Source organism: Mixophyes fleayi, chromosome 2 (assembly GCF_038048845.1).
Source record: "Mixophyes fleayi isolate aMixFle1 chromosome 2, aMixFle1.hap1, whole genome shotgun sequence".
Lineage (NCBI taxonomy): Eukaryota > Metazoa > Chordata > Amphibia > Anura > Limnodynastidae > Mixophyes > Mixophyes fleayi.
Window position 1 is genome coordinate 268135704 of NC_134403.1, and position 72089 is coordinate 268207792.

At 40.7% G+C, this 72089-nt stretch overlaps 1 protein-coding gene across 1 annotated transcript; it reads left to right on the plus strand.

The window, feature by feature from the left end:
- Positions 1 to 19970: 19970 nt before the first annotated feature.
- On the plus strand, positions 19971 to 26506 carry LOC142138985 (uncharacterized). Its single transcript, XM_075196180.1, has 2 exons — positions 19971 to 21841; positions 24260 to 26506. Exons 1-2 carry the CDS (start codon positions 20365 to 20367, stop codon positions 25156 to 25158), a joined length of 2376 nt encoding a protein of 791 aa, XP_075052281.1. The 5' UTR covers positions 19971 to 20364; the 3' UTR covers positions 25159 to 26506.
- The last annotated feature ends 45583 nt before the right edge of the window (positions 26507 to 72089 follow it).

The following is a 72089-nucleotide window of genomic DNA, read 5'->3' on the forward strand; positions in this document are numbered from 1 at the left end:
AACTGGGACTAAATAGAAAAGTAGCTCCGATTTATGGTTTTAGCAATCCCCTACAAAAACTGAATAGCATCAAGGTTATCAGAGTACTATCCGTTAGTCCACAGTAAACATAACAATATTGTTATGCAACAATATGGTTATGTTTAATGTGTACTAACGGATAGTTCTCTGATAGTTCTCTGATAACTAATGTTATATATAGCACTTACCATATTGAGACAGACGCAACACACTGTAGATATAAACAATACATATGTGGAACCATAAACTGCCATTAGAACACACAGATTATGAAATAAATTAACACCTGTTAATAATGTAGTCATACAGTTAAAAACATTTAAAATGGTTTTACATAATTTTTTTACATGAAATACATTTATCATGATGTTGTTAATGTCTCATGTACAAAAAAATGCATTTTTAAGGTTGCTCTTGATTGCAAACACATGTTCTAACCTGCAGACGTGAGCGTAATTGCTATCACTCAACACTTAAACCTGCCCCTGTAGCTGGTACAATGATACGGCTGAAGATCACCTAGCTGAGCAATGTTCAGAGATTGAATCGGACACTGCTGCCTGCACTCGGCCATGACTCTACATTGACTGTGCATATTTTGATCATTTAAAATATTCACTTCATAAAGAAAAGTATGCTTGCAGTCAAATGTCCTGTGTCCATTATATGGACAGTCTATAGGTGTTTAATTATGTTTGAACCAATGATTTTAAACATATTATCTGGCTTAGTAATATAAAAACTTGTATGGTTGGCTTGCAATTTAGTATACTTGCTTTACTATAGTCAAGTATTAGATCATTATAAAGACTTACAGCAGCTGTTAAATGCAATTATAGGAGTTTATATAACAAAGGAATGAAGTGTTGCTCATTTGCATTTCTTTATTGATTGTTATACATTTTCATAGCTTCCCATGACATTGATTGGTATATTAAAGGCAACAATTTAAGTGAATGATGAGGTGAAATGTTGTTCCATAAGGCCTGGTGTCACTGTCCAACATAATAGTTGTCAATATTTAAGATTATTAGGGGCCATTTATCAGACGTTTCCGCACGGTTTAGGCATATTTTAGTATCAGAGTAATTTAACTAAAGCCTAACACAGGAGATAACAGATATATCTCATGCATTAGGATAAGTATGACAGAATATAGTAGTCCACTTATTTTTTTATTTTTTTTAACAAATGAATTTTTTAATGAAATTTTGGGGCTGCAAAATAAGAAACATACATACTAATAGGGAAAGTAAGGGGTAAGAAGACATCAGGGAGGTACATTGATTCACATCAAACAAGTACTTAGGGGGGTATTCAATTGTTCCTCCGGGCGCCGCCGGAACGAGCGCATTAAAACTATTACCGTTTATACGGTAATATTGCGCGTAATTACCGTTCATACGGTAATTACTCGCTCAATTTCAGCTCGCTGCTCAGGGAGCTGCGAGCTGAAATTGAGCAAGTAATTACCGTATAAACGGTAATAGTTTTAACGCGCTCGTTCCGGCGGCGCCCGGAGGAACAATTGGATACCCCCCTTAAAGTTCTACATCAAAAGCTGATAATGCTGTGCTGCTTTTACAAAGAGGAGGAAACCTGTGATGGTGCTAGATGCTCAGAATAATAAGTACTCCAATCAAACCATTTAATCAAAAGGGAAGAGCTGGTGAGGAATATGGGAGACCTAGAATCTCCATAACATTGCTCTTCTGGATTTTGGCTATAACAATTGAAATAGGCAGGGGGAGGGGAGACTTCAGGGATTAGGGATTGTGCAATAGCTGCTCTAGTAGCAATAAGGATATGACCAGTTACATATCTCTTATGGTTTTGAAGAGAAGGAGTGTATAAGTACAGCAAACCGATTTCTGGCGATGGGGCTAATGCTACAGAACTCACTGCATTAATCAGATGAAAACTTCCATCCAAAAGCTTTGCAGCTTCGTGCATGACCAGAAGATGTGTATCAGGCTCTTTACCGCACTGATACCCACAAAGGGAGGATGACAATGTTCTTCTTGCAGTTATTCACACAACCAATATAGATATAAATCGAAAAAACTAAAATGGTATAGTATGTTCATACAGATTGATGTCCTTCACCACAAACAATAGACATCAAAATTTCCAAGAGGAAAGTGAAGAAATGAGTATACTCTTCAACCCCGTGTCACAGCCTTCTCTTTCAACTTATGTGCTTATAAGATACATTTTTATTTACTTGCGTTGTATATTGGCCACACTCGATATTTGCACTAAGAGGAGTCTGATTATTTAACTACCCCTATAAGCCCAGAGTTAGAGGGGAAACCTAGCAGGCAGTTAGCAATACACTCCCCATAACAGCAATCTGTGACAGCGCCTCTGAGTGATCCATCATATAGCGCTATTGAATATGCTGCAGGGTAGATTATAATACAAACTGATTACAAATGGCAGGAATGAGTTGGAAGGGATAGCATACTAGCAACTACAATTTTCAAATAACGCTCCTGCCACACTTTATATATTACGCTACTGAATATGCTGCAGGGTAGTTTCCATTTCAACTGATTGTTGATCTGCAGGATTGAGTCAGAAGGAACTATATACCAGCGTTTGTGATTTATAAGAGGTAATTGGGACATTTTGTTCCAACCTCTATCTGTCAGCTGGACATTATCAGCCTGTATAGCCTGTTATTTAACAGACATTATATTAGAGACATAACTGCTTATTATGGCGTATGTTTCTTTATTTACTATCTGACTTATCCATATTAATCACACTATTATACCTCTGTACCATATAACTTATAGTGGGATTATATAGGTACTAATTTGAGTGTATCCAGCCTTTTATTTATATCCATGGGATTTTAATTGTTATATTTCAGTATATTTCGCTTTTAAGTTATTACCTAATAAAAGTTATGTTTTATAGGATGGTAATTATCGATATTATCTATCAGAAGATTTAGTGCACCTTATATCAGAAACTTCGCTTTTCTCCTTTTTGTCTAGTTGTATATTGGCACAAACTCATACTCTGCTCCTGCATGAACATCAATAGAGACTCCACTCTCACCATAATGGATATATGGAAAAAGGATATAAAACGTCCTAGTGTGTTACCACTTTAATAAAAAATGCTTAATGTACATAAATAAAACCATAGATAAAAACATAATTAAAATCCCTTATTGTAAGGGAGAGTGCCCGTTCCAGAAATCCGGGTTTCACTGGCATGTAAGGATTTCAGCAAAGATGTGACAATGAATCTTCCTCCCACTCATTAAACTGACTGGAAAACAGATCCCAATATAAATATTCCGAAGCATTTCCACTCCTTACTAGAGTCTTTCAAGGCAAAATATATCGCTACACAATCAAGCACTGTTTTTATATACAAATAGTCCAATCAATACAGTATTCCATATGCACTCTGCCAAAACCGGAAGTCCGTATGTCATAATGTGGCTTGGATAGATACAACCAGCTTTCCATCTGCATCTTGCCGAAACCGGAAGTACACTTCTCATAGCGAGGCCTAGACCTACTTGATGGATTTCACATCAAAGCGATGCTTGATAGACCATCCAAAATGAGACTTGATTATAATAATGTAATGCAATTATGTAAAATAATTATTATATATATATATATAGATGTGCCCCGTTATCCCTCTTCACTTATATACAACTAAACAGACATTGCATAGAAATGTACTAATGTGATGGGCATATCTAATACATATTACAACTAATTCATATAAATAAATAGTATATATATAAATAGATATATAAATAATAATGCATATAGCAGTAAAATATTTGACAAAAACAAACAAATAAAATAAAAAACGTTCCATATATCCATAAACCATTACAGCAACATCCATGTTTAGTTATCCATCTTTCTCGTAGTTGTCCTTGGTCCTAATAAGTCTCAAACAGACACAGAAGATGGAAAAGAGACAAAAGGTTGTTATTAACATCATTCTATAGAAACCATTTTAATTCAAAGTCAGAGTTAAGACCTCCTGGGATGAGAGTATTAAACCTATAAATCCAATTAATTTCTGCCTTGGCCAGTCTATTATCCATATCTCTATTCCTTCATTGGAAGTCTATTCTTTGAACAGCCCAAAAATGATTTATATAATTGGCATTACAGGAATGTACATCCTTGAAGTGAAGAGATAACGAGTGAGTAATCAGACCTTTTTTAATGTTGGCTATGTGTTCCCTAACCCAGAACTTTAAAGGACATGAGGTATGTCCTATATACATTAGACCACAATTACATTCTACTTTATAAACTGCATAGTTGATATGACATGTAATGAATTGATCAATTTTATGTATTTTCACTGATCTTACTTTTATTTGAGACCACTCTCTAACAGCCACAACACAAACCACATTGATGAAAACCCTTTGTTCTAATAGGTCTACTAAAGGTTTCTGGTACCATACTTCTAACCAGTTTGTCCCTTATATTAGGTGCCTTTCTATAGATGAATAACGGTTTATCTGGTAATTTCTGACCAATAACCTCATCCTTTTTTAACAGTTTCCAATGCTTTGAAAAAATCTTTTACATTTTTCCAATTGATCGAACTCCAGGGGGTAAATGTATCAATCTGCGAAAGAGGCTGAACACGCAGGTGTTGAAGAACCCGCAGATTGATACATTTACCCCCAGGTTGGGAAAGGCCAAGCCTCCTATTAGTTTAGGTCTCATCATTTTAACATTTGATCCTAAAGGCCGTTAACCTCTCTAGATAAAATCCAAGGACACCTTGTAAAATTTGGCCAGTAGCTGCTGAGCATAAAGGTATGGGATCAACCTAAAGAGGTATAGGATTTTTGGAAGAAACATAAATTTTACAGCTGCTACCCCGCCCAACCATGAGTCCTCATAATTAGCCCACATTTTTGTCAGAGAAAAAAAATGGCTTAAAAGGGAAGAGTAGTTAGTTATCAGGGAGGCAGAAGGAAGTGGACAAATTTGTATTCCCAAGTACGTCAGTGAAGAAGTTAGCCAATTGTAAATAAATTAAGCCTTGAGCACTTCCTGGTGAACAAGGGGGGTGGCAGGGGCTAGAACTTCAGTTTTTGATACATTGATGGATAGCAGGTAATGAGGTCTCGGGGTCGAACATGAACAGTAAGACATCATCAGCAAAATGCAGAGTTTATGACACATGTCACCAATAACAGGACCCAGTACCAAAGGATTTTGCCGTAGTTTTTCTGCTAAGGATTCAATCGCTAGAGCAACTATAAGGGGGGATAAAGAGCACCCTTCTCTGGTACCGTTAAATATATGAAATCGAGAGGATAAAAAGCCATTACTATAAATGCGTGCCAGAGGCCCCGTGTATAAGGCAGAGATAGCATCTAGAAAAAAGCCAGTGAACCCAAATTTGGAAAAAGCTGAAGACATGTACCCTCAGTGGAGCCTGTCAAATGCTTTTTCAGTGTCCAGAGAGAGTAACAGCAATGGGAGTTATAAATAGAAGGATTTTCCGTTACATTAACACCCGTCTGACATTGTCTGTGGCCTGCCTGCCAAGAACAAATCCCACTTGGTCAGGGTTGACCAATTAGTGGAGGATCGGGTTTAAAAGCAGTGCAATGATTTTAGCCAATATTTCAATGTTTCAATGTTCGAATTTAATAACGTGATGGGCCGATAGTTTTGGCAGTTGGGTCTTTAAGGATAGTAATAATTTGGGATTCCAGCATTTCCCTAGGAAAAGTAGATGTCGAAGTAACATGGTTAAACACTGCAGTAAGAGACGGGCCAATTCGGTTCTAAATTTGAGATAAAAATTGTTGGTGAAGCCATCTGGGCCTGGCGCCTTACCTTTTAAGGTGTAAATGGTCTGTTCTACCTCATCCGTAGTCCACGAAGAGGACAAAGCATCTAGCACATCAGAGGATAGAGATGGTAGAGCCACTGATTCCAGGAAACTACAGATATAATCGGGTGTGGGTTGCAGAGCGGAACGGTCTGTGTGTAAATTGTACAGCTTCTCGTAGTAGCTAGCAAATTTATTTGCACTATCTAAGGGATTTGAAACCGGTTGGCCTCTGGAGTCAGACATCTACATTAACACCGCTGACACCTTTAATAACATCAGAAGGTATAACCAACAAATAATAACAACAGTTTTTAATTGCGCAGGAGACACTTGTAGTACCAGTTCTAATTAAGAAAATGTTGTATCAATTTACATGTTTTGTATTTAAAACAACAATTTTATGGTATGCAAACAAAGAACCAATTGATCAGTCTTTAGTTCCTTATAGTTTCCTGATCACTGAGATTTCCCATCACTGAAATACATTTATTTAATCATGGAAAGTACAGTTTTCCACAAATCCCTGTTATTTGTGCTAATCATCTTCTCTAAAACGACACGTAAATGGCCTTTGCATAAACTTAAAATAGTCACAAATGACTACTTAGACATACTGTTATTGTCAATTTCTGCCTAAAATCTTTACAATAATTAAGATGACAGTTAAATTAATTGAACACTTTAGAGAACATTATAACCCAAAATTAAATATAATAAGCTAATATACTGGGCCTGAATATTTAACGTAAATAGGGCATACGCACGTCCGTATGCAACCACAAGCGGTAAACATATGGTTATGCTTAATGTGGACTAACGGATAGTGCTCAGATAACTTATATATTATTTACATTTTATAGCTTTTTATTAAGGAATTGCTAATACCGTAAATCGGAGCTGCTTTACTGTTTAGTCCCAGTGTCTGTATAGCTAGCGCTAGACTGTTGTCGGTGATATTTTCTGTGTCAAGTGCTGTATATACAGAGTGTACCTACATCCGTATTCATCAAGAGACGTTTCTTCAGATCCGCTCACGTGATTGTCTCCCCACAATGATGTGGGGGGCATGAATTGGCCACAGGAATTCCAGACTGATTCCCTCTGGGATTCCCAGTAATGGCCACCGCATCTTTAGACGTGGACTCCGCATGCAATGATCAGTGCATGCGCAGCACCCAGTGCTTCCTGACGGTTCATATCTGAGACCTGCGCAATGCAGCTCTACAAGGACAAGTATTGTAGGTTTTACAAGCTTTTAACCCGTGCAGTGAGGGAGACATACCTCTCTGGTTCCCCCCGCACTGCACAACAGTTCACTTACCTTTCGATTGCCTTCTTTATTCTCTTCTGCTTTCTTTTCTTCAAACTCTCTTCTTCTCCTCAGTGTTCTTCGCCGGCCCTGGCTCCTGACTGCAACTATCGGTCGTGATGATGTCACGCCTGACATTCTGTGTGCAGGTAGGTGAGGAGTGCGCCAGTTCGGTTTGTTAGATTGTTTTTTGTATTTTTTTTCCATTTATTTTGTTTTCATTTCTTTTGCGGTGGCGAAGCGGGGGATGGCAGAGGGCCACGCCAATTTATTTTGCGGGCCTTATACGGCTCGCCGGCCTGACCTTCCCCACCCCTGATGTAGAGTATGATCATCTAGAACTATTGCGACCTCTTCAGGTCTTGCACCTCTATTCTTTGTTAACCTGTATTCCAATGTATAGCCCGTTGTATGTGGTTGCAATTGTAAATTATTTTGTCAAGCATTCCATACACTTGTGCTTTAAAATATTATTTTAACATGATCATAAATAAATCAGTTTTAATTACATATCTACTGACTATAAACTCTATCTTATCATTTGGAATCTAAAAAGATGAGCTTACATTGTTATTATAAATATATCATGTCCTATGTGTTTTGTTAATCTCTTGAGTATGTCTATAGGTTGAAGGTAAATGAAGCATTAATGCAAAACAGCTTATTATAATGCTTATTAAAGCATCAGCTATGCTCTTAGTATATTCATAAATTAAATTTCCTAATAGCTATTGAACGACAGAGCATTTTATTAATTAATGCACTTGAGGAAACATCTGTTTTTCATTAATTAGATCCACAATTGATCACTTTAAAGGGTTCATATAACCAGCGTGCTATAACAAAATAATTTGCCACTTACATTAATATATCATTAGATTTTAAAGATGAAGGATTTTATTTGGTTTATAGACAAGAATTGGGCTGGTATTTGTCGGGGATAGTTACAATAGTACAAAACCACAGCATCATTTACAATCTGGGGGTAAATGTATCAAGCTGAGAGTTTTCCGGCGAGTTTGAAAAGTGGAGATGTTGTCTATAGCAACCAATCAGATTATAGCTATCATTTTGTAGAATGTACTGAATAAATGAAAACTAGAATCTGATTGGTTTTTCAAACCGCCGAAAAACTCTCAGCTTGATACATTTACCCCCTGGAGTTTTTTTGAAAGAACATAAGTTGTTAGGATGTAATGAAATCCATAGCATTTAGGAATGGTTTAATATAAGATGCGGATGTTTAAAACACAAAAAAAGAAAAAGAAAATTAATCCAAACTGCCATATCACTGTGTCTGGTATCACCTGGCTATAAACCTGTAAGATGTTTCTATAACACCTCGAGACTTGCGTTGTGCTTTCAAAACTGTTTTCAATATTCTAGGATGTGCATCAAGGTTGGTATATCACTCCTATCAGATGAGAGAACAATAATAACTCATCCTCTTTTTACAGAAATTTGCATACAGTATTTTGTTTTGCTAGTGAGGGCCACTGAGTGTGTATGCTGTGGTAAAGTCAATGTTGTCAGGAATGGGTGCATAAGGAGCACTTTTATTTATTCCACAGCAAAAGGAAGAATTGGAATATCCTATTATTGCTAACTGAGGAAGCTCTGGAAGAAGAGGGGCCCAACACAATGCATCAGCATCAAGGGAGACTTGGAAGAATGACAGTCAAAGTAGATGCATAGGATTCTAGAGGAAAAGATGCTTTGGGGGGTGCAGAGTTTTACATGGATTAAGGGATTAACATGGTAATGTTCAAAAGCAGTACTCCAGCTTTGGGAAAATATCCAACCAAGCCTTAATATGTGGCATAGAGATCTGGGACTATGCAAAGTATACAAGTATTATGTATAATCCAGAGAAAGGCAGAATCCCAGATAAGGAAAGAACTCCAATTACGCACAATGGGCCTGATTCATTAGGGCATGTATCTGCTGATTTTGAGTGCACTGTACTCAAAATCAGCAAAAACGGATGGAAAAACAGCTCTTTTTCGTGCTCTAAAGCATAGAAAAGGCACTTACTACAGCCTACAATAAATGGGAGTATTTGGGGCGGGGAAGGGGCTTATGGCCGTAGGCAATGTACAGTGTGGGCATGAAAAACTAGAGTGCATGCAGTCACGGCCGTAGCGAGCTCTACCGCTGTGGGAGTAAACTCCCATTTTGCCTGTATCTCTTGCTCCAGCTATGGGGCTAGTTTAACTAAGCCCGCGGGTCAGTTGGCATTACAAACAGGCAAATCTGCCAGCTCTTTACTGTGTAAAAAAAACAGATTCCAAAAAAAATTTGCTGGGTCCCCCTTCCTAATGCTATTAACCCTAGTGCTGCCAGGCCACTGCTGGTTGCAACAAAATCGGGTCCTTCAAATTCATCGAAACCAGCACTAGACCAACCAGCCAGGGTGGGTGGCACTATAGCAGGTGGACACGCGGCAGGGGGTCCTCCTCCTATAGTGACAAACCAACTCCAGGCTGTTCAACACAGGGCTGGATGTCCTAGGGAATCCACAAAAAAATGATGTGGGTCCCTCCTATCTATACTGTACGGGGGTTTAATTTGAAAGCATGTGAAATCTTACATTTTACTTTGTGGAACTATAGGTCAAAGCAGGCCTGGGACCTCAGGGCATGCTGGCACTTGTAGTCCTCCAAGTGCCAGCATGCCCTGGCTGCCATGGGTATGTTGGTGCTTGTAGTTCTACAAGCACTAGAATGCCCAGACTAGTGGAAGCCCTGGCTGGCTGGGACTTGTAGTTCAACAAACTAAAATTGTGTTTTTTACCTATTACTACATTAAGGTAATTTTATTACCCTACACCCACCACCCCAGGGGTGTAGGAAGAGCCCCAGTGCTTTCAACACAGGGCTGGTTCTTCCTAAAGGGGGAACCCGGACAATAGCAGTTGTAGCCTGGCAGCACTAAGGTTAATAGCAATAGATGGAGGGGATCCCACAAATTTTTTTTTTGTTTTTTTTTTTTAGATCTTTTTTTTTTTACACCGTAAAGAGCTGGTGGGTCAGGCAGCTGTAATGTCGCACAATCTGCCGGCTCAGCAGGCGCTGACAGGTACATACATACCTGTAGTGCCTGTGTCCTATGTAGTAGCCCCGCTTCCGAATTCAATAGATCCGTGGCTTGATGAATGCACACAAAGCCAAAATACATGAGTCATATTCTGAGTGCTGGTTGCTCTCAGAATACGTGCCCTAACGAATCAGGGCCATTGTGTTTCTGTGCACGCTCTGGAAATTGAAAAGACATTCCGGCCTATTTTTCAATCATTTTTTTCCACATGATTTAGGCCTTTTTAATTCTTTAAAGTCTTCATTTTACAAAAGCCAATACAGGAGATATTTGCATTAAGCAAAATACTGGACAATCCAGTGGTCCCTATAATACTCAATGAGGACTGCGGTGTGGGCAAATTTATCAAGTTCCGAAAAGCTTAGCAATCTGAGATGTTCAGATCCCTCCTGTGCATTAATTAATGCAAATGAGCTCTGTGCATGTGCAACCCTACGTGTGCAGTAAAGACTCCAGTTTAGAACCCAGAATTATCTTTCATGAAAAGCCATTGCTAGGACAGCCTACTGTTGGATGCGCTTTCCCAACATGCATTTAACAGTAAACTGCCCTGGTAATTCATCTGTCTTCACTGCAATGACATATGATAATTAAAAGGGTAAATGTGTGATTAATAGCAAATAGACCCCTTTGTCTCTGATTTAGTGGTTAATCCTGAATTCCAAAACATGAGAGACACAAGTTACCAGGCTGTGTAAACTAAGCAGGGGTTTGCCAAAGAAAACCAAATACACAAGTCCTTACTGACCAGGCACAATGTGATAAGTTTACTGCTGCAGAAATAAAAACATTTTTGTATGGTCTGTTCATTGAGATTTCAAATTAACATTGTAAGTTTATGGGTATAAATGGAAATTACTGGACTTCGTAACAAAGTTTTAATGGGACCCCCACACCTTCAAGTCAACTCCATAATTAAATCCTCATACTCAGATTTGTTCAGTTTGTTCCTTATTCTTCACTGTAATAGCAACTACTACACTAAATAGTTATTGTACATATTTGCATATTTGAACAGTTGAATTTTTTCTTAATAGTCAAGTCAAATTTCTGTCTGAAAAAATAGTCAGTCATATTGAAAGGATCTGTCATGGAGCTGGCAGCTCCCAGGAAAGAACCACTTGACTGGGGTAGCAATCAGAGACCCACCACATGCGGCCAAGCTGCTTAGTCCTAAGAGTAATGAGGTACAAGTTGAAGTCAAAAGAATTTAGAGAATAGAATAGTGATGGACAAAGCCAATGTCAAGGTATTGGAGAATGTAGAATAGAGGTGGACAAAGCCGGGGTAATAGGATTGGAAAAGGTAGAATCGTGGTGTGCAGTGAAACATAACCTGCAAAGGTTTGGTAGAGCTGAAGGACATTATAAAGGCTACAAACAGGTGAGATAAATGTTCTGAATGACTTGATCCTTACACTGAACTGCTATTTGCAGAGTAAAGAAAGCTGTGCAGCAGTCCAAGTTAGGAGACTAGCTAGATTACTGTTTTTAGCAGAGTGCTGATTAGGAATTGAGAGAAGGCATTTGTAGATGACATTGTGAACTCTTTTATGACAGCTGTCATCTGGAGCTAGTGTTGAATCCTCACAGGCTCCAAGAGGCCCATGTTTTTCCCACTTCACTGCCTCTATATATTTGAGGTGACACCAGTGATCTCAAACACCTCAAGACACCAGGTTCATCTCCCTCAGTTCTTGGGCTACATTTGGGGCTCAGGCAAGTCAACTCTCAGATCTCCCGCATGCCTCTCAAAGTGAGCACCATGCTCAAACTCCTCAACTCACATTCCTTCACTTGCAAACAGGGCAGGTAAACAGCAACCTGCCCTGACTGCATGTTCTGTCTCAACACAACTGACTCTTCACAGAATCTCTGATCTTTCTCTGTGCTCTAGAGCCTCACTCTTGGAACACAGGAACAGTCTTTCCAATGTTTTGTGGCTCTTTTAACTTTTTGTTGAGGTGCATTTAACTAAGCCAAATATAACCCAACTGCAATTTGCAGTTTGTAATTTTACTTAATACATTGATATGTCATGTTAATAGTGTAATTTGAACCATGTAAACAGCTTTGATGTCCCTCCTTAAACCCAATCAATCTAGTTCATGAGAATTGCAGTGCGGATAAATTTGCTTGAGAAGCTGAGGTAGATCTTCGTAAATTAATGATGAATTATTCTCTGTATTCTTGGATCTCTGTTCTAAATTGTCCCAGTGGTTGAACTACCATTCATCATCATCACCAGTTATTTATATAGCACCACTAATTCAGCAGCGTTGTACAGAGAACTCATTCACATCGATCCCTGCCCCATTGGAGCTTACAGTCTACATTTCCTAACATATACACAGACTAAGGTCAATTTGATAGTAGCCAGTTAACCTACTAGTATGTTTTTGGAGTGTGGGAGGAAACCCACGGAAACACAGGGAGAACATACAACCCCCACATAGATAAGGCCATGTTCTGGAATCGAAAGCATGACCTCAGTGCTGTGAGGCAGAAGTGCTAACCACTAAGACACCGTGCCGCCACACTCAGGTAACATAATTTAGTTCAATAACAATTGTAATAGCCTCGACTTGAACTTAAACAATAGTCATATTCATTCTACATCACTCAATCAAGTAAGACTCAAACTTGAAGCTTCTACTCAGAAGCTTGGCTTTTTTCAGGATCCTGAGTCACACTTTTGAAACACTTGGCTCCTACGAACACCATCATTATGCCTTTTATGCTCACACTTCACAAGAGTCATGACATTTACTCACGTATGCCTCAGGGGAAGGATATGAAATGATAAAACATTAAACATTAAAATCTCAGCGTAAAATATATTTCTTGTTAATGCAAAACTATGTTCTGCTTTTCCCCCAATATACACATATCGTCAATTTAAAATTAGAAACATGTTGCAACCAGAAAAACATGACCACAAGGGATGTTATGGTGTCTGAGCAGTAGGTCTATATTTCATCAGATTAGGCTGAGGCCAGTTAACAGCACGCACATTTAACAATAATCCCATGGGCCTGAGATAAATCAGGAACCAGTTGCAAGTCGCACAATTGTCTCTGACAATTAAAAAACTAACTCAATGGATTGTGCATTACCATGTGCATTAATTCTCTGAATGTGTATAAAAACCAACATTAAAACCTCAGCAGCTGCCACTTAGAAATGTGTGAATGAGTCGTGCAGATAAGACAAAGGTAAGATAGCACGGATGAAATATATAAAAGCATATACATAACTATTACAATTACTGTTCATTGTGCTCATTAAAACATAAATATAATTTTTGATAAGTGACTCGATGACTTTAATAAAGCAACTACAGTAGTGAACCTGTCTAATGACTTTATGTACCTAGTTATTTAATTAGTTATTATAAAATAATGAATAATCAATACTACAGAAATTTTATATTTTGAGAATAGTCCTTTACTACTGAACTATGGGATAGAGAAGATCCAGACACAAGTTGTAGATCACTAGACACATGGTGCAAACCAGTGAGGTTTATATTCAAGCAAATAAAATTGGGTTAAATGGGTAACAAACTGTGGTAAAATGTCTGTGAATGTTTTTTGCAGTTAACATTCATTCTTTTAGAAGCCAGTTCTACCTGTGATGCTGTCTTATACTACGTTTCCAGGCTAATCTTTACTTGAAACAAATATGATTCACAGAAACTTAATTTGTCAAGTCACCCATTTAAAGTAAATGTTTGTGTTTTGATTCTCTCAGGAAATACATTATGGGTATATGGTGAATCAGGTAAATGTACTTTTGATAGAACGGGCTTACTTTGCCACACGGTCTTGGGGAGAGAGATCTTCTTACACAGTTTACATGGGTTGCTTTCTCCCCATCAATACCAACTGTTTCTGGACACTCCTACTGGAGTCACCTGCCACCAGACACTCGCCGACTTGCGAATGCTAACTGAGCAATAGTTGAAGGAGGACTCGGCTGCCACCACCAGACTACTTAACAGACACCTGGAACTGCTTACTTCTGAGTAGCAGATAAAGCTGCTGCAGTGCCTCTTTGCTGTGCGTTGGCTGGTACCTCCTAACCACTTACTATGGATAAAGACTGCTGGGTAGTGGGTAGAGCGTTGACAGAGAAATGCTGGATTCAACACAGGATACACCAGGCAATAGGCGCCAAGCAGAATCTTCAAGCAGTGATGTTTATTGCTCAAGAGTCCTTATAAGGACCTTTAGACACTAGCTGGAGGTACTAGTGATCATCCAGAAGTAGAGACGGTTTACTACAGTTGTAATACAAATACAGCTCTTTACATATTGCTTCTGACACACATGTTGTGTGTCCTACCAGGCACAACAAAGTCTGACATATTATATTCAATGTTTAGTATCAGGATGCACTTTTCTCTAAACCTGTATTTAACGCACCTTAAACTTAACAAAATTGACATCAATCTTTGATTTTCCAAATTGCTTGCTGTTGCATTATTCAGACAGTTCCCTTATCTTTTTAACAAGACAGGATACACAGGATAAAACGGTACTGACCCCCTGCTGTGTATGCAGGCTCTAAAGATGTGCTGGTCACTCTAAGATGAAAAAGGCTGAATTAGCATGGGATTTCCTCAGAAAAGTTACAAAATAAATTTTCTCCAACATGGCATACAGCCAAACCAATACATTCCAATACAAACACCTGTACATTTGCAATGATATACATCTGGGCACTGCACCACTAATTGAAATAAATGTATACAGTAAGTTATTTCTTCGCAATCCAGCCACAATGCTTCCCATAGTACTTTCTGATTCTCACTGTTAGAACACAACATAATTAATAATAATAATGTTAGTGCTCTGACAACCCCTGCTAATGTTAAGTGGGGACAGTCAAGCTGTTAGTATTCCTTGCCTTGGCTGGTTAATGTGAATGGCTTTACTCTAATGTACCAATGCTGATTTTTACATATCGCAATAAGTTTTTAAAGTGTGGGCAGTAGTACCATGAAATCCTGTAACTGCAGGAGTACTGGTATTTTATTTCTTACTGGAACTGAGCCATTGAGTCTGAACATCATGGATGTCGTAGTATTACATTTACTCCCTCTACTATACTTTGTACTGATTTGTTGCATAATAACCTGTCTTCTCACGGTATCATCTACACAATGATACCTTCTTCAACAACGGGAGAATAGGAGCGTATTGTCCCTTATTTAAGACTTACACTGCACATACTTATAATTTATTTCTGGTGCTGGGTACCTGATCTTAGCCGTAAATATATCAGGAATACAACATTGATAAGTAAAATGGGAAGAATAAATGGAACTTCTGCAATGAAATTCTATGTTTCTATCAGACATACAATAAAAAGATCACAGAGAAAGCCATTGACATAAACAATTTACATGGTACATATTTATTATTTATTTTAATCTCTCTAATATTAATTATATTGGAAGACAGTCAGATAAATCTTACTGTCTGTGTCTTCAGCCTTCGTTTCAGGTTCAAGCAATGGAATTGTACAAGTTATTAAAGGTGGAAACTTATAATGGCATCACATTTCTGGGTATAGCCAAAAACATTCTCATCATGGCAGCCTTTATAGTGATTTTATATCAAGGGCATAGATTACTAGACTCAGAACTCATCCTATGCCATTTATGCCTGGCCAATCTCCTTGTATATTTGACACAAACTTTCCCATCATCCTTTTTGAAATGGGTGTTAAAGGATACATCAATGATGCTAGCTTCAAAGTAACCGCAGCAGTGTACCGGATCTTCGGTGGCTTGGCTGTCAGCCCCGCTTGCTCAGCTGCTTTTAAAGTTTTATTCTCAATTCACCTGGAACAAACTTTTCCTTGAAGGTTAGAATTTAATAGGGGATGTTTACTGCAATTGGTTTTCTCTATGTGGTGAGCATAACATAACAGTCAACACACCTTTTGGCATGTATGCCCCTCAGCCTTTCAACACGACTGGTCTTAAGTATGCCTACGGTCCAGGTAAATATATTGTAGTATATTCATACAAAATTTCCTTTGAAGCCTCTGGTTTTTCAGCTTTGCTCTGGACTTCAATTTGGTGGTTCTCATGGCAATGGCAAGTTGCTACATTCTTTAGGTGCTTCACAGACATAGCAAGCAAGTGAAGGACTAGCGAATTTCAAATGCTAGCAAAGGATAATCATCTACTGAGGGACAAGCAGCCATGCTGTGGTGACCTTGGTGACATTCTAAGTCACTCTGTTTGGAAATGGCAACACCATCTGGTTTTACTAAACATTGTCCACCCATCTTATAGCATTGTTACAGATATAAGGGGTTTTTTTTCACATGTATTATGGTTCTGCCTGACCCTTCTTGCTCCTTATATTTAAAATAAGAAGTATTTTAAAGTCTTGCGCTAAGGATCTATCCTGAAGTAACATTTTACTAATTCAAATATTTGTTGCATATCTTAATTGTTTGCTTTCACCTGATAATGCAAAATATAGAGTTCAAAAATATGTTGTGGTCTCGGTTATGAGGTTTATATGCTACATGCTAGGAGGATATACCATGCCCCACATGTACATGTGACTAGATGTAAATTTTTAAGGTAAAAACCTCTTCTAAGCATTACTTTCTTTCAAGACCATTTTAACATAAAGGCAAAAGGGGCAATTATCCAGGGCCCACCATTATGTTTCCCAGTAATGGAGTCTGAATTGGAGTGTACATGCCTCAGTCCTTTGGCATCCTAGAAGTTTTTTGGTGTGGGTGACAAGAATTATGGATGTACATCAATTAAAAACGTCAGGGAACTGCAGAGTTTAAAGCTGGCTATGTTTTAGCTGAAAAACTTTAAGGGAGTGTGATATAGGCAAAAAAAAACCACCAACATTTTACATTTAAATCTAGCTCAATCCCCAGTCAAAGACTACGGGGGTATATTTACTAAACTGTGGGTTTGAAAAAGTGGAGATGTTGCCTATAGCCAGGGCTGCCATCAGAAATTGTGGGGCCAAGTACAAATGAAAATGACAGCCGCTCCCCCAAACAATTTTAAAGGAAAGAAAATGCAGGTGGCCCAGTGACCCACCCAAGGTAGTACACTATACTACCAGCCTGGGGGGACAGATGCCCTCCTGCCCTACAGCCCAACCAGCCCCTGTGTACAGGGAACATTTTTATAGTTCATTTTTCCCAATAATGGTATGTGTGCTAATAACTGTATATAGTAATTAGTCTTTTGCTTTGCTGTTAATGTAAGATTTTCTCACCGCTTGATAGGTCCACTTTAATATGCTAAGTAGATATATTGACACTCATAACTAGACATCTATTGGGCATCATGACCTTGTCCCCGACCAACTACTTGAACAGGCAGATGACTAGACCTATTGCCTCAACCTCTGTATATCCAGCAATTCTTAGGTCCCTCTTTATTTTAGTTTTCAACTATTACTTTTTTAACCATGGAAAACAGGTAGCGTAACTCAATTTTTAATAATCAGTCTTTGAATTAGCCAGCCTTATTTTGGAGTGAACTGTAACTTGATGCACTCTTCCAATCATAGTAACAAGTCCCTGGGTTGGTTCAGACGGGGTTGGTTACTTTATTAGCGGCCAAAATATGGAGAGGCTGATCCTGGTGCTGGCATATGGAAATTATAAAAGTTCTTGATATTAGGCAACTAAATAAAATGACTTACCGGATTGGTTGCTGCAGCCTCTCTCCTTCTTCTACCGGGAACATCAGTGTAAAGACCATCACCTGTCAGACAGAGGATCACATGATTGCAGGGGCAGAGCAATCATTCCCCTGCAATCGCATTCAGCTGCCTGGCTGTCACAGTGACAGCCAGGCTGACGGCAGCAGCGGGGACGCCGGGGACTGGAGGACAGCAGGCCCCCTGGTAAGTCTGTGCCGCCAGGCCCCCTGGTGAGCCCGGGCCCAATACAACAATACCCCCTGCACCCACCTGATGGTGGCGCTACCTATAGCAACCAATCAGATTTTAGTTATCATTTGTTTAGTACATTCTACAAAATGACAGCTAGAATCTGATTGGTTGCTATAGACAAAATCTCCACTTTTTCAAACCCGCAGTTTGGTAAATATAATATTTGCCTCCTAAACTTGAACAAATTTTATTACCCACAGATTCATTTTTTTCCAGTGGAATTGTTTTTCCTCTCAGGAAACCATAACACATTCTACTTTTTACAGTCACAAATTTCCCTGTGTGTTTTGCAAAGGGGCTTTGAGTCCTACTAATGGGGATTTGAGGCCTACTAAGCCTACTAATGTGTTAAAGCTGTCCTGGTTACTGCATGGAATTTTTCATATATGGAGAACTTTGTAGACATTATGTTAGCCCTGCAGGACTTTGTAGATTACCAGACCTTTCCAAGCACCCCCTATTGCATAAACTGACATTTACATTATTATTATACTATTAGGCATTGGAAGGTATACAATTAGGTTAATGGAAAATGAAGAGCTAATCATTGTGAAATAAAGTTGGGTTAGTAATTGACTATGGTGGGGTTGCCTGGAAACCCCCTATACTAAAACCACAACAGTTGTACAGTTTAGAAGGAGGTAACAGTATGTAGGAACCACCTCCTACAGCCTGCATTGAATTTTTTTTATAACACTCGAGGGGGAATTCAATTGCCTCCAGAATGGTTGTGGGGGCACTACGATGTAACATTGCAGACTTCTCCTCGCACCCCATAGAGGTGCACAGGAAAAACATCACGCACAATTGAATACTCCCACACCCCCCACACCCCTTATTCTGTAATCTCACTCTAGAGGGGTTCTGCCCATGTTTTGATGCAATTTCTAAAAACTGCTATTAATCAATACAGGTAAATACAATGTACAGAGTTTCCAAGAAGTTTAAGTAAACAATGGATAATACCCAATAAGGGGTCAAGAATTGCTGGCAACAAACAATGTTAATAAAGTTAGTATTTTTTGAATTAGTAACAACATACTGTGTGACAGTTGACAAGAAGAGGGCTCAAGTAGTAAGAGAAATATCATTAACTCACCACTAACATTACTGTTGGGGAGATAGAGTGACAGGAAGTGATAGAAAGATATTACATTTTTGAGGTGTGCTGTAAAGTGCAGAAAGAGGGATTAATACAATAAAAAATACATGCAATAACTAGAACAATTTAATGGTCAGTATTGAAGACAAGGATAAATGTTAATGGATTATTATCTGGTAGGGGACTAGAAAAGGAAATAAAAAAATGTATAAAACATGCATTTTTTTTTGTCAAGACTGAAAGTAAATGAGTTGAGAGACTGTAGAGATGGTGTAATGCTGGTACTGAGAGCTATCCTGGTAACTGGACGTTTCTGTAAGTAGTGACAGGTGACACATGTACTATAATTGTTTTAAAGAGTGTGTCTATGTTTAGTGTGCATAACGAATTATAATGATGAATGAGACACAGTTAAACATATACAAACTGGACTTACCATGAGATATTAAGGTTGTTTATTTTTAACTCCCATTATTACTCACAGGTTTATAAATATATTTTTTTACATTTTCTTTGGACACTGCCAATTACACAGTGAAGTGAAGGCAGTAATTTTTTTATTGAAAGCACTATTATGAGAAGTGAGGCACATTAAGCCAAACGTCCTTAAACTTATCCACATGTTCAGGAGCATAGCACTTACCCATTGAGGGTTAAGTTGTTGGTCACCTCCAGCCAATAGAATCCTGTGGGAGTGTTTAGGTTTGTGTGCCCATATATTCTCACGCAGAGGATGCTGGGTCTCTTCCGTCGCAGAAATCCCCTTGGAATAGCTGTGTCAGGCTGAGTAGCTGCATTTTGTGTTTCAACTGTGTTTCTAGCTGTTTTTGCGGTAGTGGTGGGAATTGAAGCTTTATATAGACAGTGGGATTGTATTTACTGCTGTTTCTCTACTTTTACTGCTGTTTATTTCGGTTTATTTTGCTTCCCATTACTCCCAATTTAAACTCCCAGTTTATTTCTTTATTTTGCCTTTATCCTTTCCATCGCCTAATTCTTTCCCTGCATAGTGTATTTTGGCTATAAAACATGTCCCGCCCGAAGAGAAGTGCCCCTGCCCCCTCTAGATTCTCGGAGGGAGCTGATTCTCCTCCCCGCAATGTCCCCCCCGCTTCCTCTACAGCCCAGATGCCCGCTGTTTCCTCCGGCGCTGACACTATGTCTGCACGCCGAGGCAGCAGCGGGGCGAAGCGCGCAGCACCTAGTGCGGCCGGGCGGGGAAGAGAAAGGGTTAGACGCTCTTCCCGCCGCGGTCGTTCAGCAGGGGGGAAGGGCGCAACCACGGCAGCCATTGATAGGAGGGCGCATGCGCCAGAGAGAGAGGCTGTGCAGCCAGTCTCCGGCGTTACAGCTCCAGACAGGGTCAGACAGAGCACGGCAAGGAGAGGGTCTCCCTCTCTGGTGTTTGCTCGGTCTGCTGAAAACAGTGGAGGACGCACTATTAACCCTTCAAGGGCGGGGGGAAGAGAACAGAGGCCCGTGGCTCAAAGGCACCAGGGTAAGGAAGTCGGCCCATCATATGCCCGGTCAGAAGTAGGGACTGTGGTGCAGAGGCAGCCGCAGAACACGAGGCCCAACAGCGCCCCACCTCTCATGTCTCTGGTATGCTTTCCACCGCCAATCCCTGTGTCTCAGCCTGCGAGGGATCTGGTTTTGCCTGCTCAGATACCTGACCCCAGGTTGCACCAAAACGTACAATCACAAGACAGTTTTGTTCAGTATCAGGCTAGGGAGAGGGCAGCTCTTAACTCACAGCCCCCCTTCTCTAGCTTTCAAGCGGAGGGAATGTCTCCTTTATTATTCTCACAGGATGTTAGCGGTTCCTCATTTACCCCGTTCCCCCCTACCCAGCCCATCCCTCAGGTTCACACGACAGCCTGGCACAATAACGGGACAAGGTTCCCACAGCTTGGTCAGGTGGGAAATGTGTTGCATAGTCAGGCGCAACCGCATACATGGTATATGCCTTCTCAGACATTAGTTGGTCCCGGTTCCTATCTACCGTTACGAAGCCCATTTCCCCAGCCCGCACAGGTTGAGTTTCGTACGCAGACGCAGTCTCAGCAAAGGATGCCGCTCAGAGGTGATGCCATTGGGGAATGGTCCGCCCCTTACCCCCCTCCTAATTTTCCCATGTCTTTGCCTACCCCCTATGCTGGCACGATATCCGCTACCGTACATAGTGCCCACCTTCAAATGATGCAGACTTCTGCCTGTCAATCACAGGCGCCGTCCAGCCAATTCCCTATGCCGCCTGGTTTCAACTTAGTACCATTCACGGGCCAAGTTCTCAGTACTAACAGGGGGGCGGTGGGCACAGGGGTGAATTTACAAGGGAGCAGTCCCGCTGTTGATATGTCTTGTCATTCAGTATTACAGGGTATGCCAGGAGGCGAGTGTGTTTCCGCTGATGGTCGGGTCGAGTCGGGTCCACAGGGCGGTACTTCAACGTCGCACGGAACCAGGGAGGCGTCGCCTGCGTCCAGGCAGGAAGCAGCAAGCAGCGGTGAGTACTTAAATTGTTTTTCTCCGGTAGCTCATTCATGTAGTCCTCCCATGTCATCCTCGGGTAGCAACGAATCTGACACAGAGGCTGGGCCGCGCAAGCTCATGAAAGTGTTGCAACAGCATTTTGGCGGGGCAAAAGGGGTTAGGAATTCAGGAGGCGCAGTACCTGCTTATGAAGAAGGAGGTGATGGCAGTGACAAAGTGCGTTGCGCTAACACAGGGCTTACTACCGGTATTAGGCCATGCATAAGAGACCGAATAAACAAAGGTTTTTATGTAGACATTTTTTCAATCACGGGGCGTGCGAAAAAAGAGTTAGAAAAGGCAGCAAGTAAAGGAGGTATGGGTGAGGAGACATACAAAACGTTTACCAAGTGGATTTCAGGTTTCTGCTCATTTGCCGCGGTATATCTGGAAACCAGACCGGATGCCATGCGTGATATTCTGCGTTATCTGCATATGATAACAGTGATGTACGAGTCAGATGCCCCATTTATCTGGAGAGAGTATGATCAGGTGTTCAGAGAAAGGTTGAGTGGTAAGAGGGACATCCCGTTTGGTACCAAGGATGTTGAAACATGGATGGATATGGTTAGACGTTCAGTTTCAGAGTTGAGAAGTAACGCCGTGCCCAGGTTTTCAGGGCCGGGGAGGCAGGGGGCCTCCTTTCCCGCTCGCAATAAATGCTTCGCTTTCAATAGCGGTACATGTACAAGGGGAGTCGCTTGCAAATACAAGCACATTTGCACCCTATGCAGAGGGACTCACCCGGCTCGGGATTGCACAAGAAGTAGAGAAGGGGCAGGCAGAGGAGGGCAGGCGTCAGGTGCTAAGCAGTAAAGCACGTTCACCAGTGAAGGTGCAAGCTTTGACTAGATGGTTGCGCCTTCACCCTGACCAACAGTTAGCAGAATTTTTATTTAGAGGATTTAGTTATGGTTTTAGCTTACCCATCAAGGGTGCTGTGTGCGCTCAGGCTGCCAAGAATTTGAAGTCTGCCTATACTTTTCCCGAGAGTTTGTTAGAGAAGGTTCAAAAGGAAGTGTCTTTAGGTCGCATGGCAGGGCCGTTTGAAGTATCTCCTTTGGCAGATTTAGTGTTATCACCGGTAGGCGTAGTCCCAAAGAAACAAGCGGGGAGGTATCGATTGATACAACACCTGTCGCACCCCCAAGGAAGTTCAGTTAATGACGCTATTGACCCGGAGGATAGTTCAGTGTTGTACCAGTCGTTTGAGGAAGCATTGGAGTTGGTTAGATCATTTGGGGAAGGGGCGTTGTTAGCAAAGCTAGACATAGAATCGGCTTTTAGGTTGTTACCCCTGCATCCAGAGTCGTTCCATTATATGGGCTTTAGGCTTCCAGACGGTATATACGTAGACTTATGCCTCCCGATGGGGTGTTCTATTTCCTGCGCTTATTTTGAAAAGTTCAGTTCCTTCCTTCACTGGTGTGTGCAAGCAGGATCTGGTCATCCGGGTATTGCTCACTACCTGGACGACTTCCTTTTCATGGGGCCAGCCAATTCCCCAGTCTGCTCCAACGTATTGCGCGATGCGCAGTATCTGTTTTCAATTTTAAGGGTTCCAGTAGCTCAGGGCAAGACTGAGGGACCTATTACCTGCCTGTCGTTTCTAGGCATAGAGATTGACACAGTTAAAGGATGTTGTCGGTTGCCATTGGAAAAAGTTAACAAGCTGGCGACTTTAATTCAAATGGCCATGCGTTCTAGGTCCCTGAAGTTGCGGAGCATACAGTCTCTCTTAGGGTCTCTTAACTTTGCGTGCAGAATAATACCCATGGGGAAGGTTTTCTGCAGGAAGCTGCAAATGGCAATCATTGGGTTCACTCGTCCTCATGCTTGGGTGACACTGTCGCAGGAAATTAGGCAGGATTTGCGCATTTGGTTGTCATTTCTCGTTACATTTAACGGGGTTCGTATTTGGCCTAGTCCCATCGCTTCTAACGAGCAGCTGAACCTGTACACCGATGCAGCGGGCTCGACAGGATTCGGAGCCTACTTTGACGGGGAGTGGTGTGCTGCATTGTGGCCCGATCTATGGCGGCTTAGAGGGTTAGTTCAAAACCTGCTGGTTTTGGAACTTTTTCCCATTGTGGTTGCGGTGGAATTGTGGGCCGATAGGCTGGTAGGTCAACAAGTCGTTTTCTGGTGTGATAACCTGGGGGTGGTGCAGTGCATCAATAAGCAGAGTTCTTCATCTCCTCCCGCTATAGCCTTACTAAGACATTTGGTGCTGCGTTGCCTGGACAAGGACATCACTTTTAGCGCTAGGCATGTTCCAGGCGTAAACAATAACATAGCAGATGCCTTATCGCGCTTTCAATGGACAAGGTTTAGAACTTTGGCTCCTCAAGCTAAGCTTACTGGCTCCCCGTGTCCCCCATCTATCTGGCAGATTGTCGAACAGGCTTGCAAGATCTAGCTGTAAGATCGTTGGCCCCTTCTACCAGGAGAGTGTATCAGGCAGCCTGGCAGCAGTGGTGTAGATTTCTGGAATCAAAGGGTCGACAAGATGGAGGTCAGAAAGAGGATATAGACACTTTTATTTGGGAGCGTTTCAAGGAGGGTTTATCTAAGGCGGCTATGTCCTCCATGTTAGCGGGCATCTCCTTTATGGCCCGTTTATATGGGTTTAATGACGTAACAAAGGGTTTTCTTATATCAAGGGCCATGAGAGGTTGGGCGAGGGAGCAGCCATCAGTCGAGGATCATCGCAGGCCCATAGAGACGAGTCTATTGAGGCAGTTGATAGTTGCGCTGGCTAGTGTTACAAAGTCAGATTATGAAACCCTGTTGTTTAGTACTGCATTTTCACTTGCCTTTTTTGGCGCGTTCAGAGTCAGCGAATTGGTTTCCCCCTCTAAACATGTTATCGGCAATGCGCTAATGGCCAGGCATGTTTTACTTGCACATAATGTCCTCTCTTGTAAGATTCTCAGATCAAAGACGGATCAAATGAGCAAAGGGTATTGGATGTCGATCAAAGCTCATGAGGACCAGAGTATCTGTGCGTTTATGTTATGCTCTAGATTGGAGGGGGTCCGACCCAGTGGATCTGAGCCATGGTTGATACATGCGGATGGGGCTCCATTGACCAAGTTTCAGTTCAATGCAGTACTTAAAGCTACGCTGAAGCATGTTGGTTTGAACCCAGAGTTGTACGGTACCCACTCCTTTCGGATTGGGGCAGCTACTGCAGCGGCTGGGAGAGGAGCGTCTATATCTGCAATTAAGTCTATAGGTAGATGGAAGTCTGATGTTTATAAGAAATATGTTAGACCTGAGCTAGGCTAGCAGCCCCCTTCGTTGTACGTTAGCCCAGGGCTCCTCTGCTCGTCGCTTTTAGCGGGGGCGTGGAGGGATTTTTCTCATCCTTTCTGGATCAAGGCCTGATTAGTGGTGCGCCTCCATGAATGGTTGGGTGTTTACCTCCACCTGGGTCAACGTTTAAACCCCATATCACTTTACTGTTATTGTAGGCTTATAATATTATTTTAAGGTTTGTTAAAAGAATGTTTTTATATATGATATGTGGTTACGGTTGATATGGAGCTGATATTGGAATGGTAAGTGGTTGGAAAGAGGTTTTATCAGAGGAGTGGTAAAGGTGGCAGGTAAAGGAGTTGTAAACTGAGGTGGATGGATCAGGAGGATCGTGGTGTGCGATCTGGTTTTAATGCGGATTTTATTTACAGGTCCATCGGATCGAGAGAGACAGATATGGTTGGTAGGTCATTCCTATGTGTACTGGGCATCCAGGCACGATAGGGAGGTAAGAGGTTCAGTAATACCTGATTCGTTTCAAATTAAATGGTTTGGTTATAGGGGTATGCAGTGGAGTGCTCTTATTCCTTTATTGAAGAAATTGGAGGGTAGTGAAGGAAGACCAGACGTTTTAGTGTTGCATCTAGGGGGTAACGATTTGGGTAAAGGGAAGTCCCTTGATCTTTTTATAGCAATAAGAGAAGATTTGCGCGCTATTCAGGCTTACTGGCCGCAAGTGCGCATATGCTGGTCTAATATTATACCTAGGCTTAGGTGGAGGTCCCCCATATCGATGGCCATTATGAAAACACTGCTTTCCAAAGCCAATAGAATGGCGAGAAAGACGTTGCAGTCCCTGGGAGGGGTGGTTATTCCTCATCCTTTGATCACAGCTACAAAAGTTCATTTATATAGGCAAGACGGGGTACATTTGTCGGTTGTAGGGAATGATTTGTTTATAGAGCAGATTGGGTTGTCTTTGGTTGAGGTCATTAGGTCACTTGGTGGCGGGCTGTCTGACCTTTAAGGTCATCAGCTTGGCAGGAGAGCCCTTGCAGTTGGCAACTCGGGCGTACGGTGCTATCGCTGATTGGGTAATGCCACCACATACTTCGAAGCATCTTGGTTCGTGGTTACCCGGTACGGGAACCCTGTGTTCTGCATTGTACGGCAATTCATTCGTGAGCCCTGAAGTGATGTGGTCACTATTACGCCAGATTTAGCACCGGCCAATCGTAAGGGACTAGGTCCCGGTATCAGTGGTAGGCCGGGGGGCCGTACACTGTTTGGTTTAGCTTTTATTTAGTTAGCTGAAAGCAAGTGCTCTCGCCCCACCAGGTTTATACATTTAATAAACTGTGACCTTTTTTAAGCCATAGCTGAAGTTGTCGGTGTCTTTATTTACTAGTGGTAAGAGGTATGATTGTACATGAGGAGAGGTTGTGCGCGGAAGAAGGAATCTGTGGTATGAAGTTTATAGGCAATCACGGATTATACTTCCCCTTTATATAATTTTCCTTCATCTCATTCGTACAGTAATGCAATTTTTTTTTATTGCAACTTAGAAAGTCCATGAAATCCACAGGGTCTAGTAATGGAGTTTATTTGGGGAAAAAAAGAATTCTGTTATATTACAATTCTATTATATTACAAAAATAACATAACAGCCTGATCAAAGAGAAATTACATGGAAGTCTCCATAATGGTAGATTGGTTTGAAAGAGATGTTTACCCGTAGAATAATTTTAGTTGTAACCCCCCAATCCCCACAAACGTCAGAACAGAAGGTATCACCATCCAAGAGGCTATCTAATGGCTCTTTCGACACATTGCGGTTTGTAATGTGCCAAGGGCACCAACCAATCAGTGCTCTTGACAAATTGTAAACTGCTACAAATAGCACAGGACCCAATCAGATCTTAATCAGTCTTACTTGCAAAATGACCATCATATACAGTCTTAATATATATATATATATATCCTGCCTACTGTCCTCATGCTTGTCACAGTCGAGTGCGCAAATACATTTCCTCATGTCCACAATAGTCTAGTACTCACTGTGGGTCATCCCATTACCAACACAATTTCCTGTTAAGAGGTGTCTGCTATCTGTTTGTAAATCCAGTGCCAATATGACTTCTTATGTCTCTTTTACGAGTGCTGTTCATGAGATGCAATGATAACTAGTCCCCAGAAACAAAGCGGGGGAATTCAATTCGGTGTGAGGTGCTGCCACGTGTCTCCGAAACAGTCTGCGAAGACATCTTCAGTCATTTTCCTTTGTGTGAGACGTGGCCAGAAAATTGAGTGAAGATTCCTTGCCGTAATAGGCGGCAATGTGCTAATACGTACATTGAGCGGAAATTCAGTAACACCTCGCATTGAATTGAATCTCCTCCAAAGTGTCCTGACATTTTCACATGTTAAACTTTTGTACAGTATTTTACTTATTGATACTGCTGTGAAAAGTAATATTTGGTATAATGAACAGTTCTCTCACTTTAAACTTTCATCAATTTTTCCAATTTCTATCATCCTTTTATACGTGGTGGTGTTTATTACAAACATGTAAGCTTTGGTCCAGGCCTAAACCCTTCCTGCTACATAGCAACACACTTGATATTACTGTTACCAGAATGTGGTCAGTCTGTATTTTAGTGCCAGACATTACTCTTTATGTACATATCGAACAATGAAGCACTTGTCTTTAACCTGTCATTTTACCATCTAACCACAGGAGGGAGCAACAGTAATAATGTGAATAGAATTAGACATTCTAGGAACCAGGGCTTAATTGGAGACTGATTTGCTAAATATGATCTATTTTTGGATTCATGAAATGTGGTATGGTTCCACACTTGAATGTATGCAGCTTCAAGGATTTAGAATGAATGACAGCAGGTTAAAAGTTATAACAATTGAATAGTTATTTTAACTTCTACTGTAGGATAATTCAAGCTTTTGAGAGTAACAATATTCAGAAACACTTGAACTTTTAAGTGAACTTTTGTCCATTTAAGTTTTAACATTTTATTTATATGCACAAACATGAATCTGACTAGTGAGAGGGTCACGTTAATAATATCTTTTCCATAGATGGCAGTGCAGTTTTTAATAACGCCATATGACATGAACTTGGGTATATTGAAACAGGTTTCCATCATAACAAATATGTATCTATAAAAAAAGAACTCAGTAGTGGACATATGTTTATTACAGCAACAGCTCAGAAGAGGTGGCTTGGTTGGCTAGCACATACAGAACACATTTGCTGGTACAAAGTCTCCTGTTGGTCTCGTTGCTTTTATGTTAATGAATGTGCTGTGAAGAACAACAATCTTTTTATTAGAGTAACCTAAGTTTCATTGTTTATAGCTAAGGTTATGTGTCATGTTTTAGTGTTTAAGCTTATGCATTTTGATGTATGAATACATATAGTAAATTCTTCAATAAAAAATAAAGTTAAAAAAGGGTGTGATACAGCTCTAGTTCAATAGAGGGGATCTGTATGTGACTCTAGATTTTTCCAATCTAGTAGCAACAATAAATTGCTGAGATTTTCAGTTTCAAATAATTAAGCTCTCTTTAAATGAATGATAACAGTGGGCCTTAGTCATTAAGGAGAGCAAAGTAAAAAAAAAAGGAGTAACTTTGCTCCTGGACAAACCATGTTACAATGCAAGGGGTGCAAATGATTTTATTATTTTGCACATAAGTTAAATATTGGCTGTTTTTTCATGTAGCACACAAATACTTGATAGCTTTATTTTTACACTGAAATTTAAAGTTGATCTAGGACATGCCCTACCCCAACTATAAATCTGTCCCCATATTTTAAATGTATCTCCCCTTCCAATGCAACATGGCTTTTCCCAAGTGCAAAGTTACTCCTTTTTTGTGCTTTACTCTCCTTAGTGCCTTTTATGAGCTAGGTACACACTAGCGGAATGTTATGATGTTGTTAGACTCTCATTAAATATAGGTCTGGTAATCACATGGATAACTCAGGGTACAACCAGGCTTGGGCTTCGTTAGGGATAATAAAAAAAGAATGACACATAAAAAAAACAAGAAAAATGCTACTATGCCCAACTGAAATCAATGCATTTAGTTTATATAATATAATCTACTTTTGTTGTATAGCTAATCACGAAGAACAGACTGTGTACATGTACCTGTGTTAAATTAAAAATACATTGTGTTAAATACTTCACTTTGAGCCAAATAGCTTGTGCCAAATGTTGTGTTATGTTGTTCCATTATTGAGAATTGTCTAGATTTAGTTTTGTTATCCCCCTTCAAAATTATATGACTGGCAGTTTTTGTCTCAAAGTCACTGACAGGCACAAACTATTATTTTGGCATGCTTACATAACACACACACTTCTTTGACTATTAACAATAAAGGATCACTGTTACTATCAAATCTACTTGTGATTTGTGTACAGCGCTGCGTATTATAATTGGCGCTTTTTGTAAATAAATTATAATAAATAAATAATACATAGAAAAAGGTGTCAATAAAAATGTAGTAAATTGATGCACAAATTATGATTCCTAAAGCAAGACGTAAATATATGTGTACAAAAAAATACATAGAAAAAGAGAATCATATGTGTGATTGTAGCTGTTGTCACTAGGCCAGCGATACACAACCTGATACACTTCAGGGCAGGGGCGCACGCAGGGGGGGGGGTTTCTGGTCCTCCAGAAACTCCTCCCCTCCGCAAAGAACAGTATCCCTACACAGCGGCACTGTACTATACAGCAGCCGCAGCGCTGTCACAGAAACATCCGCGGCGGTGCTCTGCCGCGGACGCTTCTTTGATAGCGCCACGGCTGCTGCTCAGTGCAGTGCCGCCGAAATGGAGCTGCTGCGCATGTGCGGCCACATGCGCAGTAGCTCTCTCTATGGTTTTTTTGGGGGGGGGACCCTTAAAAATCCTGCGTGTGCCCCTGCAGGGGTCACATGGACAGCCCTCTAACCTTCAAAAGGGCCGCACATTACCCTTAGTCTTAGTTATTAGCTGGCATTTTAAACTAGTGATACAAGCTATAACAAACTAATCTGACAATAAAGCAGTAAGGAGCTGGGGCTGCAGGTGAAGGCTCAGAGGACTGTATACAGCCCCATAGCCAACTGTTTGCCATCACTGCACTAGGGTATAAATGTATTAATACAAAAGTGGAAGCTGCTCAAATCAATTTATAGGCCATAACAGGTGCTGAAAGGGTGGGGTTATCCTGCAAGGAACATACACACAACATTTTTTCCCCCAGCACACTGCTATAGCCAGCAACAGATCTGCCATTTCTACTGTAGATAAAAATGCAAAAGTCTTTGTTGCACACATTTGCAAATGTATGTTTAAGCCATCCTGCCACGTCAAGGCGCTTTTGCATATAGGATGGTCCTACTCTAAACAATGAGAGTCCCTATATTTGGGCCATACATATGTGTTTTTAAATTGAGAGCTAACTTACCAAAGAGGTACCCCAGAAGCCTCCAAATAGCAATCCAATGTCAGCACTCCCCCTCAGCTACTGACACCAACATGCCTCTCAGACAAATACAAAAGTGGAAGCTGCTCAAATCAATTTATAGGCCATAACAGGTGCTGAAAGGGTGGGGTTATCCTGCAAGGAACATACACACAACATTTTTTCCCCCAGCACACTGCTATAGCCAGCAACAGATCTGCCATTTCTACTGTAGATAAAAATGCAAAAGTCTTTGTTGCACACATTTGCAAATGTATGTTTAAGCCATCCTGCCACGCCAAGGCGCTTTTGCATATAGGATGGTCCTACTCTAAACAATGAGAGTCCCTATATTTGGGCCATACATATGTGTTTTTAAATATAAATGTATTAAACCTTCTAAAAAGGAAATCGAGGTGTTGCCCATAGCAACCAATCAGATTCTAGCTATCATTTATCTAGTACATTCTAGAAAATGATTGTTACAATATAAGTTTAAAATGCCTGCTGATATTTTATTACAGATAGTTGTCACTTTGATTAAACATATTGTCTTAACTTATTACTGAATTAAAGGTAGTGTGACACTTTTGAAGGTTAGAGGAGTTCCCAGTGCAGACCTGAAGTCTATCAGGTTGCCTATATATCTAAAATAGGGTATTACAAGGCTAGTTGTAGCTTTATTCCTTCAAGACTGCTCTCACAATTTACACTGATATATAATATCATTACAGTATATATTATATATTGTAACAAAAGGAGGCATTTAGTTGGCAATATGCAGAGAAAGCAGGGAAGTAGAGTAAAACATTTGTGCAGTAATGCACCTAGATTGAATGTAAAGACCTATGTATGAAAAGCAATAGTTTAAGTTTGGTTTAACTTACATGACTTGAAATCCTTCCTCTCAGCAAACAGACAGGGTGTGTCTGTTAGAATTACAGAGCCAGTGATGGGCGTTTCCTTTTAAAGAGAAGGTGGGTGTGTCACCTCTCCATTAAGCTAAGGCTGGGGGAGGAGTATCAGGTATAAAAGCTTGTTTATATCATTTATGCACTGAGACCAACGCTGGGTAAGCTGGCTGGTCCTGAGAGAGAGTTGGACTATGTATAGCTAGTGTTTAGGGTCTCCATGATTGCTGTGCAAGTATACGGTGTCAAAACATTTACCATCCTGACAATAAAGCACCATAAAAAGGAAGAAGTTGTATGCGTGTGCTTCTGCAGTAGCGGGCATTTGCCACAAGTGGTGTCAGGGTCGGGATGCTCCGGGAAGCAAGTTTCCGCTACCCAACCCGCACAGACGTCAACATGGAGGAAGTACTAAGAACCCTCGTGAATCTGGCCGCTGCGCAGCAAGAACAGCAAGCTCAGATGCTACGAGTTGCCGAGGCACAGGTGGAAAATACAAGGCTCTTAAGAGAAGAGTTAAGCCAGGTGAGGCATGACAGAAATGAACCACTTGGTCCTGTTCTCCAGAAAATGTCGCCAGGTGATGACATAGAAGCGTATCTGGTGTCCTTTGAGAGACTTGCAAAAAGGGCAAAATGGCCTCCTAAAGATTGGGCTGAGAGGCTGGCGCCATATCTGACTGGTGAAGCTCAGCGAGCTTATATGGATCTAGATGAGGAACGGGCCTCTGACTATCTGTGCCAAAAGTCTGAGATATTGGCTCACATTGGAGTTTCTGGGCCAGGCCGAGCCCGGCGCTATCACCAATGGCGCTATGATAAAGAAAAACAGGTCAGAGGGCAAGTGGCTGAGCTTTTTAAATTTTAAAGAAATGGCTGCAGCCTGAGGAGAATTCGCCTTCTCGGATTATTGAAGTTCTGGCGATAGATCACTGCATCCGGGGGCTGAACCGCGATTTGCAAAGGTGGGTTCTGCAATCAGACCCACAAACTTATGAAGAGCTTGCCACCATGGTAGAAAGGTTTTGTGCGCTACAGCAAATGACTAAAGAACCTGCATTTGTGCCAAAGCCGCTGCCACACCAAAAGCCAGGTTTGACAAACCTTGCTACAGGGCCCAATGGCAAATCTGCTACGGACAGAGGGCAAGGTGCAAGCCAGCAACTGATGCAACGGTCGGAAGCCCGGTCTTAAAGGAACCGCCTAAGAATCCACAACATCTGGACATCGATCTTCGGGAACCGCCAAACCGGAATGCCATCCTGGGAGTCACAGCAGGAGTTCCAGAAAAGCATCCACCTGCGGGGAAACATGGACAGTCCTTTTCGCCCATTGGCAGGGTCCATATGAAGTTCTAGAGGCTGTCGGTCCTGTCAATTACAGAGTCCGCCAGTTAGGTAGGAGAAGGGAGGAGCAAATATATCATGTTAACCTCCTTAAACCCTGGCATGATGAGGAAACCTCTCCTCAGGTCGTGAGTACTGCCATTGAAAAGTCTGAAGTGCCCATAGAGCCAGCTTTGTCCATTCAGCAGAGACAACAGACTGAAGAAATGATTCGCCGTAACAGGGATGTGTTCTCTTCCATTCCTGGGCACACTACCTTAATCGAACACGACATTGTCACTGCGCCAGGAGTCATTGTAAAGCAGAAGCCGTATCGTATTCCAGAAGCCTGACGGGTGGACGTGAGAAAGGAGGTCGAGAAGATGCTCCAGTTAGATGTGATTGAAGAGTCCACTAGTGAGTGGAATAGTCCCATTGTACTTGTCCCGAAACCCAATGGGACAATTAGGTTCTGCAATGACTTTAGGCGCCTAAACAGTATGTCGCAGTTTGATGCCTATCTAATGCCACGTGTGGATGAACTGGTGGAAAATCTTGCTGGTAGCAATTATTTGACAACCCTTGATCTAACAAAGGGTTATTGGCAAGTTCCCCTGACTTCCACGGCCAAGCCAAAGACTGCATTTTCCACCCCTGATGGTCTCTATCAATATAAAGTCCTACCCTTTGGATTGCATGGGGCACCTGCCACCTTCCAAAGGGCCATGAATAAATTGCTACGACTTCACACAGCTTATTCAACCGCTTACCTGCACCATATAGTGATTTATACCCCAGACTGGGGATCACATTTAGCCAAAGTTGAGGCGGTCTTAGCTTCATTAAGGTCAGCAGGGTTAACAGCTAACCCAGAGAAATGTGCCATAGCCATGAGAGAAGCCAAATATTTGGGGTACGTTGTTGGTCGAGGGCATGTCAAACCCCAGCTAGACAAAGTGGAGGCAGTCAAAAATTGGGCAAGACCAGAGAAAAAGTCACAGTTAAGAACCTTTTTAGGCTTAGTAGGTTACTACAGGCAGTTTGTAAGCCACTTCGCCACTAGAGCTGCTCCACTAACGGACATGTTAAAAAAAAGTTGTCCAGATAGATTAACCTGGTCTGACTCTGCAGAAACTGCCTGGTCTGATCTTCAGTTAGCTCTTTGTTCCTCCCCAGTTCTACAAGCACCGGATTTTACCCGGAGGTTCTTCCTCCAAACTGATGCTTCTCGTGTTGGCTTAGGTGCAGTCCTGTCACAGGAGAGGAATGGAGTAGAAAATCCTGTCTTGTACCTAAGTCGTTAGTTGCTTCCAAGGGAACAAAAATATGCCACTGTGGAGAAAGAATGTCTCGCCATAAAATGGGCTACAGAAGCTCTGCGCTATTATCTCCTAGGCAGAGAGTTCACCTTAATAACAGACCATGCACCATTGAGATGGATGCCGAACAACCGGGAGGTAAATGCCAAGGTAACCTGCTGGTTCTTGGCAATGCAACCTTTCAAGTTCTCAGTAGAACATAGACCCGGGATTCTACACAAAAATGCAGATGCATTGTCACGAAAATATGCACTCCTCGCGAAGTCCGCGTCCCCTACTTGGAGACGCTAGGGGGCAGGGGCGGATCTAGAAAACTACTGTACCCGGGGCGATTTAGGGGGGCGATTTAGGCCCCGCCCCCTTCTAACAGTTTAGGCTGTCGACGGCTGGACAGTATGTGCAGGTCCGTCCAGCCGTGACAGGCAGGGACAGTGTGCTGCCCGGCTGCTCTGATTGTGTTTTAAACACAATCAGAGCAGCTGGGCAGAACACTGTCCCTGCCCCGATCGCCCCCCCCCCCTAGATCCGCCACTGCTAGGTGGAGTGATATGTAACAAAAGGAGGCATTTAGCTGGCAATATGCAGAGAAAGCAGGGAAGTAGAGTAAAACATTTGTGCAGTAATGCACCTAGATTGAATGTAAAGACCTATGTATGAAAAGCAATAGTTTAAGTTTGGTTTAACTTACATGACTTGAAATCCTTCCTCTCAGCAAACAGACAGGGTGTGTCTGTTAGAATTACAGAGCCAGTGATGGGCGTTTCCTTTTAAAGAGAAGGTAGGTGTGTCACCTGTCCATTAAGCTAAGGCTGGGGGAGGAGTATCAGGTATAAAAGCTTGTTTATATCATTTGTGCACTGAGACCAACGCTGGGTAAGCTGGCTGGTCCTGAGAGAGCGTTGGACTATGTATAGCTAGTGTTTAGGGTCTCCATGATTGCTGTGCAAGTATACGGTGTCAAAACATTTACCATCCTGACAATAAAGCACCATAAAAAGGAAGAAGTTGTATGCGTGTGATTCTGCAGTAGCGGGCTCTTGCCACAATATATATATATATATATATATATATATATATATATATATATATATATACACAGTATATATTCATTATGATGTATATTAGATGCATTTGCACTCAGAACGAATGCAGGGTAAAATATGCACATAAAAAAAGAACGTTTATATGCATATATTGATTTGGACATACAGTATATCACACATATGATTCGTCAGGCATAGCAAGTGTTTATGCTTTTGCGCCTCAGTAGCGTAGGGATAGAATAGAGAGAGAGTAGAAATAGCATAAAAATGTGGCTTGATATTAATAAATGTGAAACTTTTAAAAACATTAGTTGTTTTCCACTTTAAAAATCAAGATTTATGTGTACTGAGTTTTTGTTCATCTACGCAGTATGGAAATATGTATCTTATGTAAGAAAAAAAAAATGATGTTTGTGAGGATACCACCATTAGCTGGGACGGCAGTTACCCTCTGTGGGATTCAACTCACTCGGGTAGACCAGAATATATCCAAAATAAGACTTTATTACGACAGCACAACACCACAAGACGTTCACAAGTTACAGGGCAAATGATAGCATGTATCCTTCAGCAGCCTCTTGCAGTCAGCACTTCAAAGTAATAATCTCAGTCACTTTCAGATTCTTATCTTCCCGCAATATTACCACAACGGATTAGCAAAACAGTTACTGGCTCACACAGACCCTTTCCTGGTAGGGTATCCTCCAGCGGCACCACACACAATGCCTAGCCCAGAGTCCTTTTTGCTGATGTCTTGTACACCAGGATCCTCCAAGCTAGAATAACTCTCTTGGCATTCTACTCTCCCTATATTCTTCCCTGTATACACAGGAAGTATGGTCAAATATTTCAATCCTCCCCCTTACAGCAGGGGTCTCTCAGTGGACACTTTAGCTGCTATACATAGTGTCTCTGTTACCTTGATTATACAATGGAATGACTTGACTCAATTAGCTATTTTGGCTGGATACATTACACATGGGGTTATAATATTACAGCAGGGAATGACACTGCACGCTTACATGAAACAATAAGACTTTTGACACATTGTATCAGCAGTTTTACTCCATCTGAATCTGCGTTACATTTTAATATAATAACATTTATATTGATACATATTGATGCATTTCCCAATGCTTTTTCAGCCAATATATTACTGTGGAGGCACATTGCATATCATTTAGAAGTTCTAACCTCATTACCTCTCAGATTACCTGTTGTCCTAGCTAATTAACTCAGACATTTTTCTGATTACAAACCAAATCTAAGCTACACCTCATAGAAATGGACATTTGAGACAAATGGTAATTACATTAGCTAATACTAGCAAAATGACTTCTGCTGTCCTGTTATTTTCACACAGTATGGCTATATTCTGTATGTTTATAATACATACAATATTGCAGGTAATAGCAAGGGCAAAATGTAACTAATAACATGAAATAACCATACACATAATACACTGATGCTCTAGTGTATATACTTAGACTGGGACAAGGATTAAAAAGTACATTAAACCGTGAGAAACGGGTGATGAATGCAAAGTTCTCACTCCAGTAACACCCCATTTCCTCACAATGTTCAACTCTAAATGGCAACTTTAATGGGTACACCATTCTAGTGGCATAGATTCAAAGAGGTGCTGGAAATACTCCTTGCAGGTTCTGGTCCATATTGACATGACAGCAACATGCAGTTGTTGCAGATTTGTCGACTGCACATTCATGCTGGATATCTCCCATTCTACCACATTCCAAAGGTGCTATATTGTATTGAGATATTGTAACTATGGAGGCCATTGGACTACACTGAGCTCATTGTCATATTCATGGGATCAACTTGACATGACATGTGCTTTGTGACAATGGCATTATCCTGCTGGAAGTAGCCATTAGTAGATGGGTCAACTGTAGCCATATAGGAATGCACATGATCAGCAAAAATACTCAGGTAGGTTGTGACATTTAAATGATGCTCCATTGGTATTAAGGGGTCTAATGTGTGCCAAGAAAACATTCCCCACATCATTATACCACCACCACAAAGCAGGATGGATCCATGGATTCATGTTGTTTATTCCAGATTCTTACCCTACCATCTGTATGCAGCAGGACACGAGGTTCACCAGACCAGGCAATGCTTTTCCAATACTCAACTGTCCAGTTTTGGAGCAATTACCAATTTGGTGCAATTCTCCAAAGCATAATAATCGGCAAGATTTTTGCACAATCGAAGAGACTATAATCACACCTAGGCTGTTACTTTCAATGTGACATATTTTGCCAATGTAGACATGTTTTATAATTGAAACATATTAATATGTGGACATAAAGCAATGTAATAAAAACTAAAAGTAGAAAGTTGTATCATTTTAAAAATAGTCTCAATGTTCACTTGCTGTCATGAATTATTAAAGACAAGTAGTAAATAAAGGTCAAACAAGCAATTCAGGAGAAAATAAGGAAATGTTAAAATACAAATGTTATGTAAGATAGTACTTTCAGGTGATTTTATTTTGCAGACAAGTGCATGTTAGTTTAAGACAAAACACTTGTAATATGTTGAACAAAACATCTGCATAGACACATCATGAAAACACACATGAGACCATCCTCCACTGCATGCATGTAGGGGAAAAATAGCACATTTGCACATAATAAAATGCAGTTTGCCTCTGCTCATAAAAGATCCCATTGCCATTTAATGTGGTTGGACACAGGAGTCTATAATATGGCATTTTTCTCGAGCTGCAGATATTGGGGGCAGCAAATTAGGAAATTTTACTTAGGAAAGTGAAAGTTACTTAGCTTAGTGCTCATTTCTAAATCGCGCTAAAAGTCCAGTAGCTGGCAAATGAATAGTTTACAAAGACATTGGCTTGAATAGTATACTTATCTTATTCCTGGTTGATAGCATACAGCTTGTCTGCTCCTGACATGCATTTGTGCAAACAATACTGAATTTGCCAATGCCATTTGTCATTATTTGCTCTTTTTGTGATAGCACTGAAGGAGAGTTCTGTGTAACTGAAGCAGACAAAAGTGACAGAAAAGACCGGTAAGAAAACGTTGTTATTTTGCTATTTAATTACTGAAATCAATCAATAATTTTGGTCACAACAAAAAAATAGAGTTTGGTGTGGAGATAATATAAAAAAGTCCTAAGTTGACATCTCCTTGACATCTGTAGTCATTCTACTTTTTCAGAAGTGATGCTCCCTCATGCCATGAACAACTACTCTCTCAGAGTTCTTCTATCAGTTTAAGAATGCTTAGAATAACTTCAGCTCTAAAATGCAACTCTCATCTTCCGCGTGCTCAATAGAAATTTCCTGTCTCACCCCCCTACAGCTGGACATGCTTACCTACATTCAACAGGATATATAAAGACACTTTCCGTTGATTGGTTATTGATATTGGCTGTAATCACTGAAGTTTCCCTTTACAAGGCAGCGCCGCTTTAAATTTAATCGCCGAAGACGCTGAACTCGCGGGTGTTGAAGAACCCGCATGTTAATACATTTACCCCCTGGTCTCTTGCTATTCAAATTTTCACTTTTCTTCGGCATGCACTTTGTACATAGTAGCAAGGCCTGATTTGCCAATAGATGTGTGTAAAGACCAATAGATGTGTGTAGAACTTTTTCCTTTCCTTTTATTTTATTTAGTAATGTATTAAATCCAAATTCCACTGGTTCTGTACTTGCCTTTATTCATAGGTAAAAATATGTTGAAATAATCAGACAACACATAGCTTGCTATCTCAACTGATGTATTTTTTTACAACACACTGAGTAAAAGTATGGAAAGGCATAATAGTCTGCCTTAGGAAAAACATGCAAGAATTGGCGAACCAGATTTAAATATGTTAAAAAATTCTGTTAATTGCATATTCAGCCTTGTTGTCCATGCTGATTGTGATAAGGATGATGGTGTAAATGTTAATCATTGTGGGAATAAAGTTACAACTGATGACAATTGTGAAATGTACACTGTAAGTTCTCAGTCATTTTATGTTTGGCAGAATTACATGGGAAAATTGCAAAACAGCCATCAGTAAGATTGTCAATCATCATGATGGAGGTATTGGACAGTATGAAAACTTACAGTAGAACACATCCTAGAGCACTCTTCCTAAATATGCAGTTAGGAAAAATGGTAGCTTTAGAAACAATGCCTATTAAGTTTGTTGAATCTGTGTCATTTCAGAAATTGATATCTCTCAGAACCGAGTGCCTAGTTGCTATTTAAAAAAAAACAAAAAACTTTTAAGCACCTTCCCCAGTATTCACTTGCTGTGTTGTACTGCCTACTCCTCCCACAGAAAATGTAGATTACTGAGTAGGCTGGGATCTCTAAAATTGAAGTGACTTGTTTTTTTAAAACAGCAAATTTTGCCATAATTTCTGAATTTTGAGTCAAAATGTGTCTGAATTGTGGCAAACGTTCTGGGACTTCACACTACTCTATTGAGCAGTCTTTTGGAGGATCCTGATGCATCTGCTAAATTCTGAAACCATAGCAAGTGTGATTTTATGTTAGATGTACTCATTTAATTCTACCAAAAACTAGTTTCAGTTTTGTGTGGTGTTAACATTTTAACTTTGTGGAAGTGGTTTAGCTGCAGAAACATACCTCCCAACTTTTAAAGTTGGGGAATCGGGACAATGTAGTAGGTAAATTTGGCCCTGTCACAGCATCCTTCAACACTTGCAATCACTTGTAATTTGCTGTTAATGCCTTAGTGAATTTCACCCAGTGCCGTCTTAAGCAGAGGAAAACAGTGGGCCTGATTGAAGTCCAAATGCTACATCCGTGAACAAAAAGAACATGGAACGCAAGTGCAGTTCTGACTGTATTCAAATCCAAGACTATTTCAAGATACATTTTACTTTGAATCTGGGTATAAGTAGCCCTGCCTAAACAGTACTTTCAGTATGTAGTCACACACAGCAGACTCTTAGCATTATAAATATCATAGAAATATTTATTTAAAAAAATAACATATTTTTTACATTAAATACATCAAAAATATGCTTGCAATGAGTACTGTACGTACAATGGGCTTTTATAGTCCAAATTACTTGCATACACATGTTCAATGCTAGTGTCACGCATATGCGTTCATCAGTCATCACAATCAGTTGGCATTTATACCTGAACTGTAATGGGTGCAAACATTATGACTGAAACTGGGACTTGAGTCGGTGGAATTTGCATTGGAACGCCCTTACTGAGGATATGTTCAGGGGCTGGCTGTCATATTTTAGGAGGGGGATGAGACTTGGCTCAGCAGTCTATTAGGAACATTTTAAAGGAAAAAAATACAGGTACCCCAGTGACCCAGCCCAAGGTAGCCCACTATGGGACCAGCCCAGGGGGCCGACGCCCCCCACCTCTTCAGCCCAGCAAGTCCCTGAATATGTTAGCCTATCCCTTTCCTCCCCTCTCCACTTCTCCAGTCATAGGCAGCCATAAGTGTCATTTGCGTTCAAACATGAATGGCATGCAATTGTGTTAATTGGTGTAAGGTCCTATTTCACGCAAGCTACACAAATGAACGTACATTCAACAATGGTTGAGACCCAAAATGTTTTAATCAGACCTCCATTTATTACATATCTGGAAAAGTTACTACTCTGGAACAATTGGCACTCAAGAAATGAGCAAAATCTCATGCAAGTCAAGTTTTGCAACTGAAAAGACAATTTTGCAGATGTGCAAAATTCCACCAATACAAGTTCCACATTTGCTTTAGTATTCCACATTGTATTTGGAAATTCTGATTTGCCTGAATTTATCACATATCCGCCTACTATTCTGTGTTATCATGGCTCCAATTTTGATGGCATTGCACAGCGCGGGGAGGAAGTTGATTCATGAGCAGGGCCGGTGCTAGGGTCCATGGTGCCCTAGGCAAAATCGGTGCCCTCTCCCCCCCCCCCCCCCCCGCAAAAATCGGGGCTCTCTGGTGGATGGAATCCGTTCAGCAGTGCAGTCATTCAGATTTGCCTGCAGTGTGTATGCAGTCGTGAGTGTATACACACTGCAGAATTAGAACAAAATAATTTCATCTTTGAACGAAATTTTTAGTTCAGTTCAAAAATCTTGTTCAATGATGTAGAGTGCTTTGGAACGATAATCGTTCCTCGATGCAGACTACACACTACTGTCATATCAGGCCAATCAGTCATTTATCGTCTGAGTGGCCCAATAATCTGCTGAAAACACAGTAGTGTGTACCCAGCCTAAGAAAAGAGGTGGGGTGACAATGGTCAATTAATTGTGGTGTGGTTGAGGTTTGACTGGGAAGATTTAAGGTAAAATGTTCTGATCAAGATATGCAAAATGTTATGCCCAAATATTTAACGAGGCAAATATCTTGTAGAACACTTTTGAAAATGTTGCTCACCTTGCAATCTTGAGCCATACAATGAATGATGATGTCTTCTGTCAGATAATTAGGCTGAGAATAAGTTGTGTTTTTTTGTTTTTTTGTATGAATATGGGCAAGTGTGCGCTAGGGCTGTTTGTTAAGCCTAGTACAAAATAAATTTGGCATATAAAATAAAGGCAGTCCCTTTGATTTCATGTGTAATTTAATATTTTAATGATTAGCACTTTGGGAGAAGTTAGAAAAAGCCCTATTTGTTGAGAAAAAGGCTCTCCAAGTAGGCAGTGCATTGACATTTTCTTCCTGTGCAGAATGATCTCATCAAGCACAAAGTGGAATAGATGCTTACAATTTAGCAGAGCAAACAGGTAAAACCATTGCTCAATAGCGTGTGACCAAGTCTCTTGATATGCACAAATACAAAAACAGTGTTAAGCAAGACACGTAGATATCACTCCTATTGTGTTATTTTGCTGGTTTTGTAATATCCAAAACATTCACTGAAATGTTATTTAAGGAGAGTCCTGTAAATTTAAAGAACTTCAATTATAGAATTAGATGAAAAGGTTAGTTGAATAATTTGATCATTTATAAATATAAAATGAAAGGGTTTTTATATGTTTTGCTATGTTTGTACATTTGTTTGCAAAATCTGGGTTATTTTATGAAAGTTATATCTCTTTTTTTCTAGCGCATATACATGTTTCAAATTATTTATTCAATTTTAAATAAAATGCTATGTGTAAGCTAAACACAAGTCCATGCATTTGGTGTTCCTGTCCCACATTTCTCTTGTATAAGAACTGTACAATATTACTTTGTTCTAAGGCAGGTTTATAGATGCAGAGTCAATGATTAATAAAACATGTATGAGCGATGTCTCATGTTTACTCGTTAATGAATGACGAGGACATGTTACATTTAAACAAGCAATACTTCATAATACTCTGGTACAATCTTGCTGAGTGAATGGAAATATGGATAAACATTGTGTTTATTTTATTCTCTGTGATGTGAAGTCACAATATGCTAGCTTTATATCTAAGGTAGACTAGCCCCTGTTTCACATTAGTTTTAGATACTATATATAAATAAAATATAACCGAAATATACAGCATATTATTTAAGCCTTTGCTAAAATGTTAGAAATGTAAGAAATGAGACATTATTTTAGGCTAATCTAATTGAAAAAAATCCACAATTTCCCAAAAAATGTACATACCTTTTAGTATAGTTGCTATGTTGTTTTAATTTGATTTACAAAATGTCTATGACAGCCAGTCATTGATGTTTTGATCTAGTATTTAGGTGATATAAGGCCTCTTATTATATTAATATGTTGTATATTATATTACATTATTATATTGAGAATATTATTTTATATTTTGTATATTCTAGTACAATAAAAGTGTCAGGGATCAGACTGTGGGCGAGATTTACTAACGATTTGATTTCTTTGTGGTTTCCAAACCGCCATACCTTGGAGGTGATTCTCAGACCCAAACAATAGGATTTATCAACCTTTGGAGGCTGAAATCTTGAGCGGCATCTGTAAAAGGATGTGATAATGCCACTGAAGGGATAATAGTGAGTCAAATATTTTAATGAACATTTAAATTATATACAACCTAACAAGCCATGCAGGAGCAAACCTTTTTTAAAAAAAAATAAAAAATGTTATTTTTTGTTTTTTTTAAAGTTTACCCGCCCTATAATAAATAAACCACCACAACAATATATAGTATACACTATTTTACAGTAAAAGTTCGGGATAAAGTGGGTGGGGTTCCCACACCAGGCTTAATTATTTTAACATAGTTAACAGTAAGTCAGCCAGGGGTAGCAGGAAGTACCCAGTGCTGTTAATGTTGTGCCAGTACTCTCTAGACAGGGAGAGGGATGTGTGGGGAAGAAGCACAGGGATGGCAATCTGTTATGAAGAAGCACAGGGAGTGCGATGTGTTGTGAAGAGGCACAGGGAGGACGATGCGTTGTGAAGAGGCACAGGGAGCAGGGGCGCATGCAGGGGGGGTTTCTGGGTCTCCAGAAAACCCTCCCCTCCGCTAAAGAAGTGCCCTACATAGCGGCACTGTACTATATAGCAGCCCCGGCGCTGTCAAACAAGCATCCACGGTGGTGCTGTGTACAACACAGCACTGCCGTGGATGCTTGTTTGACAGCGCCGCGGCTGCTATATAGTACAGTGCTGCCGAAACGGAGCTGCTGCTCCGGAGCAGCTCTCTCGCTTTTTATTTTTTTGGGTGGAGGGGAAACCCCTCCTTGAAAATCCTCTGTGCGCCCCTGGGAGGGTGATGTATTGTGAAGGGGCACAGGGAGGACGATGTGTTGTGAAGAGGCACAGGGAGTATGATGTATTGTGAAGAGGCACAGGGAGGGTGATGTATTGTGAAGAGGCACAGGGAGGGTGATGTATTGTGAAGAGGCACAGGGAGGGTGATGTATTGTGAAGAGGCACAGGGAGGACGATGTGTTATGAAGAGGCACAGGGAGGACGATGTGTTATGAAGAGGCACAAGGAGGACGATGTGTTGTGAAGAAGCACAGGGAGGACGATGTTTTATGAAGAAGCACAGGGAGGACGATGTGTTGTGAAGAGGCACAGGGAGGACGATGTTTTATGAAGAAGCACAGGGAGGACGATGTGTTGTGAAGAGGCACAGGGAGGACGTTGTATTGTAAAGAGGCACAGGGAGGGTGATGTGTTGTAAAGAGGCACAGGGAAGACGATGTGTTATGAAGAAGCACAGGGAAGACGATGTGTTGTGAAGAGGCACAGGGAGGACATTGTGTTATTAAGAAGCACAGGGAGGACATTGTGTTATGAAGAGGCACAGGGAGGACGATGTGTTATGAAGAAGCTCAGGGAAGACGATGTGTTATTAAGAAGCACAGGAAAGACGATGTGTTATTAAGAAGCACAGGGAAGGCGATGTGTTATTAAGAAGCACAGGGAGGATATTGTGTTATGAAGAGGCACAGGGAGGACGATGTGTTATGAAGAAGCACAGGGAAGATGATGTGTTATTAAGAAGCACAAGGAGGACGATGTGTTATGAAGCAGCACAGGGAAGACAATGTGTTATTAAGAAGCACAGGGAAGACGATGTGTTATTAAGAAGCACAGGGAAGACAATGTGTTATTAAAAAGCACAGGGAGGACATTGTGTTGTGAAGAAGCACAGGGAAGACGATGTGTTGTGAAGAGGCACAGGGAGGGTGATGTGTTGTGAAAAGGCACAGGGTAGGGATATGTAGTAAAGAGACATAATGAAGGGGATGTGTAAATCGCTATCCACTAGTTGTATTATCATGGAAAATGTAGATCAGCACAAACTTAAGTGCCAAATACTCTGCTTAAAGATTTGTTTCTTTTTAATTGCAATCAGCAGTAATACTATTAAAAAAGCTAAAACTTATCTATTGCAAAAACAAAACATTATACCCAAGATGGGTATGAATGACTTTCATATATTTCATATAAAGATTTACAAACATTGATTATTTAATTCAGAACATAAAATGGTATTAAAAGACAGGTAAAAATAAATCTGTGAGTGAGGAAAAGGAGGAGGATCAGGTGAGGAGGTCTGATGGCATATGGGAGGATTCTTTGGCATGTATGGGGCATCTGGGGAGGTGTGAGAGGCAGGTGTGGAAGTCAGGGGGGGCATATAAGGGCAAGTGGTAAGCTCCAATGGGTATGTTGGGGCCTGTGAAGTGATGTGGGGAGGTCTGCCTGACATGTGGGGGAGTTTTATCACACATGTTGGAGACTGAGGGCTTGTAAGGCTATTTTGCAGCATGTGGGAGGTCTGGATGGCATATGGTGTAAGTTTGGAGCAAGTGAGTGGCATGTGGATGAGTGATGTGGGCATACAGAGGTAGTTTTCAGACTGAATTTCATTCTCATAATTAAGGGTAATATACAGCCCTTTTGAAGGTTGGATGTATGTATTATATACTGTGTGCTATGTACTCTGTTCACTTATTGCTAAGCTGTTCATATTTCATGTACCTACACATTTTCCATACATGTTCCAACATTGCAGGATCCAGACAAGGAATCAGCAGCAGGTTGTGAAAGCGGCAATAACAAGTAGGAGAGAATAACACAGTACACCAACCGTCTCATCTTTTAGTCCACCTCATTTTATTTCCAATCTTCTCTTGCTTTCTCTCTTTTGTGCTTATTGTCCTCTCTCTCACATTCCTCAATATCCTGTCCATCCACCTACGATGTTTCTACTGTCCATCTTGCTTACCTCCTCCCTCCTTCCTGCCACCTTCATGTCTCGCCATCCTCTTCAATCTTACCATCTCTCAATAGACTTCCAGGAGAGTGAGAATCAGCTTGAAACACAAAGAGCAGAGCCGAACCATTAAACTTCCTGTATGTGAAAACATTTTTCTTCTAGCTGATCTTTGTCAGAGAACTGTTTTTTCACTTTGACTTGCTGCTTGATATGTTGGCCATGCCCGGCCCCTGGGCACTTCAGTACTGGAGGGAGGTGGAGCTGTAGCATGGACTTGCTCCATGGCTCCATGTTACACATCTGCAACCAAGTAGGGTGCACTATACCTCTCAACAGTCCTGATTTCGGAGGGTCAGTCCCCATTTAATGACTCTACCTTACAGTCCCATTCCATGAACAACATTGTCCCATGGTGGGATGATTGGGAGGAATGTCCAATTCATTGTTGCTCTGCTTATTAGAACATCCGTAAAAGGATGCTGAAAGGGTGTTTTAAAGGTGGCAGGTCAGCACTCAGAAATGCTGAACATAGGTTAGAGTGACGCCCCTGTGATATATATAACCTTCTTGAACGCAGACCGTCAGCTTTGGAACATGGGGCATCGGAACAGGAGAGTGACCCAGCCCAGGGCCATCTTTTCCATTGGGCACGATGGGCAGCTGCCCAGGGGCCCCACGGGCAAGGGACCCCATAGGCACGGCTCTTAATGAGAATAAATAATCCTGCAAAAGAAAAAAACCTGCAAAAAAACCTTCAAGAGTCACTGAGAAAGTACATCTATCTATCTCTATCTCTATATATCTATATCTATATCTATATCTATATCTATATCTGTTTCTGTATACATCTATATATCTATATCTATATCTAGGGGCCCCGATGCACTGCTTTGCCCGGGGGCCCATAATGTTGCTAAGATGGCCCTGACCCAGCCCCTGTAGCAGTTGGTCTCATGATAGTTCGACCACTGCTACTAGGACTTATATCCAATGATGAGAGGCCAGTAGGAAAAGTTGTATGAACTTTATGGGGCATATTTATGTAGCTGTGAAAGATAGTTTTCAACCCTCATTGCATTGATAAGGATTGAAGTATCTCAAAAAACATCAACAGGGACAGCAGTCACGTTAAACTGCTGTCCCTGTGAAGTTTATCACTTACCTTTTCTCTACTTCTTCAGTGCGAGGAGAACTGTGTACCGAAAGTATCGTGCATGCGCACAGAGAGCCATTGTAGTGTGAGTGACCAACGAACGTGAGTCATGTGACAGCGAGGGATCACATGATCCCTCCAATGTGATCCCTCCATACATGCGCTGTCCAGCTCTGCTCTTCGAAGCAGAGCTGATAGCACTGAAAATTTACAATTACGAAAATGTACGCCAGCTACATGGAAAAAAAGAGAAAACAAAATGTGATTTTCAGATATTGATAAATAGCATTACTGAGCAGTCCCCGTACACTTTTATGGGGACTGCTCAGTAAAATGAAAACAGATGCAAAGCAGCATATGTACATATCTACAATAACTGCTGCAACGCAATGATCATAAATCTTAATTTTGCAGGTAATCCCGAAAACATTTTACAGAGGATTAATGCTTGAAAAATAGGCCCCTAAATGCAGGAAACACTAACCAGACTACAATAGAGGAAGTCAGAGCAGGTTTAGGAGTTTGCATCTGATAAGTAGCATATTGGCAAACAAAGCTAGGTATAAAGCAAAGATTTTGTATGGGTGAACAGGCATGAACTTGGTGACTAAGCAAATGCTAAAATAAACCACAGTTCAATCCCCTGCTCTTTTAGATTGTAAACTCATTTGAATAGGTCTCTCATTCCTATGTGTCTCCATGTTGGGTAAATGTTAAAATATTGAATTGTTACAAGTTTGCTTCATGGACTATTCTTTTGTACAGTACTGTGGAAGATTGTTGGCTATTTATGAATAATAATTCCAAGGGTGCTCTGCAAATCCAACACAGGAACTACACAGCACTGTACAGAGAATATGTAATTATTCACATCAGTACCTACATCATTGGAGCTTGCAAATAAATTCCCTAACACACACATACACACATCCATTTTTAGCAAAAGCCAATTAACATACATGTATGTTTTTTTGGACTGTGGATGAAACCAGAGTAACCAGAGTGAACCCATGCAAACACAGGGAGAACATACAAAGTTGGTAATGGATTGACAAATACCAGAAGCCATGTGGTTAAAATTATAAATGGTCAGATTTAATAATTCAGCAGAGCAATATAAAGACAAAATAGTATTAAGCACTGTACATGACTGTGTTTGTGAAACAATGTGTTCTTTGGAGACATTCCATGTGTATAAACAAAAGTTTAGACATGCCTTGCACTGTACTCAATGTTCTATAATGTTACATCACAATTTTTCTGCCACTTATTTCTCTTTTGATCGTGATTAAAACATGGGTGTGGTTTAGTTAATGCCACATTTATAGAATGCAAGTAATGTAGTCATCTTATGGTTTATTTGTTTTCACAGAATCGGCACTCCTTATTAAAAAAAATAAAAATAAAAGGGAGTAAACTATACATACTGAAGATAATAAAGACCGTAACAGTATAAAAAGCCTGAAGAAAGCAGGGCAAAAGAGGATTGTTTAAGGAGTCGAAAAAGATAACAAATTACATCTTCACATCATAACTTAATAATTTAAAATAGAATATGGTGTAAAATAAACACAGTTTTAATAAATTTTCCAGATTCCCTCCAAGCAATTGTTAAATAAAAAATTTATTTGACAGTGTTATTTGAAAATAATGTTATTCTGTTTATTTTATTTTTAAGCGTTACTTTATTTATGGATTTTCTTATTTTATTTTTTTGCCAGAAAAGCCAGTATAACATACATTGCAAATATGTAGGCCAAATAATTTGCATATTCACAATGAAAGATAATAGTGATACAACCAAACAATAAAAAACAAAGTGTACAAGTGACAAGGGAAATAAAAAAAAGGCTTGTACATGTCGTAAGTAACAGTATAGTACCACTTTGTGGAGGGCAGAAAAAAAATGGGGGTCCAGGGGCATGTGTCAGAGGGGGAGGGGGACTGTGAGAGTAGAGATACTCCTATTCACAGAATCCCAAGTCCAAGGTCACAAGAAACCGAAGCCCTAGCCAACAGGTCTCTCTTTATCCTAGGTTTTTTGTAATTCCAAGCAAATTTGTTGCAAATAGCTTGAAGTGAGGTGAGTCCGCAGCAGCACAAGGACAGACAAAATCTGAAACAGATAAAGTATTTTAGGGAGAATGTTTATCTTGATGGCGTTAACTCTGCCAAGAAATAAAGTGTTTATGCCAGTGAAGGAGGTCCTGCTCAATTCTGTGGATGATTGGGGGAAAATTGTTCTTGTAAAGGTGCTCAAAATTGAACTTAACAAGTTTTTTCAAAGAGTTGGGTAAGTGAAGAGACAATGCCTCAGATTTGCTGTTGTTGACCTTGTAGCCTGAAACTGTTCCAAAATCAGAAAGTTTCTTAAATAGATTGGGAATAGAAATTAGTAAAGGACAGCAGAACGTTGTCCTTTAAAGGCGAAATTTTGTATTCGGAGGTAGCAGTGTATACACCTGTGATATCAGGGTTGGTTCGGAACCTGCTGGCCAGGGGCTTGATAACCAAGGCAAATAGTTAGCCAAATAAAATGGGCTGAAGCTTTAGCAGTTAGTAAGGACCAAGGTGGAGGGATTTCAAAATCTGCTTCTAAAACTGAAGGGTTGAAGGTTGAGAGACATGTACAGCCATGAGGCCTGATCAAAGGCTTTCTCTGCATCCATGGTAAGCACCAGAAAAGGAATTTTGTTTTTATTAATGAGGTGGATTGAGTTGATTATGTGTCTAGTCTTGTCAAGTGCCTGTCTCGATGGAACATAGTCCACCTGGACCGAGTGAATCAGACCAGGTAAGAAAGGATTCAGTCTGTTGAATAAAACCCTTGCAAAAAAATTATTTTAGTGTTTAAAAGGGAGATTGGGTGGTAATTAGAGCAAATGATAGGGTCCTTTCCCAGCTTGAGGACCACAATTATGTTAACTTTGGTGGTCTGGGTGGAAGTGCTCGCCATAGAGGTTTTAATTGAACAGGGAGCGGAGGTGGGGGTTTAACCTTCGCACAAAGGACTTATAATACGACATCGGGTAACCATCAGACTCTTTGGTTTTGGAGGGCTTTTGGGATTTAATAGCATTCTCAATTTTGATGATTGCCCTGTTCAACTACACCATGGAGGAAGGTGTAAACTTGGAAAGTCTACTCAAGGATAGATATCGGCAAATGGCAGCATGCGGATCACTCCCGTTTGGGTCGGCTGCATGAGTATTGTAAAGTTCCCTGTAGTAATTTTTAAATATATGACTGATTGCGACTGGTTTATATTGAGACATGCCAGTAGAGTCTTTTAATAAAACGGATGCCCTAAAGGGATCGACAGGCCTTAAGCTTATTGGCCAGCAAGGAATCTGCTTTATTACTTTTTTCATAAAAGCGTTGGTTAAGCCAGTGCAAGGAGTCTTTTCAGCTAAACTGTTTTTCAGCTCACTCTTAACAGTCACTAGGTTGTGGTAGCTCCTTTTAGAAGGTCGTTGCCTATGGAGGTCTTCAATATGCTGCAGTTTAGCAATAAGATGGTCTGCAATATCAAGTACTTAGTGTGGTTGAAATCAACTGTTAGGTCTATGAGTCACTTCTGTTCTTTATTACGATAAGATGCGTATCTGATAATAGTGCCCCATATAATGGCCTTGTGGGCTTCCCAGACCAGAGGGGAGCGAGAGTGGAGCCTGGAGGTTGTTGGAAAAATAGTCAGTGAAACCCTCCATAACCTTTGTTTGAAATTGGGGGATCTGTAGGAGCGTTTCATTGAGTCGCCATGGAGATCAGCCCGCAGGGCCCTCCAGTATAAGATAAAGGAAAACAACCATAGACTGGTCTGACCAGGGGTTTGTAAGTACTGTAGATTGCAGCAAATAGCGCAAGGGGAGATTGCATCCCATCACCATATTCTCGTTTGTTGTGCGGGCAGGAATAGAAGGTATTGTTGCTTGTATTAGGATTATGAGCGTGCCAGGTTTCAAAAAGTCCTGCCTCCTTCATGAGCTTATTGAGACTTGCTGTTGTCCTGGAAGGAAGAGTTTGAAGTGTCATGGCACCTGTCCAGACTATGATCAATTCCCATGTTGAAGTCTTGCAGATTCTGTGCAGTTTGAAGTAGAAGGCATTTAAAAAAGTGCACTGTCCAACATTGGGCACATACAGATTTTCTAGTGTGTGTTCAACAGAGCCCAGTGAGAACAACGTACCCGCCATCAGAATCTGTAGTGCAGGCATATTATTCTGGTTTGTTTAATTTTTCCTTATATTCTGCTTTGCCCATAATAAGTTTAAGATTGATTTATTTTCTATTTTTCAGTGTCTATATTTTTTTCACTTTATACAGAGCAGACAAAGAGTTGTAACTTTCCATCAGAAACTTTTTTTTCTGTTTCTATGGTACAAAACACAAGGCAAAAGGTAGAAGAGACAATTAGGTCTTTGTGTAGTCATGCATACAGTATGTGAACGATCACAGCATTCTAGCTGATTCCCCTCCCTTTAAAAGAAAATCATTGAATGGCACTGTTATGATGCTATAAAGATACTGTTTCACTAGTGGTTAAGGAGCAAGAATCAAAGCTATAGCACTAAGGATTCTACAATGTTGTGAACATACATATTGAGTTTCCTACTTTTGGGAAATAAGATTTATAGTGTGGAAGCACAAGTAAAATAGCATTTGAAGTATTCTTCCAATTGTGGCTAACAAAATGTAGCCCAAAGTGATATTACAATTAAGAATGAAATTAAAGTTAAATAAGTGTGAATTATGCAAATATATTGCTACATATATAACAACAGTTACCCCAGCATGCCACGTCCAGGGTCCTCACCAATGCCAATGGGGAATGTGGTACCCATATACTAGTCTTGGAGTATCAAAACCTCCTTTCCAGTATCCAAAAAATTACAGTTCTAAAAAACATGAAAACCTCATTAATTAAAGTCTTTATAATTAAATCTCCATAGCACTAACTGGTCATCAGTTCATGCTTAGTCAACCAGTCCCCTGTCCTCAATCCTCATTAAATGTAGTTCAAGTGGAAACTTTATTAAAGGAAATATGAAATAAAAAACATATAGAAACTTAGAAACTGCACACCAACCAATAATAATGATAAGTATGAATCAACTATGAGAATTGTTTATGATTAAAGTGGAAAATCAGCAATTACAAGTTTGAACAAAAACAAGTCATATAAAGCCAAATGATATCGATGTTGTAATGCATGTTCTGGAAATACATATTAAACATTCTAACTGGTGTAACAAATTTGAAAACATCTTTCATCTGTATAAATAAGTTATTTGTACGTCAGCGAGTCCAAAGTCATCTCTGCTCCTAATGCTGTGCTCCTTTGCAGTGTGAAGATCAAACTGTAGACTATAATTAACTTTCCTGATTTATTAAGAAAAGTAAAGCAAAAAAATAATTAAATTTTCTCCTGGTAAAAACCATGTTACAATGCAAGGACTGCAAATTAGTTTATTATTTTGCAAATAAGTTAAATACTTTGTTTTTTCAAGTAGCATACAAATAATTAATAGCTTTATTTTTACACTGAAACTTAAAGTTGATCTGGGACATGCCTTACCCCAGCTATAAATCTGCCATCACAATTTACATATCCCTCCAATGCAACATGGTTTTGCCAAGGTGCAAAGTTACTCCTTTTTTTTGCTTTACTTTCCTTAATGAATCAGGCCCAGTATCTCTGCCACTGTTGATGATAATTTAACATTTTGCAATATGTCACACCTGAGGATCTGTCTGTACCCGGGCTGGGTTGTGTTTCTGGAGCAGAACTGGCAACTATGTACAAAAAGATGGGTGGCTTGATTAAGTTTCTTTGCATGGAAGAGAAAGGACTAGTACAGTTTGTGGTTACTGCAAGTTCAGTAAACTAGAGTATATAAATGGCACTGGAGATTAAAGTGTAGTGAAGAATAGCAAGACAGTGGTCAGATTTAGCAAAGGAGACCAGACTGGAACAAGAATGCTCGACCAGACTGGTGTGTGACACTATATGTGCACAAAACATTGTTTTATTTGCAAAGATTTATTTCTGCATACAGAGCAAAAGTTACCCAACGTCCTCACTGCCACTTATGTGTTATCAAGGAGGGCAAAACGCATCTGCCAACGCATGGATAAAATGGACAGCTTCAATGATTATATTAGAGATGAGCGCACTCGGATTTTGTGAATCCGAGCCCACCCGAACCTTTCCGACCCGAGTCGGATCCGAGACAAATCCGGGTATTGGCGCCAAATGAAAACTTGAAACCGAGGCTCTGAGTCATAATCCCGCTGTCGGATATCGCGATACTCAGATCCTATAAATTCCCCGCTAATCGCCGCCATCTTCACTCGGGCATTGATCAGGGTAGAGGGAGGGTGTGTTAGGTGGTCCTTTGTCCTGGTAGATCTCGCGTGCTGTGCTGTTTAGTTCTGTGCTGTGCTGTTTAGTTCTGTGCTGTGCTGTGCTGTGTTCTGCAGTATCAGTCCAGTGGTGTTGTGTGCTGTGCTCTGTCAATTTTGAGTTCAGTGGTGCTGCTGGGTCCTGTGCTGTGTCCTGTTCAGTCCAGTGGTGCTGTGTCCTGTGCTCTGTGCTTCTAAGGGAATAGTTATTTCCCCATTATTCCCAAGTGTTTTAAAAAATAAAAAAAAGTTATAAAAAAAAAATACAAAAAAATAATTTAAAAAAAAATTAATTACAACAAAATTTGCAAAACCAATCCTGCAGTATAAGCCCATTGGTACTGCAATATTACCAAGTTCACACATTCAACAGTAAAAGTCCAATGGTGCTGTGTGCTGTGCTCTGTCAATTTTGAGTTCAGTGGTGCTGCTGGGTCCTGTGCTGTGTCCTGTTCAGTCTAGTGGTCCAGTGGTCCTGTGTCCTGTGCTTCAAAGGGCATAGTTATTTCCCCATTATTCCCAAGTGTTTAAAAAATTAAAAAAAAGTTATAAAAAAAAATACAAAAAAAAAATTTGCAAAACCAATCCTGCAGTATAAGTCCATTGGTACTGTCTGCAATATTACCAGATTCACACATTCTGCAGTATCTTGTGCTACATATAATGGAGACCAAAAATTTGGAGGATAAAGTAGGGAAAGATCCAGACCCACTTCCTCCTAATGCTGAAGCTGCTGCCACTAGTCATGACATAGACGATGAAATGCCATCAACGTTGTCTTCCAAGCCCGATGCCCAATCTCCTAGTACAGGGCATGTAAAATCCAAAAAGCCCAAGTTCTCAAAAAAAAGCAAAAAGAGAAACTTAAAATCATCTGAGGAGAAACGTAAAGTTGGCAATATGCCATTTACAACACGTAGTGGCAAGGAACGGCTTAGGCCCTGGCCCGTGTTCATGACTAGTGGTCCATCTTCACCCAAGGATCTTAGCCCTCCTCCTCCTCCCCCCCCCTACAAAAAATTGAAGAGAGTTATGCTGTCAGCAACAAAACAGCAAACAACTCTGCCTTCTAAAGAGAAATTATCACAAATCCCCAAGGCGAGTCCAAGGGTGTTGGTGGTTGTCAAGCCTGACCTTCCCATCACTGTACAGGAAAAGGTGGCTCGGGAGGAGGCTATTGATGATGTAGCTGGCGCTGTGGAGGAACTTGATGATGAGGATGGTGATGTGGTTATTGTAAATGAGGCACCAGGGGGGGAAACAGCTGATGTCCATGGGATGAAAAAGCCCATCTTCATGCCTGGTCAGAAGACCAAAAAATGCACCTCTTCGGTCTGGAGTTATTTTTATCCAAATCTGGACAACCAATGTATGGCCATATGTAGCTTATGTAAAGCTCAAATAAGCAGGGGTAAGGGTCTTGCCCACCTAGGGACATCCTCCCTTATACGTCACCTGAATAACCTCCATAGTTCAATGGTTAGTTCAGGAACTGGGGCTAGGACCGTCATCGGTACAGGGACACCTAAATCCCGTGGTCCAGTTGGATACACACCAGCAACACCCTCCTCGTCAACTTCCTCCACGATCTCCATCAGATTCAGTCCTGCATCCCAAGTCAGCAGCCAGACTGAGTCCTCTCCAATACGGGATTCATCCGAGGAATCCTGCAGCGGTACACCTACTACTGCCACTGCTGCTGTTGCTGCTGTTAGTCGGTCATCTTCCCAGAGGGGAAGTCGTAAGACCGCTAAGTCTTTCACAAAACAATTGACCGTCCAACAGTCGTTTGCCATGACCACAAAATACGATAGTAGTCACCCTATTGCAAAGCGTATAACTGCGGCTGTAACTGCAATGTTGGTGTTAGATGTGCGCCCGGTGTCCACCATCAGTGGAGTGGGATTTAGAGGGTTGATGGAGGTATTGTGTCCCCGGTACCAAATCCCGTTGAGATTCCACTTCACTAGGCAGGCGATACCAAAAATGTACAGAGAAGTACGATCAAGTGTCCTCAGTGCTCTGAAAAATGCGGTTGTACCCACTGTCCACTTAACCACGGACATGTGGACAAGTGGTTCTGGGCAAACGAAGGACTATATGACTGTGACAGCCCACTGGGTAGATGCATCGCCTTCCGCAGCAACAGCAACAGCTGCATCAGTAGCAGCATCTACAAAATGGCTGCTCGTGCAAAGGCAGGCAACATTGTGTATTACAGGCTTTAATAAGAGGCACAACGCTGACAACATATTAGAGAAATTGAGGGAAATTATCTCCCAGTGGCTTACCCCACTTAGACTCTCATGGGGATTTGTGGTGTCAGACAATGCCAGTAACATTGTGCGGGCATTAAATATGGGCAATTTCCAGCAAGTGCCATGTTTTGCACACACCATTAATTTGGTGGTGCAGCATTACCTCAAGAGTGACAGGGGTGTGCAGGAGATGCTTGTGGTGGCGCGCAAAATTGCTGGACACTTTCGGCATTCAGCCAGTGCCTACCGCAGACTAGAGGCACATCAAAAAAGCATGAACCTGCCCTGCCATCACCTCAAACAAGAGGTTGTGACGCGCTGGAACTCCACCCTCTATATGCTGCAGAGGATGGAGGAGCAGCAAAAGGCCATTCAGGCCTACAGAGCCACCTACGACATAGGCAAAGGAGTGGGGATGCGCCTGAGTCAAGCGCAGTGGAGACTGATTTCCGTGTTGTGCAAGGTTCTCCAGCCGTTTGAACTTGCCACACGAGAAGTCAGTTCCGACACTGCCAGTTTGAGTCAGGTCATTCCCCTGATCAGGCTGTTGTAGAAGCAGCTGGAGAAAGTGAGGGAGGAGCTGGTAAAGCATTGCGATCCAACAAAACATGTAGCTCTTGTGGATGAAGCCCTTCGTACGCTTTGCCAGGATCCGAGGGTGGTCACTCTTTTAAAGTCAGAGGAATACATTCTGGCCACCGTGCTCGATCCTCGGTTTAAAGCGTATGTTGTGTCTCTGTTTCCGGCGGACACAAGTCTACAGCGGTGCAAAGACCTTCTGGTCAGGAGATTGTCCTCTGAAGAGGACCGTGACATGCCAACAGCTCCACCCTCATTTTCTTCCACATCTATGGCTGCGAGGAAAAAGCTCAGTTTTTCTAAAAGAGCCGCTGGCGGGGATGCTGATAACATCTGGTCTGGACTGAAGGACCTGCCAACCATTGCAGACATGTCTACTGTCGCTGCATTGGATGCTGTCACAATTGAAAAAATGGTGGAGGATTTTTTTGCTGACACCATCCAAATAGACATGTCAGACAGTCCATATTGTTACTGGCAGGAAAAAAGGCAGTTTGGAAGCCCCTGTACAAACTGGCTCTATTTTACCTGAGTTGTCCCCCCTCCAGTGTGTACTCGGAAAGAGTTTTTAGTGCAGCAGGGAACCTGGTCAGTGAGCGGCGAAGGAGGTTGCTTCCTCACAACGTTGAAAAAATGATGTTTATAAAAATGAATAATCAATTCCTCAATGAAGTACAGCACTGCCCTCCAGATAGTACAGAGAGACCTGTGGTTGTGGAGTCCAGCGGGGACGAATTGATAATGTGTGAGGAGGAGGAAGTACACACTGTAGGGGGAGAGGAATCAGAGGTTGAGGATGAGGATGACATCTTTCCTCAGTAGAGCCTGTTTAGTTTGTACAGGGAGAGATAAATTGTTATTTTGGTGTGGGGGCCCAAACAAACCAATCATTTCAGCCACAGTTGTTTGGTAGGCCCTGTCGCTGAAATGATTGGTTTGTTAAAGTGTGCATGTCCTATTTCAACAACATAAGGGTGGGTGGGAGGTCCCAAGGACAATTCCATCTTGCAACTATTTTTTTGGCATTATGTGACCATTCAACAGTCGTTTGCCATGTTCAAAAAGTAAAAGAAAATGTCAACAAATTACAAAAATTTAATCAAAAGTTAAATGCCCTGTCATTATTTAAAACAAGAGGGTTTGACGTGCTAGAATTAGTGTAGTGTTAATATGTTATAAACACTACACTTGGAACTTGGAGGAGGTATTGTGGGCCAGGTATCAAATTTAGTATCGGGGCCACCCCACTACACAGTCCAGTTTTTTTTTTTTTTTGAAATTCAGACCCGTGCAGGTTTTTTATTAATTATATTGTGGTGACCAATCCTCTACGCAGTCCAGATACATTTATTGGTGCGATTCATACAAGTTTAGGGTTTTTAAATTATATTGTGGTGACCCACTCCTCTACGCAGTCCAGGTAGATTTTTTGGTGCGATTCATACAAGTTCAGGGTTTTTAAATTATATTGTGGTGACCCACTCCTCTACGCAGTCCAGGTACATTTTTTGGTGCGATTAAGAGACCAGTTGATGGTTTTCTTATTATATTGTGGTGACCCACTCCTCTACGCAGTTCAGATACATTTATTGGTGCGATTCATACAAGTTCAGGGTTTTTAAATTATATTGTGGTGACCCACTCCTCTACGCAGTCCAGGTAAATTTTTTGATGCGATTAAGAGACCAGTTGATGGTTTTCTTATTATATTGTGGTGACCCACTCCTCTACGCAGTTCAGATACATTTATTGGTGCGATTCATACAAGTTTAGGGTTTTAAATTATATTGTGGTGACCCACTCCTCTACGCAGTCCAGGTACATTTTTTGGTGCGATTAAGACCAGTTGATGGTTTTCTTATTATATTGTGGTGACCCACTCCTCTACATAGTCCAGATACATTTATTGGTGCGAATCATACAAGTTCTGGGTTTTTAAATTATATTGTGGTGACCCACTCCTCTACGCAGTCCAGGTACATTTTTTGGTGCGATTAAGACCAATTGATGGTTTTCTTATTATATTGTGGTGACACACTCCTCTACGCAGTCCAGATACATTTATTGGTGCGATTCATACAAGTTCAGGGTTTTTAAATTATATTGTGGTGACCAACTCCTCTACGCAGTCCAGGTACATTTTTTGGTGCGATTCATACAAGTTCAGGGTTTTTAAATTATATTGTGGTGACCCGCTCCTCTACGCAGTCCAGGTACATTTTTTGGTGCGATTCACACAAGTTCAGGGTTTTTAAATTACATTGTGGTGACCCACTCCTCTACGCAGTCCAGGTACATTTTTGGTGCGATTAAGACCAGTTGATGGTTTTCTTATTATATTGTGGTGACCCACTCCTCTACGCAGTGCAGATACATTTATTGGTGCGATTCATACAAGTTCAGGGTTTTTAAATTATATTGTGGTGACCCACTCCTCTACGCAGTCCAGGTACATTTTTTGGTGCGATTCATACAAGTTCAGGGTTTTTAAATTATATTGTGGTGACCCACTCCTCTACGCAGTCCAGGTACATTTTTTGGTGCGATTAAGAGACCAGTTGATGGTTTTCTTATTATATTGTGGTGACCCACTCCTCTACGCAGTTCAGATACATTTATTGGTGCGATTCATACAAGTTTAGGGTTTTAAATTATATTGTGGTGACCCACTCCTCTACGCAGTCCAGGTACATTTTTTGGTGCGATTAAGAGACCAGTTGATGGTTTTCTTATTATATTGTGGTGACCCACTCCTCTACGCAGTTCAGATACATTTATTGGTGCGATTCATACAAGTTTAGGGTTTTTAAATTATATTATGGTGACCCACTCCTCTACGCAGTCCAGGTACATTTTTTGGTGCGATTAAGACCAGTTGATGGTTTTCTTATTATATTGTGGTGACCCACTCCTCTACACAGTCCAGATACATTTAATGGTGCGAATCATACAAGTTCAGGGTTTTTAAATTATATTGTGGTGACCCACTCCTCTACGCAGTCCAGGTAGATTTTTTGGTGCGATTCATACAAGTTCAGGGTTTTTAAATTATATTGTGGTGACCCACTCCTCTACGCAGTCCAGGTACATTTTTTGGTGCGATTAAGAGACCAGTTGATGGTTTTCTTATTATATTGTGGTGACCCACTCCTCTACGCAGTGCAGATACATTTATTGGTGCGATTCATACAAGTTCAGGGTTTTTAAATTATATTGTGGTGACCCACTCCTCTACGCAGTCCAGGTACATTTTTTGGTGCGATTAAGAGACCAGTTGATGGTTTTCTTATTATATTGTGGTGACCCACTCCTCTACGCAGTTCAGATACATTTATTGGTGCGATTCATACAAGTTCAGGGTTTTTAAATTATATTGTGGTGACCCACTCCTCTACGCAGTCCAGGTACATTTTTTGGTGCGATTAAGAGACCAGTTGATGGTTTTCTTATTATATTGTGGTGACCCACTCCTCTACGCAGTTCAGATACATTTATTGGTGCGATTCATACAAGTTTAGGGTTTTAAATTATATTGTGGTGACCCACTCCTCTACGCAGTCCAGGTACATTTTTTGGTGCGATTAAGAGACCAGTTGATGGTTTTCTTATTATATTGTGGTGACCCACTCCTCTACGCAGTTCAGATACATTTATTGGTGCGATTCATACAAGTTTAGGGTTTTTAAATTATATTGTGGTGACCCACTCCTCTACGCAGTCCAGGTACATTTTTTGGTGCGATTAAGACCAGTTGATGGTTTTCTTATTATATTGTGGTGACCCACTCCTCTACACAGTCCAGATACATTTAATGGTGCGAATCATACAAGTTCAGGGTTTTTAAATTATATTGTGGTGACCCACTCCTCTACGCAGTCCAGGTAGATTTTTTGGTGCGATTCATACAAGTTCAGGGTTTTTAAATTATATTGTGGTGACCCACTCCTCTACGCAGTCCAGGTACATTTTTTGGTGCGATTAAGAGACCAGTTGATGGTTTTCTTATTATATTGTGGTGACCCACTCCTCTACGCAGTTCAGATACATTTATTGGTGTGATTCATACAAGTTCAGGGTTTTTAAATTATATTGTGGTGACCCACTCCTCTACGCAGTCCAGGTAAATTTTTTGATGCGATTAAGAGACCAGTTGATGGTTTTCTTATTATATTGTGGTGACCCACTCCTCTACGCAGTTCAGATACATTTATTGGTGCGATTCATACAAGTTTAGGGTTTTTAAATTATATTGTGGTGACCCACTCCTCTACGCAGTCCAGGTACATTTTTTGGTGCGATTAAGACCAGTTGATGGTTTTCTTATTATATTGTGGTGACCCACTCCTCTACATAGTCCAGATACATTTATTGGTGCGAATCATACAAGTTCAGGGTTTTTAAATTATATTGTGGTGACCCACTCCTCTACGCAGTCCAGGTACATTTTTTGGTGCGATTAAGACCAATTGATGGTTTTCTTATTATATTGTGGTGACACACTCCTCTACGCAGTCCAGATACATTTATTGGTGCGATTCATACAAGTTCAGGGTTTTTAAATTATATTGTGGTGACCAACTCCTCTACGCAGTCCAGGTACATTTTTTGGTGCGATTCATACAAGTTCAGGGTTTTTAAATTATATTGTGGTGACCCGCTCCTCTACGCAGTCCAGGTACATTTTTTGGTGCGATTCACACAAGTTCAGGGTTTTTAAATTACATTGTGGTGACCCACTCCTCTACGCAGTCCAGGTACATTTTTGGTGCGATTAAGACCAGTTGATGGTTTTCTTATTATATTGTGGTGACCCACTCCTCTACGCAGTGCAGATACATTTATTGGTGCGATTCATACAAGTTCAGGGTTTTTAAATTATATTGTGGTGACCCACTCCTCTACGCAGTCCAGGTACATTTTTTGGTGCGATTAAGAGACCAGTTGATGGTTTTCTTATTATATTGTGGTGACCCACTCCTCTACGCAGTTCAGATACATTTATTGGTGCGATTCATACAAGTTCAGGGTTTTTAAATTATATTGTGGTGACACACTCCTCTACGCAGTCCAGGTACATTTTTTGGTGCGATTAAGAGACCAGTTGATGGTTTTCTTATTATATTGTGGTGACCCACTCCTCTACGCAGTTCAGATACATTTATTGGTGCGATTCATACAAGTTTAGGGTTTTTAAATTATATTGTGGTGACCCACTCCTCTACGCAGTCCAGGTACATTTTTTGGTGCGATTAAGACCAGTTGATGGTTTTCTTATTATATTGTGGTGACCCACTCCTCTACACAGTCTAGATACATTTATTGGTGCGAATCATACAAGTTCAGGGTTTTTAAATTATATTGTGGTGACCCACTCCTCTACGCAGTCCAGGTACATTTTTTGGTGCGATTAAGACCAATTGATGGTTTTCTTATTATATTGTGGTGACCCACTCCTCTACGCAGTCCAGATACATTTATTGGTGCGATTCATACAAGTTCAGGGTTTTTAAATTATATTGTGGTGACCAACTCCTCTACGCAGTCCAGGTACATTTTTTGGTGCGATTCATACAAGTTCAGGGTTTTTAAATTATATTGTGGTGACCCGCTCCTCTACGCAGTCCAGGTACATTTTTTGGTGCGATTCACACAAGTTCAGGGTTTTTAAATTACATTGTGGTGACCCACTCCTCTACGCAGTCCAGGTACATTTTTGGTGCGATTAAGACCAGTTGATGGTTTTCTTATTATATTGTGGTGACCCACTCCTCTACGCAGTGCAGATACATTTATTGGTGCGATTCATACAAGTTCAGGGTTTTTAAATTATATTGTGGTGACCCACTCCTCTACGCAGTCCAGGTAAATTTTTTGGTGCGATTAAGACCAGTTGATGGTTTTCTTATTATATTGTGGTGACCCACTCCTCTACGCAGTCCAGATACATTTATTGGTGCGATTCATACAAGTTCAGGGTTTTTAAATTATATTGTGGTGACACACTCCTCTACGCAGTCCAGGTACATTTTTTGGTGCGATTAAGTGACCAGTTGATGGTTTTCTTATTATATTGTGGTGACCCACTCCTCTACGCAGTTCAGATACATTTATTGGTGCGATTCATACAAGTTTAGGGTTTTTAAATTATATTGTGGTGACCCACTCCTCTACGCAGTCCAGGTACATTTTTTGGTGTGATTAAGACCAGTTGATGGTTTTCTTATTATATTGTGGTGACCCACTCCTCTACGCAGTCCAGATACATTTATTGGTGCGAATCATACAAGTTCAGGGTTTTTAAATTATATTGTGGTGACCCACTCCTCTACGCAGTCCAGGTACATTTTTTGGTGCGATTAAGACCAGTTGATGGTTTTCTTATTATATTGTGGGGACCACTCCACTACGCAGTCCAGAAAGATACCTCGTTGCAACTTTTGGACTAATAACTATATTGTGAGGTGTTCAGAATACACTGTAAATTAGTGGAAATGCTTGTTATTGAATGTTATTGAGGTTAATAATAGCGCAGGAGTGAAAATAAGCCTAAAAACTTGATTTTTGAACTTTTTATGCTTTTTTAAAAAAAAAATCTGAATCCAAAACCTTAAATCCGAACCAAAACCTTTCGGCAGGTGTTTTGCGAAACAAATCCGATCCCAAAACATTGCGAAAATCCGAATCCAAAACACAAAACACGAGACACCAAAAGTCGCCGGTGCACATCCCTAGATTATATACAGTTTTAAGCCATCTGGTCACCTTGTAAGTGTGGTAATTAACTTATACTTGATCGAGGTAATTGCTGGAGTGCTGCTCTCAATCTGATCCATTACCACTTGCAAATCAACACTGTGGAAAAGATAGCCTGGATTATACATATTGTAAAGATGCCAATGGAGTTAAAACCTGCCCCACCAACATCACATTTCACTGGATTGTCAACTTGATTTTCTCCATCTTAAATAAAGTATTTTTACATTTTGCAGTTAAGAAACATTTTAATTGAAAAATATTTTGATGTCAACTGTGGATAGCATTGCTGCCTCACAGCACTGGGGACATGGGTTGAATTCCAACCAAGACTCTAGCCATTAGAGAAACCTGGCTTACATCTCTGACACCACAACCCCTGCAGCTCTCTCCAAAGGGAGACTCTAACTCATCCACCCTTCCAGACCTAGCAACAGGCAAGGCAGCAGAGTAGGCATCCTACATTCTCCATGCTGCACCTTACAATTCATACTCCAGAACCTTCCCTCTTCTTTGAGGCATTTCCTTTTCTTTATTCTCTATCACTTCGTAATGCTGTTATCACTCTCCAGATCCAGTTTCCCTATTCCTTGACAACTTTGCTGCCTGGCTCACTTATTTCATATCCTTTGCCCTCTTTAATCTCAAAGTAGGTAATTGCAACTTTTCAATTGCCAAACCAACTGTCTCTACTGCCACTAAACTTCTTTCACTTAGTTACTCCATTTGTCTGTATTTGACCTTGTCTTCTCCGGTTTCTGCTCAATCTCCAGTCTGCCTTTTGCTTTACTTGCCTTAATGCAACAGGCCCATAATCCCCATTAAAACAATTATGCTCTCCTATAACAACCCTGTCCTGCCTTGATCTGATGGCCTCGTTCTACAATGACACACTCATGTCAGCCTTTAACAATGCAGTTCTAGCCACCACATACAGTCGCTGATGATCCCAACTTCAACCAAGACACAACAACAGACCAGCCATCTCTAACTTATTTGCTTCTTCTTCCCCACTGCATGCTCTAGCTCACTTCTTGGACCTGTCTCTCTCCACTGGTACATTTTAATCTTGCTTTAAACATGAGCTTATCCCACCAAAACTAAAGAAACCATCTCTTGAGCGAGCCTTTCTCTCCAACTTCAGCTCTATTTCTCTTTTATCCTTTGACTCCAAACTATTTGAATGAATTGTATATAAAACCTCACCTCTCACACCCTTTTTGACTCTCTGTAACCAGGCTTCAGCCTCTAGGCTGATGGCAGCCAAATCTACCTCTCCCCTTCTGTACTATCGCATGTATCCAACTGTCTCTCTGCTATCTCCACATGGATGTCCCAAAGCTACCTTAAACTAAACATAACCCAAAGACACCAATTCCCTTCAAATCTAACTCAACATCAGTTGATCCATTGTCTATTTTGTTCCTCAAATATAGTCTCTTTCCCAGTGCTGTCACTTCCAGTATCAAAATTCTCCCCCTCATGCACTCTTGCTGATGCACTGGGGCTGATGGGGAATTGGGTACTACATATTAAATGGGAATGCTGTTAATATAATGTTGGAGCTGATGGGGGGAAAATAGTTCTACATATTAAATGGCAATCCTATTAATTTACTGTCAGGGTTTGTGTGGAAGCGGGAGGATATATGTACATATTAAAAGCGAATTCTTTTAATATTGGGGCTCGTTTAGGGGAAAGAGGCTTATTTATTAAATGTAAACATTATTAATTTAATTTTGGGGGTTAGGAAGCTTAATTATAATACGTGGGTGCCATTATTTTAATGTCAGGATGGTTGGGGCTAGGTTAGCCTAATGTTTAGTCATTGTTCTGCTTTCCGGGAGCTGAATAGTAACTAACTATCTCTTTTCCAAACAGAACTCCAACATTCCAATATCTGGCCAAGCAGCAACTGGCATGATGACACCAGCAGCAGCTGCAAGAACAGGTAGGAAAGAGCAGCACAGGGTTGGAGAGCATTCTAATGATTGTATAGGGCTGTGTCCTGTCACTGGGAGGCAACGTCTACTCACACCAAAATATGGAGGGGGACAACAATGAGAGAGAGATGAGGGGGCAATGTGAGAGAGATGAGGGGGCCATGTTTGTATATGGGCAACACTATCTCTATGTGTGTTTGACCATAGGGGCCCCCTGTCCTAAATGCCCTGACCCCTCAAAGCCTTAATCCAGCTCTGACTACAGCCATCTAAAATGTAATCGCTTTATGAAAATACATCTCTTTATTAGAGCTTACACTACACTCACAAATACTACTCAAACTGGTACACCATCACAACTGGCCCCAACTGTTCCAATATACACTCTGAATCACACTTTTCCGTCTTATATGATCTGTGCCCTGTTTCTATTATATTGACATAGCCACCTTACCAAAGAAGGAGTCTCAGATGCTTTGATGTAGAAAAGTATCAAGTTTATTGATTTACATGTACTACTGAATCATTTCAGAGCAGAAGGCAAAGATTATACATTATACATAATCTTTATAGGCAAGGGAGGATTTCAGACCTGGTGGTAAATGTATCAAGCTGCTTTTAATCCTAAAATGGCTGTAAAACCAAGTCCCAATTAAATTTGTATCCAAAGTCAGGCTTGATAAAGTCCAAAATAAATTTGTAATTTCCAAACTCCGGCTTGAAAAGTCCAAAAAGAATTTGTAGATCCAAAGTCCTGCTTGTAATGTCCCATAAGTATTTGTATCCAAAAGTCCCTGCTTGTAATGTCTTCTGTTCTTCTTGGGCACAAAGCCCCCTTGTTGCTTGAAGTCTTCTTATCTTCAGCCAAGAGGGCCCCATATTTATAAGATCCACTCTTGTTCATTATTGATTGAAGAAAAAAAAAAAAGAGCAGAGCCGCCGCAAACAGCTTCTACAATATAGAAGCTCGAATATACAATAAGCTTAGCTCATTGTGCTAGGTCTATTTATAGTATTAGGGGATTTTCCCACGAGCATGGGAAAATCACCTAATACTATAAATAGACCTACCGCAATGAACTGAGTTTATTGCGTATTGGAGCTTCTACATTGTAGAAGCTCTGATGCGCAATTAGTTTAGCTCATCTATTTATAGTATGATGCGCAATTAGTTTAGCTCATCTATTTATAGTATTCCCACAACAGCGTGGGAAAATCCATTAATACTATAAATAGACCTAGCGCAATGAGCTAAGCTCATTGCATATCGGAGCTTCCAAATTGTAGAAGCTGTTTGCTAAGGCTCTGCTCTTTTTTTTTTTTCTTCAATCAAGAAGGAAGAAGCATGGATCTTATAAATATGGGGCCCTCCTGGCTGAAGACATGAAGACTGCAAGCAACAAGGGGGGCTTTTTGCCCAAGAAGAACAGAAGACATTACAAACAGGGACTTTTGGATACAAGTACTTTTGGGACATTTCAAGTAGGGACTTTGGATCTACAAATTCTTTTTGGACTTTGCAAGCCGGACTTTGGATACAAATTTAATTGGGACTTGGTTGACAAGTAAAAATAAATGGTATAAATGAGGGTATTTATTGTCTTTATTGTGAGTTTATTATTTTTATTAAATGTATGTGGTTTTAACAAGGGTGTGGAAATTTATTTAACATTTTGTTTTGTGGAACTACAGGTCCCAGCCAGCCCTGAGTGTCAGGGCATATTGGCACTTGTGGTTCTCCAAGTATCAACATGCCCTGGCTGCCATGGGTATGCTGGTGATTGTATTTATACAAGTAGCAGCATGCCCACACTATTTATGGCACCCTGGCTGGGACTTGTAGTTCCACAAAACAAAATGGCGTCTGTTCAATTTTTTATACTATAATCGCCGTTATTACCCTACATCCACCGCCCAGGGGTGTAGGAAGAGCCCTAGTGCTTTCAGCACTGGGCTGGTTTTTCCTAGAGTGGGGGTCCGCTCGTTTTTTCTGGCGGACCACACTCCCTAGGGATTTCAGCCCAGCACTGAACAGCCTGGGGTTGGTTTCTCATTATGGCAGGGGGACCTCTGCCGTGTGTCCCCCAGTTATAGTGCCACCAACCCCGGCTGGTTTGGCTAGTGCTGGTTCCGTGAAAATCTGGGGGACCCCACGCAATTTTTTTTCCCGATTTTCACGGAACCAGCAGTAGTCTGGCAGTGCTAGGGTTAATAGTGAATAGAGGGGGGACCCCATGCTTTTTTTTTTTTAAACTTTCATCTATTTTTTACAGTTTAGGCAGCTGCCGGAGCTCCGGCAGTATGACAGGACAGTGTAACAGTGATGTGTTTATAGAACACGCTGCTACAACACAGGAGAGTTAGCTAACACGGGAGTGTTTTACATCGCAGCAAAGCGCCAGAGATGACCAGCGATTTTGAAGATCAGGGTAAAAATCGCAGCTTAATACATTTGATGAGTTTTGGACTGAAATTGCGGGTTATCATTTACACGCTGAAAAAAATCGGACCTTGATATATTTACCCCCTGGAGTTAAATCCATTCCAAAAATTTTAAGCAACTTTATCTTTACTTATACCAGGAACCTTCATTTCAAACATAAGGTCCTTTTCTTGTTATCAAGCCAAGAAAATATATTGACATTTATGAATTGAGAAATAGTAGACTTTTGATAAATAAAGTAGCTGAAAAAGGGGGCAGCATGGTCATGATGCATCAGCAGACTGTTGCAGAGAGTCTACATCTCCTCCTCGGGATACTGTTAGCTCAGGAGCAAATGCAACATTATATTTAATCTTGTGCAATTGGACAGTCAGAAAGGTAGTGAGCTGACACATTCTCCTTGCTGTTGGCTTCCAAGCAAGGAAGGGCTGGCAAAGTTCAGCCCAGGGGGAAAGACTCAACTCAGCAGCCTATTTTAAAGGACAAAAAATGCAGGTGGCCCAGTGACCCAGGCCTGTCTATGGGACAGGCCCGGGGGGGCAGATGCCCCTCAGCCCAGTCTGCCCCTGTGTCCCAAGCACTTCAGAGCTGGAGAAAAAAACAGGGCTAGTTTGACTGCTAGATCTTCTAAAGACTATTTTATAATATTCTGTTGAAAACTAAATAGTTCTCTTAGTTCATATAAAATTTGTTCTGGTAGATGACCACTTCAATTAAATTGTACTTGCATAATTTCTGATACGTAGGGCTCTTTCACATTTTTTTAATATTAGAAGTGGTCATCAGTAATGTTTGATGTTACATGTGCATGCCAAATGTTTCATAGTTTCCAAGAGTACTGAGTATTGGCTTGACTGGAATGCAAACAAGAGCATTTATAGCTTGTCTGACAGACGTACAGGGGTGTGTGAAGGCATGATTTCAACACGTGATATGGCAGTACGAGGACTTGCAGATGTTACCCACCTTGCCCTGCAGCTCACCTGACTCATACTGTGGAATTGAGGATTAACAAGGAACATTCACAAAGCATAACAGCAACTCCTCTGTAACTAGATAAATAACAAAGAGTCATTGAAAGTTTAAGTTATCAGTTCATTTTAGCACGAATAATATAAAAACAAATATGCATGCAACATTAGGCTCACCTTACTCAAAAATTAGACAGCTCGCTATCACACCTTTTTTATTAAACAATTTGATACATGCAGGACAGATGAGCCACAGCTGCATCTGTATTGGTATTTAACTCTCCTGAAGGTGAGTAATTACCAATGCCGGATCACCCATCAGGCCTGTCCTAGGCACGATGGGCACTGAGACACCCAGGTTACGCTAACCTGGTTTTATGGATTTTTGTATTTTGCTTTTTTTTTTTTTTTTTTTAAAAAAGGAGGGGAAAAACCATTATCTTGCCCAGGTTCCCATGAGGCCTTAATTAGGTTAAGGCATGTTACACTTGCAGACCATCTAAAATTTTAGAAAACTATTGAAATTCTTCTGAGTGTTTACTCAGCATGACATACATAACTAGAATGCAGAACAGATAACAGCAACTTCTCAAAATGCTGAACCAATGACCTCACTTTCTGCCAGGCTCTGGCAGGTCATACATTTACATAAATATGCAGATTAAGGCAGAAGCTTTAAGCTGGATACACACTACAGGCAGGGCCATCTCTTCCATTGGGCACAATGGGCAGGTGCCCGGGGGCCCTGCAGGCCAGGGGGCCCATCAGAGGCAGCGCTAAAAAAAATCCTGAAAAAAAATAAAAATAAAATACTTACCTTGCGGTCAGCTGGCGATCCGGCTCCCTCCCTGGTCTCCTCCTCTGTGCGGCGCTTGCAGTGCATGTCGGGCGTGACGTCATCACACCCGACATGAACTGTGTGTGTAAAAAAAAAGTGATTTTATATGTATGTGTATGTATATATATATATATATATATATATATATATATATATATATATATATATATAGTTAACATAGAAAGAGGGAAGATGGCGCCAAATACGGTAGTGTAAGCTGGTACAAATCATCCAGACGGTCAATATTACTGTATATAGAGATGCAAGTACAAAGTGTTCATCATGTCAGGCTGGTGAAAGCAGTATCAACCAATTTTCATAATTTCTGAACATATGCCGAAATACAGACAGAAGAAAGCAGAAAACAACGTTTCAGATGTATCCGTGACAATCAGTAGCAAGTGATAGGTGGCAACGTACCAAAAAGATATAAATAAACAGCTTATCTGTATCAGAGGTGCTTGGAAGTGGACTCCAGTCAGCTTCAAGAGGTCAGGAACAGGCGTGTAGATATCTTATGTAGGTATATGATAACTGGATCATCAGCCACAGCACCACAGTCACTGCTCACAAACTCCACTCATACGGTGTATTGAGAGAGGAAAAAGCCATATAGTGTAGTACTTATGTGCAATAATTTATTCAGCATGTATCATAATAAAACACACTCACAATGTAAACAAGGTATAAAAGCTTATCTGTAATCCTGTGGACATATGGTACTGCTACACATTGTAGATCACTGGGATATATAGGAAGTAGACACCAATGGGCTTCGCACAGAAGTTCTCAATGGGGTAACTTTTCAGGGACCAGGTAGACAGTACAGCCTTACGCATACCAGGAGTAGTTAATGGAGAACAGCCTCAACGCGTTTCGTCATATAGACTTCGTCAGGAGGAGTATTCTAGAACAGCACTTAGTGCTGTCTTAAATAGCGGTGGCGGGCGCCATTTTGCGCATGCGCAGTACAGCGCAATTTTCGCGCATGCGCAGAACACACTTCCGGTTCAGCGCTTACACTGTATGTGTAAGAGGGAAGTGTAGTGCCTATTATAGACAGGTATTTGGCCATAAAGGCCACAGGGATGGTGTATATAGAGGATATCTTAAAGTATATGGCCAAAGGGATGTATGGGCTAGTAATATTACTTATAATCGATGGTGGTGGCCATCTTGGAATGGGGCAAAGTGTACAACAGTGGAGGGATAATAGATTATCTCAAGCCAGCATGTGATTCTTATGTCAGATGGCGGTGGCCATATTTAACCAGTAGAGATTCTGCAGGATATCATGTAACAAGTCAGGCATAACCGTATGGTTATGTAAATTTATATATGGTAAAAACAATCCTTTTAGGCAGAATATAAAATCAACAGTGACACATACATAAAAAGTAGCTAATAAGATAAATATAGATAAAATAGAGATAAGAACTGGAATAATAAATAAATAATTAAAAAGGCATACAGGCATATATTATCATACAGTCACAAATGTGTCAGTATGATGCTTCATAGAAAGATATATAAAGGTATCAGTCGTTAATAAATATGTCAATACAGTAGATTAAGAACTTAGATGGTATAAGTCTGAGAGAATTATAAAAAAGGTGCTATCTCATATCCTTCATTTAGCCCAGAGGGGCTCAATGTGTTTAACTGGAAGATCGAGAACATTTACCGTTTAGAGAGTTTACCTTGAATGTCACCCCCACGTGGTCCTAATTGGACATGTTCGATAGCTTTGAATGAGATAAACCGTGGATCTGAGTTATGTTTGGTGAGAAAATGTCTGGATACTGAGTGGCTTTGAACTTTGTTTTTTATATTGCGTACATGTTCTTGTATTCTAAGTTTGAGGGGCCGTTTCGTTTTGCCTATATATTTCAGACCATAGGGGCATTCCAGTAGGTATATCACAGATGTTGTGACACAGTTTATATAATTTTTGATATTAAATTTCTTGCTGTTGTCATGGTTATAAAAAATCTTTCGGTCTTTATGTGCAAATTGACAAACATTGCAATGGTTACATTTGTGAAACCCTGTAGGAGCAGGAAAGGTTGTTGTGGTGGTAACTTGATTTTCTCTTAACATGCTGGGGGCTAGGATATTCTTAAGGTTTCTATTTTTTCTGAAGATAATATCAGGCCTTTCTGGTAAAATGTCTCTCAAAACAGGATCCATTCTCAGGATACCCCAATGTTTAGTGATAGAGGTTTGAATTCTTTTTTCTTCACAATTGTAGTTCGTAATAAATGGGATTTTGTCAATCTTATCTGTCTTATTCTTATATTGTAGTAACTCGGTTCTTTCTACCTGTAAGATCTTGTCACTAGCCTCGTTAATAAGTGAATCAGGATAACCTCGGTTTCTGAATCTTTCAGCATATATAGAGAGGTGTTCTTGGCATTGGAGTTCGTTGCTGCAATTTCTTTTAATCCTGTAGAATTGTGAATAAGGGATGTTGTCTTTCCACCTTTTGACATGTCCGCTTTTGTAATGAAGATAACTATTGGTATCAACAGTTTTAATGTAATTCTTTGTTTCTACTTTGGTATCTGTACATGATAGTACTAGATCCAGAAACTCAATGTGCTTTGTATGGTGGTTTGCAGTGAACTTGAGATTATACTCATTTATGCTGATATATGATAAAAAATTGTTCATTGATAACACGTCACCTTCCCATACTATTAGAATGTCATCAATGTATCTTTTATATATTTTGATGTTTTTAGAAAAGGGGTTAGAGTTCAAAACTGATTCTGTCTCCCAACATCCCATAACCAAGTTCGCGAAGCTCGGCGCGAAAATAGTGCCCATCGCAGTCCCGCAGGTTTGGATGTAATGTATATTCAAAAATTTG

Bases quoted from the DNA above. Each gene is read 5' to 3' on its own strand.
- LOC142138985 (XM_075196180.1), top strand. From the start codon at position 20,365: ATGTCCCGCCCGAAGAGAAGTGCCCCTGCCCCCTCTAGATTCTCGGAG. The intron at 21,842-24,259 runs GTGAGTACTTAA...TCTATCTGGCAG, and splicing joins GCAGGAAGCAGCAAGCAGCG to ATTGTCGAACAGGCTTGCAA.